Raw genomic sequence first — 72,089 nt, 5'->3', positions numbered from 1 at the left:
TCCCCTCTTCCTCTCGAGCTCATCACACATTTTGCCCAAAATTTGTCAAGATTTGAAGGCCCCCATCCATTCAAATGATCACAAAGGTTAGCAAATTTGTCCTTTCATCTCTCATTGCTAGATTAGCTCTTGCAATGCTTTGTATAGTGATTAATTTATGAGTTTAGTAATTTGGGAGGAAATATATGTGCTAGTATTTGATTTATATGCAATCTGAGGTCAAAAATAACACTTAGTTTGCATATTTACGTGTGGTTTACTTAGTGCCTTCTAAATCTCCGTCGTAACCATCGCCGATAGCCCGCACCATCCCGTCACCGGCACCACCTTATGGTGAGCCTCTTGTTCATGAATGTTTTACATTACCAAATTGATGTTTGTGTGATTTGGATATATAGTTACTCGTATAATTATCTTACCCGTACGTTGTTTGTTATACATAGTGCCATGGTTTTGATATCCGTCCCCGTCGGCCCTCGTCCTTGTTATGATTCGGATGTGGTATATTCTCTTTTAAAACTAGTTGTTGCATTTCGTGTTTATGACAAATTATGCCCATCAAGTTGACATCGATATTTTTATCTAGGAGGTTTGTGAACTGGAAATTCCAACCGACCCTATTGTCGAGAGGTTAAATTTAGTTGAAAGAGAAAACGAGTATTTGAAAGAAAAATTGAAAAGAATTGAGGGGGAGAAGATGGAATTGGAGTTGCATGTGTTGGGGAACGTAGTAATTTCAAAAAAATCCTACGCACATGCAAGATCATGGTGATGCATAGCAACGAGAGGGGAGAGTGTGTCCACGTACCCTCGTAGACCGAAAGCGGAAGCGTTAGCACAACGCGGTTGATGTAGTCGTACGTCTTCACGATCTGACCGATCAAGTACCGAACGCACGGCACCTCCGAGTTCAGCACACGTTCAGCCCGATCACGTCCCTCGAACTCCGATCCAGCCGAGTGTTGACGGAGAGTTTCGTTAGCACGACGGCGTGGTGACGATTATGATGTTCTACCGACGCAGGGCTTCGCCTAAGCACCGCTACGATATTATCGAGGTGGACTATGGTGGAGGGGGGCACCGCACACGGCTAAAAGATCAATGATCAATTGTTGTGTCTATGGGGTGCCCCATGCCCCCGTATATAAAGGAGCAAGGGGGAGAGGCGGCCGGCCAGGAGGAGGCGCGCCAAGAGGAGTCCTACTCCCACCGGGAGTAGGACTCCCTCCCTTCCTTGTTGGATTAGGAGAAGGGGGGAAGGAGGAGGAGGAGAAGAAGGAAAGGGGGGCATCGCCCCCCTCCTTGTCCAATTCGGGCTAGAGGGGGAGGGGCGCGCGGCCTGCCCTGGCCGCCCCTCCTCTTCTCCACTAAGGCCCATGTAGGCCCATTAAACCCCCGGGGGGGGTTCCGGTAACCCCCGGTACTCCGGTATATATCCGATAACCCCCGGAACCATTCCGGTGTCCGAATATAGTCGTCCAATATATCAATCTTCATGTCTCGACCATTTCGAGACTCCTCGTCATGTCCGTGATCACATTCGAGACTCCGAACTACCTTCGGTACATCAAAACATTTAACTCATAATATAACTGTCATCGAAACTTTAAGCGTGCGGACCCTACGGGTTCGAGAACTATGTAGACATGACCGAGACACGTCTCCGGTCAATAACCAATAGCGGAACCTGGATGCTCATATTGGCTCCCACATATTCTACGAAGATCTTTATCGGTCAGACCGCATAACAACATACGTTGTTCCCTTTGTCATCGGTATGTTACTTGCCCGAGATTCGATCGTCGGTATCTCAATACCTACTTCAATCTCGTTACTGGCAAGTCTCTTTACTCATTCCGTAATACATCATCTCACAACTAACTCATTAGTTGCAATGCTTGCAAGGCTTAAGTGATGTGCATTATCGAGTGGGCCCAGAGATACCTCTCCGACAATCGGAGTGACAAATCCTAATCTCGAAATACGCCAACCCAACAAGTACCTTCGGAGGCACCTGTAGAGCACCTTTATAATCACCCAGTTACGTTGTGACGTTTGGTAGCACACAAAGTGTTCCTCCGGTAAACGGGAGTTGCATAATCTCATAATCATAGGAACATGTATAAGTCATGAACAAAGCAATAGCAGAATACTAAACGATCGTGTGCTAAGCTAACGGAATGGGTCAAGTCAATCACATCATTCTCCTAATGATGTGATCCCGTTAATCAAATGACAACTCATGTCAATGGCTAGGAAACATAACCATCTTTGATCAATGAGCTAGTCAAGTAGAGGCATACTAGTGACACTCTGTTTGTCTATGTATTCACACAAGTATTATGTTTCCGGTTAATACAATTCTAGCATGAATAATAAACATTTATCATGATATAAGGAAATAAATAATAACTTTATTATTTCCTCTAGGGCATATTTCCTTCAGCATGTTGCCGATGCCGTCGATGATCACAAGATCAAGATGGAGAAAATGCGCTTGAAGATTAGAAAGATACGAAAATATGCCATTGATAGTGAGGCTTGGTATCATTATGCTGTTGGATCAATTGTTACCTTAGTTGCGATCTTGATCGCATTTGTTGTTGCATTTAAATGCTTTAGTTAGAGAGTTATTTGTTTGTTGCATTTAAGTGTTGTATGAACTTTATGTATGAACTTGTATTCATTTGGTCTTTTTGGTGTTGTGTAATGAAGATGAGCCGACAATGGATGTACGATGACCGATGCTCTCCCGAGTTCATTAATGGAGGGCAAAATTTTCTGCTTGCGGCTGAGGCAAACAAGCGGGTAGATGGTTTTATGCCTTGTCCATGTGTTGTCTGTAAGAATGATCACAATTACTCTAGGTCAAGAACCATTCACGTCCACCTGTTTAAGTCCGGTTTCATGCCCCACTATAATGTTTGGACCAAGCACGAAGAAAGAGGGGTTATGATGGAAGACAATGAAGAAGAAGAGGGCGACGACAGCTATCCTGGCCATGGGTTCCCTGAATACAATGATACAACAATGGGGGAAGAAGCTCAGCCGGCAATGCGGGAAGAAGCTGAAGAAGAGGCATCAGATGAGACCGCTGATGATCTAGGTCGGGCCATTGCCGATGCAAAGAGAAACTGCGCAAGTGATTTGGAGAAGAAGAAGTTGCAGCACATGTTAGAGGATCACAAGAAATTGTTGTACCTGAATTGCGAAGCTGACAAGAAAAAGTTGGGCACCACACTGGAATTGCTGCAATGGAAGGCAGAGAATGGTGTATCTGATAAGGGATTTGGAAAGTTGCTGGTAATGATAAAGAATATGCTTCCAAAGGACAACGAATTGCCCGAGAGTACGTACGAAGCAAAGAAGGTTGTCTGCCCTCTAGGGTTAGAGGTGCAGAAGATACATGCATGCCCTAATGACTGCATCCTCTACCGCGGTGAGTATGAGGATTTGAACACTTGCCCGGTATGCGGTGCATTGCACTATAAGATCAGCCGCGATGACCCTGGTGATGTCGAGGGCGAGCGCCCCAGGAAGAAGATTCCTGCCAAGGTGATGTGGTATGCTCCTATAATACCACGGTTGAAACGTTTGTTCCAAAACAAAGAGCATGCCAAGGCGATGCGATGGCACAGAGAAGACCGTAAGAAAGACGGAAAGTTGAGAGTACCCGCTGACGGGTCGCAGTGGAGAAAATCGAGAGAAAGTATGGGAAGGAGTTCGCAGATGACGCAAGGAACGTATGGTTTGGTCTAAGCGCAGATGGCATTAATCCTTTTGGGGAGCAGAGCGGCAACCATAGCACCTGGCCTGTGACTCTTTGTTTGTATAACCTTCCTCCTTGGTTGTGCATGAAGCGGAAGTTCATTATGATGCCAGTGCTCATCCAAGGCCCTAAGCAATTCGGCAACGACATTGATGTGTACCTAAGGCCATTAGTTGAAGAACTCTTACAGCTGTGGAATGGAACAGGTGTACGTGCGTGGGATGAGCACATGGGGGAAGAATTTGACCTAAAGGCGTTGCTGTTCGTGACCATCAATGATTGGCCTGCTCTCAGTAACCTTTCAGGACAGACAAACAAGGGATACCGCGCATGCACGCACTGTTTGGATGATACCGACAGTATATATTTGGACAGTTGTAGGAAGAATGTGTACCTGGGACATCGTCGATTTATTCCGAACAGGCATCCCATAAGAAAGAAAGGCAAGCATTTCAAAGGTGAGGCGGATCACCGGACGAAGCCTCGCCACTATACTAGTGCTGATGTACATGATATGGTCAAGGATTTGAAGGTAGTCTTTGGAAAGGGTCCTGGCGGACAACCTGTTCCGAATGACGCTGACAGACGCGCACCCATGTGGAAGAAGAAATCTATATTTTGGGACCTGCCCTATTGGAAAGACCTAGAGGTCCGCTCCGCAATCAACGTGATGCACGTGACGAAGAATCTTTGCGTGACCAGATAACCCACAAGTATAGGGAATCGCAACAATTTTCGAGGGTAGAGTATTCAACCCAAATTTATTGATTCGACACAAGGGGAGCCAAAGAATATTCTCAAGTATTAGCAGTTGAGTTGTCAATTCAACCACACCTGGATAACTTAGTATCTGCAGCGAAGTATTTAGTAGCAAAGTAATATGGAAGTAACGGTAACGGTAGCAAAAGTAATATTTTTGGGTTTTGTAGTGATTGTAACAGTAGCAACGGAAAAGTAAATAAGCGAAGAACAATATGTGAAAAGCTCGTAGGCATTGGATCGGTGATGGAGAATTATGTCGGATGCGGTTCATCATGTAACAGTCATAACATAGGGTGACACAGAACTAGCTCCAATTCATCAATGTAATGTAGGCATGTATTCCGAATATAGTCATACATGCTTATGGAAAAAGAACTTGCATGACATCTTTTGTCCTACCCTCCCGTGGCAGCGGGGTCCTAGCGGAAACTAAGGGATATTAAGGCCTCCTTTTAATAGAGTACCGGACCAAAGCATTAACACATAGTGAATACATAAACTCCTCAAACTATGGTCATCACCGGGAGTGGTCCCGATTATTGTCACTTCGGGGTTGCCGGATCATAACACATAGTAGGTGACTATAGACTTGCAAGATAGGATCAAGAACTCACATATATTCATGAAAACATAATAGGTTCAGATCTGAAATCATGGCACTCGGGCCCTAGTGACAAGCATTCACTACAAGAAATATGTCAACTTGTGACCCTCGCTATTGGCCGCTGAAAGGTCATAGTTTTTCATTTACGACCTTTTTGTGACAAAAAACAGAAGATCAAAAGCTAGCAGTCGTAAACTGAAATTAGCGACCTTCTCTGTGAGAAGGTCGTAGACGTTTACGACCAAAACAGAAGGTCGTTGAACCCATGACCTTTTGTTTTGGTCACTGGCTGTCTACCCAGGCCACGTCGGATCCGACGTGGCAATCTAACGTGGCAAAATTGCGACCAATTGAAAAGGTCGTTACTTAGAATGAGCCCGGTCCAGTTCGGCGTCTATATGGGCCATGCCCATTAATTATTATTTTTCTAGCAATTTTTGTCAACTACATGGGCCGAGACCAAGAATTTGGCCTTCTTATTTTCTAGGACACGGCCTTCTACAGTTCATTTCTTTTTTGGGCCTCAAACTTTGTATAGTCCATTTCAATTTTGGGCCTCCATAACAAAATTGTTCCAGCGACAGTGAAATAGAGGGAATTCAAACAAGCATGTATCTTAAACAGCCACGGGTGACAATTTTATTTCTTTCAACACAAAAAGATTCCTTAAACAGCCACGTGTACAACAGTAGGTACATTCAAGCACAGGAAGTACTACCAAGGAGCTAAAACACGTACTAACAGCAAACATGTACATTCAAGCATCCATGTAGCTACCAAGTAGCTACCATTTCTACCAGCAGCAGCAACAGCCGCCTGAAAGACAAGGAGGTACTACCACCACCAGCAGGAACCATCCATCACCACCAGCGGCGACATTTCAGAGACGCCCTCCCCTTGCTGTTGCTTGGCGTGCTGCATCACAAGTCCCCCTACACACACAAAATTCAGATGTTCAAAACATATCAACATGTTGAGCAGTTAGGGAATCATGGAGCAAATGTTAGTGTGGTGCAAGGCGACAGATTACAGGATTAAATATTAACAGAAGAAGAATCGTTGAACAAATCGTGCGAAATGGCATGGTGGATTTGGAAAGTAACATTCAAGCAGCAGTTTGAATCGATGAGCAGACTATACAGATTCTAACAAGGCTACAAGGCTACACATTTGAAAACAAGAAACCATAAATTTGAACAACCAAATTGAGAATAGCAGTAGATCGACAATTGCATAGCAACTAAATTCTAAATATCACTGACCAACTGGGTCGAACAATACCCAAATGACGCGGTGCAGCGACACAGAAACATGGAAACCAACACAAAGTCCGCCAAAATTTCATCGCATCACCGAGCAAACACTGAGATCAGGCGGAAGAGACCAACACTGAATAGAGCGGTAACAGAGAGGGGATGGGGGAGCGGGTAACTTACAACATCACAAAAGATACTTCCACTTCTCACCATCGACCTTGCAAACCTGCGATTTAAACACAAATCAGGACACGGGATTTGCAAGAAAAACTATCACATCATGAGTTCGAATAAGTACAAGGAGATATGGGCGGGAGCAAAGGGAACCGAGATGCTTACCATGGAGACCTGCTTGATGTTGGAGTCCTTCTTGAAGCTATCCCTGCAAAAACAGAACCAAAATGGGCCTCGGTCAGGACGCGTCACCACGCCACAGAAACAACGTGAATCAAACCACAACAACAAATCAAATCTGGGGCTCACATGAGGACTAAGAAGGCGCTTGGGCTTGTTGGAGTCTTTCTTGGCCTTGCTCTTCTTCACCACAAGTCTGCATCACCATAGAAACAATAGCAGCAAAGCGAATCAGAACCCAACGCGAAACAACATCAGGAAAATCCAAGCAGAACCACCACCGGAAATGAGTCCATCACCTAAAACCAAGCAGATGAGAACATTGAGTAAGAAAGACTCATGAGAGGTGCTGGTTTACCTAAAACCATTTCCTTGATAACACTCATTTCCGTCTAAGGTGAAATAAACATATGCATGCCAAGGTGAAATAGTACAAAGAAAGCACTCATCAGGTAGCAGTGCATACAAAATCCCTGTTTTACTAGTAGCAAATACTCTGTGTGTTAGCAGTAGTAAAAACTATACAAAATCCTTGTTTTACTAGTAGCAAATACTCTGTGTTAGCAGTAGTAAAAACTCATGTAGTACCAAATTCAAAAAAAATTGTTGTAGCTAACAGAAGTATGGAACAATTGTTAACAACTCGAGTCAGAAAAGGTAGGAGTCTCTTAAGAGAGACACAACTGATACTGATCAAAGATAATAACATAGCACAAAAATAGGTAGGTACATTGACTTCTTTAAAGACAATAAGCAGGACCAACAGATTCACATGTTACATCAGTATGAAGTTACAATGGCAGATGCCAGGTGTGAAATGGATATGGCAAAAAAATTATGCTCAGAACAGAGGATATGCAAATTGGGGGAAGCAGAGTTAGCCATATTCAAAAATGAAAAAATAGTAAATGGTCTACCTACAGTATTATCCTTCCAACATGAAGATGTGAGTACATACTAAGTAGCATCGGCACAAGATAAACAGAAATGAACAATCCAAAAGATGCAGTATGAGTATGTACATTACAAGGAACAGTTTTTTGCATTGACAACAGAAGTTATGCTCACAAATTTGTATTGTAGGTACAGGAAATGTGCAAGAAATCATATAAGCATACACAATTAGACACATGATACTTAGATCACACTGTCAATTCATACTACACGAGCCACTCTTATGAGATAATGGCATGCAGCTGTACGCAGCTACTTGACCATGACAATTTATACTACACGAGTCACTCTTATATAATATAATTGAACAAAACACTGCCATGCATTTACTGGACTATGACCAGGTGCAAGTTGATGAGAATCATCATGCTGAAACTGATACAACCACATCATATCCTTCTAACGTTCCTAGTTCACTCAGAAAACACTTCACCAACAGCACATAATTGCAGTCTGAAAACACAATTCACTCAAAAGGACACAAATCAGTATGCACAAGTGTTGGACCTTCAAATAAGCAGACTTGAATTCACTGGTAAGCATTAGCAGAACTAATATATATTTTTGCATGATCTTAGTGTATCTCTACATCACATAGATTCACCCACTATATCACTACCAATTCTACTACAGAGTAAGAATGGAATGATGCTAGTCTATTGAGGGAAAGGATCTGCTCTCATCAGCAGTGGTGTTGCTCCTAGGCCAAGTGAGAGGAGTCAAATCATTTGCCACAGTCAGAAAGCTGGTAGGAGCATTAGGAGATGATAACACACACACACACACGAGGATATGTTCGCTTCACTCAACTTGATATAATATAGCAGCATCCAAATACAATGGATCTACAATGGAGAAGGATATATATATATATGGACATGGCCAGGGACATGGTTGCTAGCTAGCTAGCTTGTTGTCATGGATTTTGACTGGACATGGCCAAGAAGAAGCAGTCATGCCTAGTAGTCTAAAAAACATAGTTTCATGGACTCTAGTGCTTCTTTGGTCAGTAGAGCTCCATAGGATGCAGCCAGGATTGCAGCTGCAGCCATAGTAGATGGCCTGTAATCCAGCACACTGCCAGCTGCATGAACACAGCACATATCAGTCAGACAAAATGCAAGAAAGATCCATATTCAGTTAAGAAGGTGTGCAGGACGAAGATGAACCTTCGGTTGTGGCAAAGATGTAGCCGATGGACTTGAGGGCCACGCGGGCGGGGTCATACCCGCCGCCGCCACAGCCGTCGTGCCGGTCAAGCCGGGAAGAGAAGCAGGGAGGTAATGGAAGGGCGTAACGGCGGCCATGCGCCAGCCGAGGGTTGACAGCACGAGCAGAACTTGTAGCTGTCGCCGGCGTCGAGTTCCGGCAGTGCCGGCGCGCAGTACTCCATCTTCGCCGCCACGGAGACGCAGGCCACGGAAAGGAGCCGCGCCACCCACGGCATGGCCGTCCTCTGCACGCACACAACCACATCATCCTCCCGTTCCTAAGAAGCAGAGAGGCTAAATTTGTTTTACAGCAGCGGTGCGGTGCTTGATTACCAGGAAGAAGTGGTCGAAGTAGGCAATGGCTAGGAAGATGCCTCCTCCGGCCCCCTCGCGACGACGATGATGCCGCCACCACCGGTCGCCTGCCACTTGGACGAGCCCCGCGGGTCGAGGCCCGCGCGCCCGCCCGCGTCGTCGGGGAGCAGAGCGAGGGGCCCGGCCCCGCAGACGGAGAGGGGCAAGGGCGCGAGCGGGCGGAGGGATCCGAAGGTATCGGCAGGCGCCTTCGCCGCCTTGTCCTCGCCGGGGGACCTCGTGGGGGCAAGAGCTAGGGAGGGGGACGCAGCGGATCCGTTGTCGCCGTCTTCGGAGTCGGCATCGGGGCGGGGGAGCTGGGACGCGGTGGGCGCGCCGGCCGACGGCGGCTGCGAGATGGGGCTCTGCGCGGCGCAGATCACCGGCGCGGCTCCCACGAGGAGCTGCGGCGGGGGACGGGGCGACGGCGGAGGACTGCAGAGCACCGGCGCTTGGTTTGGATCTGGATCGGGGAGAAGGGGAAAGAGAGAGGCGGCGGAGAGGGGGAGAGAGAGGCGGGCGCGGGCTGCTTAGGGTTTGGATTGGGCTGCAGAGAGGTGGACGGTTCAGATCGGCTAGAATGGACGGTTCAGATCGGCTAAGGGGGCTGATCCGTGGGAAGAGCCCTGATTGGTTCAGCAAATTTATGGTTTAAAATAGTTTCTAAGTACTAAAACTATGGGTGTTTTGTGAAGCAGCTATCAAAAATATTTTGCAAAACAGCACAACTAAATTTTTCTCTCAAGTTAGACCACATTTTTTGGATCATCGCCAATTTGCATGCATTTTTATCTTTCTAGCTATTTTAATCATTTTCCGAGTGCCCAAAATGAGGTTTTTTTGTGAATGACCTACCAAATAATTGTTGCAAAAGTGGACCAAAACATTTTTATAAAACAATAGGACATATTTAATTCACAATTGGTCAGATGGTTGGGTGTCAAAAGCTTTGATCCACCTCTCATGAAAAAGACAAATTTCCGCCAATTCAGTTGGAAGCGGGTCAAATTTGAACCGCAGCTGCCTCATAATTTGCTCTTTATTTTTTCCAAAAATCATTTATAGGTACATAAGTATCTATTTAATCAGAGAAACATCAAAAGTTTCCCAAGATTCAACCACTAGCTAGGAGCGGTCATGCCCGCCGTTTTGACCGCATTTTGAAACGGGCATAAAAAATTCAAAAAAAGCAAAAAATTGGAAAACCTTCACATTGTGTCATTATATGTGACCAAGTTTCTAGGAAAAATAATAAACTTGTAATACGGTAATTATTTTGAAAAAGTGTTCTCAGAAACGAGCTATCATGTGTGAAGATTCATGGCTTTCAAGCCAAATGATCAATCTTATGGCCACATTCATGGCATAGTTTGTTCAAATGATCTCATATTGTGCACAATGGTGCATATTGGAATGGCAAACAATATTGCCTAAGGAAGTTTTCATTTTCTTTGGACGAAAAAACATTTTCCATTTTTCGAGTGCCCAAAGGAGGTTTTTTTGTGAAGAACCTACCAAATAATTGTAGCAAAATTGGACCAAATAATTTTTCTAAAATACTAGGCCATATTTAATGCACAATTGACCAAATTGTTGGGTGTAAAAAGTTTTGATCCACCTCTCGTGGAAAAGACAAATTTCTTCCGATTTAGCTGGAAGCGGGTCAAATTTGAATTGTAGCTGCCTTGTAGTTTGCTCTTTATTTTTTCAAAAAATCATTTCTAGGTACATAAGTATCTATTTAATCAGAGCAATACCAAAAAAATTCCAAGATTCAACCACTAGCTAGGAACGGTCATTCCCGCCGTTTTGACCGCATTTTGAAACGGGCATAAAAATTCAAAAAAAATCAAAAAATTGGGAAACCTTCGCATTGTGCCATTATATGTGGACAAGTTCCCAGGAAAAATAACAAACTTGCAATATGACAATTATTTTAAAAAAGCGTTCTCAGAAACGAGCTATCATGTGTGGAGATCAATGGCTTTCAAGCCAAATGATCAATGTTGTGGCCACATTCATGGCATATTTTGTTCAAATGATCTCATTTTGTGCACAAGGGTGCATATTGGAATGGCAAACAATGTTGCCTAAGGAAGTTTTCATTTTCTTTGGACGAAAAAACCATTTTCCATATTTTGAGTGCCCAAAAGGAGGTTTTTTTGTGAAGGACCTCCCAAATAATTGTTGCAAAATTGTACCAAATCATTTTTCTAAAATACTAGGACATATTTAATGCACAATTGACCAAATGGTTGGGTGTAAAAAGTTTTGATCCACCTCTCGTGAAAAAGGCAAATTTTCGCCGATTCAGCTGGAAGCGGGTCAAATTTGAACTGTAGCTGCCTTGTAGTTTGCTATTTATTTTTTCCAAAAATCATTTCTAGGTACATAAGTATCTATTTAATCAGAGAAACACCAAAAAAAATTCCAAGATTCAACCACTAGCTAGGAACGATCATTCCCGCCGTTTTGACCGCATTTTCAAACGGGCATAAAAAATTCAAAAAAATCAAAAAATTGGGAAACCTTCGCATTGTGTCATTATATGTGGACAAGTTCCCAGGAAAAATAACAAACTTGTAATACGGCAATTATTTTAAAAAAGTGTTCTTAGAAACGAGCTATCACGTCTGGAGATCAATGGCTTTCAAGCCAAATGATCAATCTTATGGCCACATTCATGGCATAGTTTGTTCAAATGATCTCATATTATGCACAAGGGTGCATATTGGAATGGCAAACAACGTTGCCTAAGGAAGTTTTCATTTCTTTGGACGAAAAAACCATTTTCCATTTTTCGAGTGCCCAAAAGGAGGTTTTTTTGTGAAGGACCTCCCAAATAATTGTTGCAAAATTGGACCAAATCAATTTTCTAAAATACTAGGACATATTAGTGCACAATTTACAAAATGGTTGGGTGTAAAAAGTTTTGATCCACCTCTCGTGAAAAACAAAATTTCCGCCGATTCAGCTGGAAGCGGGTCAAATTTAAACTGCAGCTGCCTCATAGTTTGCTATTTATTTTTTCCAAAAATCATTTCTAGGTACATAAGTACCTATTTAATCATAAATACATGGTTTGGTGGCGATACGTCGAGGTTTGGGCGGTGGCCAAGGGCCCCAACTCTAGAGCGCGTAAACTCGCATGCCCGCCGCATGGTCACCGCGTGACCGTGGCGTTGCCATGTGTTCTGGGCGGCCTAGGCATGTCTAGTGGGTTGGGCACTCCCCAGGTAGGTGCTAGGAAGAAAATTACAACATAAGATTCTCACGAGGAGACCGATCGATGCTCAAACATGAATTAGCAGCCAAGTGTTTGATTAGCGGTACGGGAAATGTACATGGCTAATGGGTGTGAGTTTTGGCTGAGAATGATCAGTTACTAAGAAGACCGTCTTCACAAATTTTCAACTCAAAAGGAGGAGTCTAGGTGGTACTTGCTTTGCAAAGTACCACACTGGACATAAATACGAATGTTGAAGCTGGGCTCAAAATAGTGAATGGATTGAGCTGGCATTTGGTGGAGGATGGTTATTTGGGCATAGGAAAGCACCGTAGAAAATGGATACTATTTGGACATGCCAAAGTGGTACTTCCTTCACAAAGTGTTGTTCTGAACAGAATAGGAAAATGAATATTGTTGAATTATTTTTGAACTAAGCAAGGAAGGTTTTTTACATATTTGACGAAGATATGACCCAAAGAATTTATGAGATTTTTTTGGGAATTTTGGGAATGACAGAAATATAGGTTGTTTCACAACCTGGGGCGAAAATTGCCACATGGACATGGCACATAGGCAAAATTGATGAGGTGGCGCCTAGTCATAGCAACCCACCACAATTTACAAGGTTATGACCATCTATATTGGTCGTGATCAGCTAGAAATAAGGCAGCGAACCAGTGCTATCTGCTTTATGACCATTTCGTGTAAGGAAATTACAACCTTTCTGACCAAAATGGTCGTTATAGTTTAGGGTTTGGAGCCCCCCGAATAGCTTTTGACCAATTGGTCTGAAATGGTCATAGATCTATGACCAATTCTTCCAGGGTCACTGACAGAAGGTCACTAGTTGACATATTTCTTGTAGTGATTAAGCATAGCAAAGTCATAGCAACATCAATCTCAGAACATAGTGGATACTAGGGATCAAACCCTAACAAAACTAACTCGATTACATGATAAATCTCATCCAACCCATCACCGTCCAGCAAGCCTACGATGGAATTACTAACGCACGGCGGTGAGCATCATGAAATTGGTGATGGAGGATGGTTGATGATGACGACGGCGACGGATTCCCCTCTCCGGAGCCCCGAAAGGACTCCAGATCAGCCCTCCCGAGAGGTTTTAGGGCTTGGCGGTGGCTCCGTATCGTAAAACGCGATGAATCCTTCTCTCTGATTTTTTTATCCCCGAATACGAATATATGGAGTTGGAGTTGAGGTCGGTGGAGCGTCAGGGGGCCCACGAGGCAGGGGGCGCGCCCAGGGGGGCAGGAGTGCCCCCCACCCTCGTGACAGGGTGTGGGCCCCCTGACGTGGATTCTTCTTCCAGTATTTTTAATATTTTCCAAAAATACGTTCCGTGGAGTTTGAGGTCATTACGAGAACTTTTGTTTTGCACATCAATAACACCATGGAAAGTCTGCTGAAAACAGCGTCAGTCCGGGTTAGTTCCATTCAAATCATGCAAGTTAGAGTCCAAAACAAGGGCAAAAGTGTTTGGAAAAGTAGATACGACGGAGACGTATCAACTCCCCCAAGCTTAAACCTTTGCTTGTCCTCAAGCAATTCAGTTGATAAACTGAAAGTGATAAAGAAAAAAATTTACAAACTCTGTTTGCTCTTGTTGTTGTAAATATGTAAAGCCAGCATTCAAGTTTTCAGCAAAGATTATGACTAACCACATTCACAATAACTCTTAGGTCTCATGTTAATCATGTCAATGGCATAATCAACTAGCGAGCAATAATAATAAATCTCGGATGACAACACTTTCTCAAAACAATCATGATATGATATAATAAGATGGTATCTCGCTAGCCCTTTCTAAGAACGCAAAACATAAATGCAGAGCACCTTTAAAGATCAAGGACTGACTAGACATTGTAATTCTTGGTAAAAGAGATCCAGTCATAGTTATACCCAATATAAATTAATAGTAATGGATGCAAATGACAGCAATGCTCTCCAGCTGGTGCTTTTTAATAAGAGGATGATGACTCAACATGAAAGTAAATAGATAGGCCCTTCGCAGAGGGAAGCAGGGATTTGTAGAGGTGCCAGAGCTCGATTTTGAAATAGAGATAAATAATATTTTGAGCGGTATACTTTCATTGTCAACATAACAACCAAGAGATGGCGATATCTTCCATGCTACACACATTATAGGCGGTTCCCAAACAGAATGGTAAAGTTTATACTCCCCCTCCACCAACAAGCATCAATCCATGGCTTGCTCGAAACAACGAGTGCCTCCAACTAGCAACAGTCCCAGGGGAGTTTTGTTTGCAATTATTTCGATTTAGTTTGCATAAAGCATGGGACTGGGCATCCCGGTGACCACCTAGCATGGAAGATACGGACAGCCCTAGTTGATACATGAGCTATTCGAGCATACAAAACAGAATTTCATTTGAAGGTTTAGAGTTTGGCACATACAAATTTACTTGGAACGGCAGGTAGATACCGCATATAGGAAGGTATAGTGGACTCATATGGAATAACTTTGGGGTTTAAGGATTTGGATGCACAAGCAGTATTCCCGCTTAGTACAAGTGAAGGCTGGCAAAAGACTGGGAAGCGACCAACTAGAGAGCGACAACAGTCATGAACATGCATTAAAATTAATAAACATTGAGTGCAAGCATGAGTAGGATATAATCCACCATGAACATAAATATCGTGAAGGCTATGTTGATTTGTTTCAACTACATGTGTGAACATGTGCCAAGTCGAGTCACTTAAATCATTCAAAGGAGGATACCACCCCACTATACCACATCACAACCATTTTAATAGCATGTTTGCACGCAAGGTAAACCATTATAACTCATAGCTAATCAAGCATGGCACGAGCAACTATGATCTCTAATTGTCATTGCAAACATGTTTATTCATAATAGGCTGAATCAGGAACGATGAACTAATCATATTTACAAAAACAAGAGAGGTCGAGTTCATACCAGCTTTTCTCATCTCAGTCAGTCCATCATATATCGTCATAATTGCCTTTCACTTGCACGACTGAATGATGTGAAAATAATACGAGTGCACGTGCATTGGACTAAGCTGGAATCTGCGAGCATTCAATAAACAGGAGAAGACAAGGCAATATGGGCTCTTGGTTAAATCAACAATAATGCATATAAGAGCCACTTCAACAATTTAATTATGGTCTTCTCCTATCGACCCCCAAAGAAAAGAAAAGAAATAAAACTATTTACACGGGAAAGCTCCCAACAAGCAAAAAGAAGAACGGGAAATCTTTTTGGGTTTTCTTTTAATTATTACTACTACAGCAAGAAAAGTAAACTAACTAAAAGCTACACTAATTTTTTTTTGGTTTTTCTTAAGGTTTAACAAACACACAAGAAGAAAGCAAGAAAAACAAAATAAAGTAGCATGGATATTACAGTGAAAGAGTATGAGCACCGACATCTAGCAATGAGTGTGTAAACATAAATGTAATGTCGGTGGGAAATACGTACTCCCCCAAGCTTAGGCTTTTGGCCTAAGTTGGTTTATTGCCACGGATGGCCTGGCGGATATCCATAGTTGTAGCTGGGGTCGTACTGCGATGAAGAAGACCCTGATTGCCACTGGTTGGCAATCGTCTCCAGATCCCACTGGTAATTAGACTGTCGTGGAGGTTCAAATTGTGGTTCCGACTCCGTGGCTGGTGTAGGGTTCCGGTAGGCGTGAATGGCCGCCAGCGGAACGAGGTACGGACCTGCAGATAAATTAAACAAGGAGGGAGCAGGCAAGGTAATAGTCTCAGGGTGATGTTTATCAAAGAACAATTTGTATTTAAGCGCCCCTTCCCTATTCTTAACAATAAAGTCATGCGCTACCATACTCTTATAATCTAAATAAGCTGTGGGCAGCAATTTTTCTTCTTTTTCATAGTGCCTAATAGGTATGTTATAATGTGCAGCAAGGCGTGAAGCATAAATACCTCCAAAGATGGGGCCCTTTGTACGGTTCAAACTTAATCGTTTAGCAATAATACCGCCCATACTAACAGTGTTATCGCAGAATAAACCATGGAACAAAATGATAATATCAGGAACACTAAGGTTTCCACAGTTTCCACGACCAATTAAGCAATGACTAGCAAATATAGCAAAGTAGCGTAAAACAGGAAAATGTATGCTAGTGATTCTTGCATCGGAAACCTTCCTAGTTTCCCCTACCGTAATAGTGTCAATAAACCCGTCCACATCTTTACGATGTGGTTCCTCTAAACTACCCTCGAAAGGTATTTTGCAAACCTTGCAAAATTCATCTAGTGGCATCTTCTTAACCACATCATATAAATGAAACTCTATTGAACGAGGTGATTCCTTAGGATAATAGTAGAAGTTTTGCACAAAAGTATTGGTGAGTAAGAGATACTATTTGCGTTGGTCGCGGAGGAAGTCGGTGAGGCCTACATTCTCAGCCAATTCATAAAAATCATCATAAATCCCGGCTTCTCTCAAGAAATCATCGGAAGGCCATTCACACGGCCGAACCTCCGCGGTGCGAGGCAGATTATATTTGGGCCTCTGTGCTTCTTCACTTTGCTTTTCCTTCGAGCTTCGGCTTGACGAGCCCCTCAAAAATATCTTCATTATTTTCTGAAATTTTTTGAAATTTTTAGTAACATCAAACAAAAGTGAGCCAAGCTCAACAAAATTGATAGCAACTACTCATACAAGTGCCTAGAGACTATATCATGCATTAGAACTACTTGGAACCATATAAATTTGACATGCAAGCTCAAGAACATGGTCACCTAGGCAGCACAAATTTGCAATGAATAAAGCACTAGAACAAAAACTAATTGGACCAATGGAGGAGTCACATACCAAGGAACAATCCCCCAAAGCAGTTTTGTGAGAGGAGTTTTGAGCAAGGAGATCGAAAATCGCAGCAAAATGAGCTAGAACTCGTGCTTGAGCTGGATGGTGATTTTTTGGGAGGAAGAAGTGTGTGGGTGTAGGAATAAGTGGAGGGGGGCCACCATGGGCCCACGAGGCAGGGGGCGCGCCCTGGACCCTCGTGGCCAGGTGCTTGCTCTCCCTGTTGTGTTCTCAGTTCCAGATATTCTCAAATATTCTAGACAAAATCATATTCCATTTTCAGGGCATTTGGAAAACTTTTATTTTCGTACTATTTTTATATTGCACGGATAAATCAGAAAACACACAGAAAAATACTATTTTTACTTTATTTCAACTAAATAACAGAAAGTAAAAGGAGGGTACAGAAGGTTGTGCTTTCTAATTTCATCCATCTCATGCTCATCAAAAGGAATCCACTAACAAGGTTGATCAAGTCTTGTTAACAAACTCATTCCGAATAACATGAAACTGGAGAAATTTTGAATAACACTATGTTACCTCAACGGGGATATGCACATCCCCAATAATAAGAATATCATATTTCTTCTTGACAGTAGGAAGAGGAAATTCAAAACCTCCAAAAATAATCGATGGAATTTTTCCAATAGAGTTGATACTCTGAACTTGAGGTTGTTTCCTCGGAAAGTGTACCGTATGCTCATTACCATTAACATGAAAAGTGACATTGCCTTTGTTGCAATCAATAACAGCCCCTGTAGTATTCAAAAAGGGTCTTCCAAGAATAATAGACATACTATCGTCCTCGGGATTATATCAAGAATAACAAAGTTCGTTAAAATAGTAACGTTTGCAACCACAACACACACATCCTCACAAATACCGACAGGTATAGCAGCTGATTTATCAGCCATTTGCAAAGATATTTCAGTAGGTGTCAACTTATTCAAGTCAAGCCTACGATATAAAGAGAGAGGCATAACACTAACACCGGCTCCAAGATCACACAAATCAGTTTTAACATAGTTTCTTTTAATGGAGCATGGTATAGTGGGTACTCCTGGATCTCCAAGTTTCTTAGGTATTCCACCCTTGAAAGTATAATTAGCAAGCATGGTGGAAATTTCAGCTTCCGGTATCTTTCTTTTATTTCTAACAATATCTTTCATGTACTTAGCATAAGGATTCATTTTGAGCATATCAGTTAATCACATACGCAAAAAGATAGGTCTAATCATTTCAGCAAAGCGCTCAAAATCCTAATCATCTTTTTTCTTGGATGGTTTGGGAGGAAAAGGCATGGGTTTCTGAACCCATGGTTCTCTTTCTTTACCGTGTTTCCTAGCAACAAAGTCTCTCTTATCATAACGTTGATTCTTTGATTGTGGGTTATCAAGATCAACAGCAGGTTCAATTTCTACATCGTTATCATTACTAGGTTGAGCATCAACATGAACATCATCATTAACAGTATCACTAGGTTCATGTTCATTACCAGATTGTGTTTCAGCATCAGAAATAGATATATCATTTGGATTCTCAGGTGGTTCAGCAATGGGTTCACTAGAAGCATGCAAAGTCCTATCATTTTTCTTTTTCTTCTTTTTAGAAGGACTAGGTGCATCTATATTATTTCTCTGAGAATCTTGTTCAATTCTCTTAGGGTGGCCTTCAGGATACAAAGGTTCCTGAGTCATTTTACTAGTTCTAGTAGCCACTCTAACAGCATAGTCATTATTCTTACTATTCAATTCATTGAGCAAATCGTTTTGAGCTTTAAGTACTTGTTCTACTTGAGTGGTAACCATAGAAGCATGTTTACTAATGAGTTTAAGTTCACCTTTAACTCCAGACATATAATCACCCAAGTGTTCAATCATATAAGCATTTTGTTTTAGCTGTCTACCAAAATAAGCATTAAAATCCTCTTGCTTAACCATAAAGTTATCAAACTCATCCAAAATTGGCTAGCAAACTTAGTAGGAGGTATTTCAGCTTTATCATATCTATAGAGAGAATTTACCTTTACTACCTGTGTCGGGTTATCAAGACCATGAGTTTCTTCAATAGGTGATGGATTAAGATCATATGTTTCTTCGACAGGCGGTAAATTAAGACCATGTATTTCTTCAATAGGAGGTAAATTCTTAACATCTTCAGCTTTTATACCCTTTTCTTTCATAGATTTCTTTGCCTCCTGCATATCTTCAGGACTGAGAAATAGAACACCTCTCTTCTTCGGAGTTGGTTTAGGAATAGGCTCAGGAATTGGCTCAGGAGCTGACTTAGGAAGTGTCCAATTGTTTTCATTTGTCAACATACTATTCAATAGAATCTCGGCTTCATCCGGTGTTCTTTCCCTAAAAACAGAACCAGCACAATTATCCAGGTAATCTCTGGAAGCATCGGTTAGTCCATTATAAAAGATATCAAGTATTTCATTTTTCTTGAGAGGATGATCAGGCAAAGCATTAAGTAATTGGAGAAGCCTCCCCCAAGCTTGTGGGAGACTCTCTTCTTCAATTTGCACAAAATTATATATATCCCTCAAAGCAGCTTGTTTCTTATGAGTAGGGAAATATTTAGCAGAGAAGTAATAAATCATATCCTGGGGACTACGCACACAACCAGGATCAAGAGAATTAAACCATATCTTAGCATCACCCTTTAATGAGAACGGAAATATTTTAAGGATATAAAGGTAGCGAGATTTCTCATCATTAGTGAACAGGGTGGCTATATCATTTAATTTAGTAAGATGTGCCACAACAGTTTCAGATTCATAGCCATAAAAAGGATCAGATTCAACCAAAGTAATTATATCAGGATCAATAGAGAATTCATAATCCTTATCAGTAACACAGATAGGTGAAGTAGCAAAATCAGGGTCAGGTTTCATTCTAACATTAAGAGATTGCTGCTTCCATTTAGCTAATAACCTCTTTAGATCATATCTATCATTGCAAGCTAAAATAGCTCTAGCAGCTTCTTCTTCCAGAACATAACCCTCAGGCACAACAGGCAATTCATATTTATTAGGAGGAGAGTCTTCATCATCACTATCTTCAGTATTATCAGTTTCAATAATTTCATTCTCTCTAGCCCTAGCAAGTTGTTCATCAAGAAATTCACCAAGTGGCACAGTAGTATCAAGCATAGAAGTAGTTTCATCATAAGTATCATGCATAGCAGAAGTGGCATCATCAATAACATGCGACATATCAGAATTAATAGCAGAAGCAGGTTTAGGTGTCGCAAGCTTACTCAAAACAGAAGGTGAATCAAGTGCAGAGCTAGATGGCAGTTCCTTACCTCCCCTCGTAGTTGAGGGATAAATTGTTGTTTTCGCATCTTTCAAGTTCTTCATAGTGACCAGTAGATATAAATCCCAAGTGACCCAAAGAATAGAGCTATGCTCCCCGGCAACGGCGCCAGAAAAATAGTCTTGATAACCCACAAGTATAGGGGATCGCAACAGTTTTCGAGGGTAGAGTATTCAACCCAAATTTATTGATTCGACACAAGGGGAGCCAAAGAATATTCTCAAGTATTAGCAGTTGAGTTGTCAATTCAACCACACCTGGATAACTTAGTATCTGCAGCAAAGTATTTAGTAGCAAAGTAATATGGAAGTAACGGTAACGGTAGCAAAAGTAATATTTTTGGTTTTGTAGTGATTGTAACAGTAGCAACGGAAAAGTAAATAAGCGAAGAACAATATGTGAAAAGCTCGTAGGCATTGGATCGGCGATGGAGAATTATGCCGGATGCGGTTCATCATGTAACAGTCATAACATAGGGTGACACAGAACTAGCTCCAATTCATCAATGTAATGTAGGCATGTATTCCGAATATAGTCATACGTGCTTATGGAAAAGAACTTGCATGACATCTTTTGTCCTACCCTCCCGTGGCAGCGGGGTCCTAGCGAAAACTAAGGGATATTAAGGCCTCCTTTTAATAGAGTACCGGACCAAAGCATTAACACATAGTGAATACATGAACTCCTCAAACTATGGTCATCACCGGGAGTGGTCCCGTTTATTGTCACTTCGGGGTTGCGGGATCATAACACATAGTAGGTGACTATAGACTTGCAAGATAGGATCAAGAACTCACATATATTCATGAAAACATAATAGGTTCAGATCTGAAATCATGGCACTCGGGCCCTAGTGACAAGCATTAAGCATAGCAAAGTCATAGCAACATCAATCTCAGAACATAGTGGATACTAGGGACCAAACCCTAACAAAACTAACTCGATTACATGATAAATATCATCCAACCCATCACCGTCCAGCAAGCCTGCGATGGAATTACTCACGCACGGCGGTGAGCATCATGAAATTGGTGATGGAGGATGGTTGATGATGACGACGGCGACGGATTCCCCTCTCCGGAGCCCCGAACGGACTCCAGATCAGCCCTCTCGAGAGGTTTTAGGGCTTGGTGGCGGCTCCGTATCGTAAAACGCGATGAATCCTTCTCTCTGATTTTTTATCCCCGAACACAAATATATGGAGTTGGAGTTGAGGTCGGTGGAGCGTCAGGGGGCCCATGAGGCAGGGGCGCGCCCAGGGGGCAGGTGCGCCCCCACCCTCGTGGATAGGGTGTGGACCCCCTGACGTGGATTCTTCTTCCAATATTTTTAATATTTTCCAAAAATACGTTCCGTGGAGTTTCAGGTCATTCCGAGAACTTTTGTTTCTGCACATAAATAACACCATGGAAAGTCTGCTGAAAACAACGTCAGTCCGGGTTAGTTCCATTCAAATCATGCAAGTTAGAGTCCAAAACAAGGGCAAAAGTGTTTGGAAAAGTAGATACGACGGAGACGTATCATGGCCCTGCTTGGCTTCTTGGGCGTTTATGGGAAGACAAAAGATACACCTGAGGCACGGGAGGACCAGCAACGTATGCACGGAAACGACGGCATACATCAGGGTCATGCCAGCTACGCTCTTACCAAAGAAGAGAAGGAAATCTTCTTTGAATGCCTGCTCAGTATTAAGGTACCGTCTAGCTTCTCATCGAATATAAAGGGAATAATAAACATGGTAAAGAAAAGTTCCAGAACCTAAAGTCTCATGACTGCCACGTGATTATGACGCAACTGCTTTCGGTTGCATTGAGGGGGCTTCTACCGGATAATGTTCGATTAGCCATTGTGAAGCTATGTGCATTCCTCAATGCAATCTCTCAGAAGGTAATCGATCCAGAAATCATACCAAGGTTAGAGAATGATTTGGTGCAATGTCTTGTCAGTTTTGAGTTGGTGTTCCCACCATCCTTCTTCAACATCATGACGCACGTCCTAGTTCACCTATGCGAAGAGATTAACGTTTTGGGTCATGTATTTCTACACAATATGTTCCCCTTTGAGAGGTTCATGCGAGTCTTAAAGAAATATGTTCATATCCGTGCTAGGCCAGAAGGAAGCATCTCCAAGGGCCATCACAATGAGGAGGTCACTGAGTTTTGTATTGACTTTATTCCTGACCTTAAGCCGATTGGTGTTCCTGAATCGCGGCATAAGGGCAGACTGGATGGAAAAGGCACGCTACGAGGGAATCAACTAATATGTATGGATGGACATTCTCTCACTGAAGCACACTACACAGTTCTACAGAATTCCACCTTGGTGGCTCCGTATATGGACAAACACAAGAATTTTCTATGCTCCAAACACCCGGAGCGGTCCGATGACTGGATTACACGTGAACAAACCAGGAGTTTCACCGGCTGGTTGCAGACACGTACCATGCATGACGCCTCTATTGAAGATGACCTGTACTCGCTGTCCCAGTTACCATCTTCGAATATAATGACTTTTAAAGGGTACGAGATAAATGGTAATACATTTTACACGATCGCCCAAGATAAGAAGAGCACCAACCAAAACAGTGGTGTCCGCTTTGATGCAACAGCCAAGACGGGAAAGGAAACATATTATGGTTACATGGAGGACATATGGGAACTTGACTATGGACGTGGTTTGAAGGTCCCTTTGTTTCGGTGCAAATGGGTCAATATGACACGAGGCGGGGTAACGAAAGACCCGCAGTACGGAATGACAACAGTGGATCTCAACAATCTTGCATATGCAGACGAACCATTCGTCCTAGCCAATGATGTGGCACAGGTTTTCTATGTGAAGGACTGTCTACCAAGCCGAGAAAAAGAAAAAATAAGGAAGCTAATGCATCATACGATGAGCCAAAGTGCCACATAGTTCTTTCTGTGAAGAGAAACATCGTGCGAGTGGATGACAAGACAGGCATGTCAGAAGATTATGAAAAGTTTGATGATATTGCTCCATTCACAGTGAATATTGACCCGAGCATCCAGTTAAATGATGAAGATATTCCATGGCTACAGCGCAAAGGGACACACGCGAAGAAAAAGTTTCACACCCAAAGATCTGGGATGTGATCGGCTTCACTATCATCACTTTCTTCTGTGTTTCACACCCAGGAGGGAATCTCTATAATAATTAGGGTAGTTATGTGTTTTGGCATTTGAAACGCGAAGAAATTTTATGTGCAAACAAATTCTTTCATGCATTTACTGTTTTTTTCAGCTAAATGACCCTGAAATTGAAAAGCATTTCGAATGAACTCAGAAAAGGTTGAAAGTTGGCATGGTATCATAATTTCACCCACATAGCATGTGCAAAAAAGTAGAGAGGGTTACCGCAAAAACTGGATGCACTTCGTGTACAAAATGGACAATCTCTTTCGAAGTATCAGGGTTTCGGACGAAAACTCATCTGTTACAAAGGCATTTCATTTTTTAAATAACCTAAGCATTACCAAATTGAATATAATGATAAAACACACTAATATTAAACATAAGAAAAAAGAATCACTGGAAAATCTATTTTCAAAGTTAAGTTATCCACAAACTAGTGATTCACACAAATTTCAAATAATTCAAAATTTAAACTACTCAAATTTGAAAACTAAAAAAATAAGAAAATAAAAAAGCCCACCTACTAGGCCAGAGCGGCCTGCATACGACTAGAAACCCAACCTGTAGTTGGGCCAGGATGCAGGCCCGCAAGCCGAGTAGGCCCATAGGCACAGTAGGAGAGGTAGGCCCAGAAGGCCTGCTTTTGAGAGGAGCTCAATGCAGTACCCGCGCCGGGGCTTATAAACTGGTCTTGGCGCTCCTCAACTAGCGAGGTGGGACTAAACTTCTGCGCCCCTCGCCTGGCAGTGCACACCCTTTAGTACCGGGTCGTGGCTCCAACCGGTACTAAAGGGGGGCGCTTCCCGCCGCTTGGCCTGGCCAAAACAGACCTTTAGTACTGGTTGGTGGCTCCAACCGGTACTAAAGGGGTGTTCTATATAAGAAAGCACTTCAAAAAAATTCAGTTTCTCATCTCTCCCTCTGCTTCTTTCTCCTCTGCCCCGTCGCCGCTGCCCCTCGTCGCCGTCCGTCGCCATCCCTGTCGCCGTCCATCGCCGTCCCCGTCGCCGTCCATCGCCGTCCCCGTCACCGTCGCCGCCCCGGCCGTCCCCGTCCCCGTCGCCGCGCCGCCCCGTCGTCCCGTCGTCCCCGCCCGGCCCGTCCCCGTCCCCGTCGTCGCCCCGTCCCCATCCCCGTCGTCACCGCCCGTCCCCGTCCCCGTCCCCGCGCCTCGCCGGTGAGCTCCTACCCCGGCCGCCATGTCCACACACACACACACACATACACACATAGTTTTTTAGTTTTTTAGTTATATTTTAGTTATAGAAATTTTTCTGTTTTTTAGTTATAGAAATATTAGAAATGTTAGTTATATAGAAATTCTATAAATTTTTCTATTTTTTAGTTATAGAAATATTTATAGAAATGTTAGCAATTTTTCTGTTTTTTAGTTATAGAAATATTAAAAATGTTATAGAAATGTTAGTTATATATATATAGAAATGTTAAAAAATTTAGAATATAAATATGGTCCAAGCCTCGCTCCTCTTCCTCAGAGGCCTTACGACATGACCGAGGAGCAAAACGAAGCCATAGTGAAGGCCCAAGTGGACGCCCATTTTGGACCGAAACCGGCACCACCGCCGAGGCAGAAAGTGCCTGAGGAAAAGATTGACCACTTCATTCGTATGGCTAGACCACCAGCTCCCAAGCCTGTTGACTCAGACTATGAGCGCCAAATCAGGAAGGCACATCGAGCACGACTACAGAAAGAAGCGAGCTCGAGCCAACAAGCCGCTATCAAAAAATGCGGGAAAACCGTTCCCCAGCTGGGAGAACAGGCGGCGCAATCGATCCCCCGCTTGTTGTGCCAACAACACATGAGAGTAAGCGTGCCCAATATTATTGTGGGCAAACCGTTTACGTTCCCCAGCTGGGCAATGTGGTAATAACCGAGGAGCATATAATGCAGGCTGAAATGCTCAAGATCACTGTTGGACAACTCCTCGATATCGAGCCCATGTCTCCGCTTAGAGAGGAGGAAATAAAACGGAAGTGTGTCCGGGGCCAACCTTTGGTCGAGCCAGACGAGGTCAAGAACCTCCCAACGAGAATGTATGAATTGCATCAATGGTACATGAACATTACCAAGATTTCCAATCGAGAGTCCCTCATGTTGAATGTCAAGGAGGAGCATTACTTCCATGAGAAAGTTGTGTCCGTTGAGTATTCAGAACTATTTTAGTTATACAATCAAGACGCACTCAACAAATCTATCGTCAGTTTCTATTGTCTGTAAGTGATTTCTTTCTGTAATTTAAGTCTCAAGCTAGCTGTAGTGACCATTACCTGTAATTATCCTCACTATATTCTTTTCTGTGCTATTATGCAGGATGAAGATGTATGAAATGAAAAAAATCTGGACGCTATGGCATTGGGTTCATTGACCCAAATACCATTAATGAGTACACATGGAATATTCCAAGTTGTCGAGCAAGTTTAGAGGAAAGCATGCTAGAGTTCTTCAAGCGCTTCAATACCAATGAAGATATACTACTTCCTTACAACTTCCTGTGAGTCACACTGTCTTGTACTACAAATTCTGTTTTTGCTTACTAGCTAGCTAGATGTTAATAATTAAGTGTATAGGGTTTAGGGTAGTTGATTAGTGTTATGCACATGCCCGCTTAATTAAGACATGGAAACGTGTGCGCATGCAGTTTTCACTGGATCTTGTTAGACATTAAAGTTGAAGAAGGAAAAGTTGAAGTACTGGACTCACTACTTAAAAAAGAAAGTGACTGCACCATCTTGTTTGGGATAGTCAACAGTTAATTTCAATCATTATTAACTATATCTCGGCCTATTTAGTTCGTCATTTCCTGATATGAACTATTTAATAACGCCTTTATTAATTTTCTTTGCCGGCGGGCAGGGCTTGGGCAAAGTTCATCAAGGTGACTCCAGGCAAATGGGCAAAAAAGCTGTTTTGGTATCGACCCAAGGTAAGTAATTAAGTAGTACTAGCTAGCTAGCTAGCTACCATCTCTTTAATTCTTGTTTTAATACCATTAATTAATTATCATGCTTGATTAATCATTACCTGATTCAATTCCATTCTCGTAAAGGCCCTGAAGCAGGCGTCGGGGACTGATCTGTGTGCATACTATGTTTGCGAGAACATTCGCATGATGGCGTCCGAAAGGAGCAGATCTCAAAGACAGGACTGGGTACGTTTGTTAGAACACTATTCACAAATTTTTACACCATTATCGATATCTAGTCACACAACTAATACACATGCATATTGATCTCCTTCTTAACAGTTCAGAGAGGTGCGGGAGCAGCTCCTACCAACGGAGCGCATACTAGCACTTTAAGAGGAAATAGCGGGATTTTTGCTCGACCAGGTCATAGATCCCAAAGGAGAATACTATTACCTGCTACCGCCCCCATGAACCACTTGTCATCGTGCTCCGAAGGCACCAAGGCAACATGTAGGAGAAATTGTATATATATACATGTGTATGTGTGAATAATTAATGGTGGTGGTTGTGAGACATTCGATGATATATTTATATATATATATATGCGGTTCTACGAGAAAATCTATTTATATATGCATAACGTGTACAATATGTAGTATCGTAAAATACCAGCAAACAAAAAAGAATTAAATGGAAAACACAAAATTAATGGAAAAATAAAAAATAAAACCAACCCCCCCCCCCCCAAACATTTAGTACCGGTTGGTGTTACCAACCGGTACTAATGGTCTACCAGCACCCGGGCCTGGCTCGTGCCACGTGGTGGCACTTTAGCGCCGGTTCGTGCCGAACCGGTAGTAAAGGGGGGGCCTTTAGTCTCCACTCTTTAGTGCCGGTTGTAGAACTGGCACTAAAGGCCCTTACGAACCGGCGCTAAAGCCCGGTTCTGCACTAGTGATGATCTTAAGAATTACAATATATATTGTCAAACTCCTCCACATTATGGTCAATACGTGCCACTAGTGCACGTGTTAAACTACGGTAACATCCATGGAGATGTCATTGTAAGATTTTTTTACTATTACGACATCCGTGCATCTTTTGCATAAATTCTTCTAAAACTCAACTACATTGCTAACTACGAAGTTATTACTATGTTTTTCAACAGAAAATCCCGAAGGATTGTGTGGATGTTTCCGAAAGGTCGCCTTGATGTTATGAAATTACTGCCAGGTCATCCTACGCATCATTGCTGTTCATACCGGATTTCTGAAACCGATGAAGACATGACCACTACTAGGGAAAAGCTTATAGGCAGACGCTTACTAGTAGCGCGGGTTTATACCCCCCGCTACAGCTACTGACTAGTAGCGCGGGTTTTTTACCCCTTGCTACTACTAAATTGATAGTAGTAGCGCCGGTTTTTATCCCTCGCTACTACTAAGGGGTCCCTACCGTGCCCCCCCCGGACATGCCATAGTAGTAGCGAGGGGTATAAACCCGCGCTACTACTGATAGTAGTAGCGCGGGTTTATACCCCTCGCTACTACTAAGTATGAGGTAGGTGAAGTCCCCATGTCCTCGGCCGAATCCCTCCTCTCTCCCTCACTTTCCTCCCTCTCTTCATAGGCTCTCCCATGGTGCTCCTACCCCAACACATCTCCTCCTCCATGGCGCCCAACGAGTCCGCCTCCTCGCGTCGCTGGCGTCCAAGAGCTCGTCTGTCTTCCACATCGCCTCCATGCCACCACGACGTCGCACCTCACCACCGGTGACCAGCCACGATGCGCCCTCAATCTCCTTCCTTTCTCCCTTGTTTCGCTTTTCCCTCTCCCTCTCCCTTCGGTTTTACTCACCTCCCGTGCACATGCCTGCGCAGGTCGTCGACATGGCCAACCAGGAGCTCCCCGCCTTGGCCGCCAAGAGGATCCTCACACCGTCGTCTTGCTCTACACTGGATCCGGTCCCTCTCCAACAGCCGTCGTCGGATCTGGTCCGCCGCTACCCTTCCGCACCTCCGACCCGTGACGTCGTTGGATCGAACCATTGACACCATTGAGAGCATGCACGGGGTCGATATATATATATATATATATATATATATATATATATATATATATATATATATATATATATATATATATATATATATATATATATATATGGTTTTTGAAATTAATAGTAGTAGCGCGGGTTACGGACACGCGCTACTACTAACACACGTACTAGTAGCGCGGGATGCACCGCGCTACTACTACCAGTTAGCTGTAGCGCCGTAGTAGTAGTGCGGGCACCCACGCTACTACTGGCTGTTTAATCCGCGCTACTACTAGGCTTTTTCCTAGTAGTGGACAATCAAAGATTGTAAAAAATGTATGGTGAATCGTAGCAAGCTACTTGGAAGCAACATTGTGCGAAGCGCAAGAATTGGAGACAGGATAATCTCCATTCTCCATAATGGAGAGTCAGGACCTATCTTGTTTTATGCTATTTTACCTAAGAGAGGGTAGTAGGTCCTATGAGAGAGGAGTAGGTCCTAGGTACAATGTGTTATTATGTGCTACAATGTGTTAGAGTTGATGATGATGAGGAGGAGTTGTGATTATGACTAGTGGCCAACTTGCTATATGATGTCTCGTTGATAAAAATGATGATCATGAGGAGGTGTTATATGACAATGATGTATTATAATGATAAGTTGTTAATGATATGATGATGATGATGATTTATTATATCATTCGGTGAAAGAACCGCGTATTAGTTTCAAGTGGATGGATCCATCCACTTGAAACTAGTCCACGATTCTTTCACCCAGTGATGTAATAACTCATTATGATGTAAAAACAATCTCTAAATTGCTACTGTATGAAAACTTGTATAATGGTGTATGAATATGACATAAAATGAAAAAGAAATAGAATACGCAATAATAGTAGTAGCGCGGGCGCAGAGGCGCGCTGCTACTACTTACCAGTAGCGCGTTACGAAAAATGCGCTACTACTAAGTACGTATAGCAGTAGCGTGTGTAGACCAATGCTACTGCTAACCTTTAGCTGTAGCGCCTTCTCAGCAGCGCAGCACCCCGCGCTACTGCTTGGCCAAAAACCAGCGCTACTGCTAGGCTTTTTTCTAGTAGTGCATCGCCATCTTCTGCTTTGACCGACATTCACGTCGATCCGTCAGACTGCCTAGTCCAACCCAGCCGAATTATTCGACTGCAACTATGCTCCACCCCGCGTCCTGTCCACCCGCACATCTTCGTGCATTGCTTAACGCCTGTGTATGCATGATCCCTTCCATGACGCACTCCAAGCTCTAAACCCTATGGGTGTTACCAACCTGCAAACCTCCTGGTAGAACCACGTGCAATTAGCAATACCTCCAAAGGAAATTACTTCCTGGTAACTCCCGTGGGTGTGCTTAGCATGTGCCGCACACTTCCTAACGTCTTTTTCCTTCATCATCGCCAACTCATGCAACGCATATACCATTGTGCAGATTACCTTTTTTTTACCATCAAGACTCACGTAGCTTGTCTCCTGCGCCATGGATCCCCCTGCGGCTGGTCCTGGCCACGCACGCGCATACGCTGGGCCTTATTGGTGTCCTGCTGCAGCCCCGCCTGGGCACGCACCACGCACGGGCCGCTGTAGCCCGTTGCCCTTCGGCCCTCCTCTCCTAGCTGCCCCAGCACCTCTCGCTGCCCTAGCTCCGGCATGCGATGCCGCCGCTTGCACTGCTTCGGGTCGGAATCGATCTGCTGCTGCTTCAGCCGACACGTGTCGCCACCGCCTTTGCCATTGATCCAATCTCGCTGGTAACAACTGCTACTCATGCCGCTGGACCGGGTACTGCGCGGCCCCGGGATCGCCCGTGCCTCGTCGCACGATGCGCCTGCTCCCGCTCCTGCCGCATTCCTAACACGATCTAGCCAACACGTCTTCTGCCGTTTTCGATCGCTTCTTCATCCTCTAGAACAACGATCCGCAACCTCCTTGAATCTTGCTTATGATACCACTTGTTAGAATAAAGTCGAAGGCATACCGTTGATCATCCGAGGACCAAGCAATCACACGAGCACGACACCGAGATTTGTTAACGAGGTTCACCATTATGGCTACATCCCCGGGCCTGACTACGGGCACTCCTCCCCATGACACCGCAACAATACCGCACCCCGGGCGACAGCACACGCCGCCAGCTCCCCCGCGTGCCTGTACTATTATGTTGGCATAGATTAGATCATGTGTCTAGCCCCGATATATACGGGAGGCCTAGGTTACAAGTGTCCTACTTAGACACGACTCCTACCCTATCTACACACAGTCCAAAATCAAGTCCAACTATAACCTACCTTATACAATAATATTCGACACAACTCTAACACACCTTCCACTTGATTGATGCCCTCGTCGTCACAACGAACGACCTCCTGGTCGTCGTCTTAATCAACGTCTAGGCCGGGGAAGGAGGGCGCCGCCACCTCCTCAGCCGCCAATGCAGCCCTCGCCTCTGGCTCGACACTCGAGCCATCGTCATGCTTCCCACGCACTCGAGCCCTCAGCACATACAAGGCTCCCCATCACCGTTGGCGCGCACATTATCGCGCCACTGACCTCGAGGAGGAGAGTCACCTGGTTGGAAGGGGGCGCGTCGCAAGGGTTGGTGACCGCCGGCGTTCGAGGCCTCCTCCGCCAGTAGTGGCCACCGGCGTTCGTCCTCGAGCCGCCACCGCTCGTCCCAGACCTGGTCGTCGCAGCTCGTAGGAGAATCAATCAAAATGTGGAATCTGGCATGAGTGCAGGACAGAGAAAGTGTGAGGGAGAACCTGCCGCCGCTTCGCTTCTATAGGTGAGGGAAGAAAGGAAGTGGGTTGACTCGTTCGCTCGATCGGCTTCTAGCCCGAACGCCTCCAGGTGATGACGTGTCAAAGTGGAGCTGCGAGGAGATCTTTGCGCTAGATCAACGGCAATGAGCACGTTCGGGGGCAGAAGCTAAAAATCAAACTTTCGGTAGTTATCTTTCCAAAAGGAAAAACGATACATTGAAAAAGAACGAATATAACTCTCGGCCACAACCCGTACGGACCCACAAGTATACCACAGGTTTAAAACTTCGTACTAGTCCATCCTCACAAAAGAAAAGAAAAAGGAATCCAATAACTCCCGAACGTTCGGATTTTGAGCGTTTCGTCCCGAACGTTTTTATATGGCAACTTTAGTTTATAGGGGATGGCAACTTTATCCTTTTTCGGTTTTTTTTTGCAGAAAATTGCCATGTTTTTCTAATTTCACGCAAACTAAACTTGCCATCGGGTTGCCATGCTTAACTCCCGAACGTTCGGAAGTTATCATTACCGAAGAAAAATGCAGTCTCTCGTGTGCAAGTTTGTGCGGTAGTGAAAGTATGCACCTACTTTGTGTCCATGCATTTACGCCCCGCAAAAAAAAAAGCATCCATGCATTCACGCATCACTCGAGCATAGACAAAAACGGAGACACAACGTTCTTTTCTACTCCGGCCTGCCTGCCGGCCACATTGATTAGTGCAAAGCAAAACGAAACGATTTTCCAGTTGCTCGTTAGGCATCGTTTTCTCCTTGGCAAATCACGCCGGCCTGCATAGCTTGAGATACTTTACGTGACAGACTGTATTTGTATAGTTCCCACTTTTTCTAGACAACATACCTGCTTTGAAATCAACCATTAAGCTGCTACTCAGATATACGCTATCAGGGTCTGCATCCATATTAATGGAATCTTTTAGTTTTGGCTATTTTGCCTTGTCGTTAACAACAAGACTAAGGTGATGCGCTTTCATAAGAAGATGATGTATGTACGTTGCCACGTTGGTGTGAAAAGGACGAGAAGAGTCGTCAGTCGGTCAAAACGGTGGAGTTTTGGAGGGTTTTCATGGCAGTGGATGGATATAGCTTGTCCATCGTGACAAAGGCCATTCGTCTTGTTAATTTGTAACTTGTCCATAGTGGCCTATTCGTTGCTTGTTCAGTGGCCCTGGTAGTTTATGTAGGCAGTGAGTAGGCCAGCAGAGATAAGCCGAGCTAGAAACGTACCACCATCTCTCTCTCTCTCTCTCTCTCTCTCTCTCTCTCTCTCTCTCTCTCTCTCTCTCTCTCTCTGGGAAGGGCGTGTCCATCCAAAGTCCAATCAATATATGTAGGAAGAAAAGAGAGAAACAATAAGAAGAGAATATCCTTGTGTGGATATACCATCGTAATTATCATCATGAAACAGAACTCAACTAGTTCCAATCAATGGACGTGATTCCTATCATTTCAATGGGCAAGAGCGGCAAAGCGCCAAGTACCAAACAATTATCTCGTTTTCGGCTCATCTCGGTGGATCTACCAATCATAATTGCCTTCCTCTACAAAAAAGAGAACAAATGGTCCTTGTAGACGGCACCACGACAGCAACATTGCAAAAATACAACATAAATAATTAATGCTCTAAAAAAATGTGACGATATATGTGTATGTCCTTCCTATGACATGTCTTGTTCCCTTTGGTTTGGATGCAACTTTGGGCAGGCTGCTACGTAGAATTCTGGTCATCCCGATCGAGGATACTCTACGCGTTGCGTTACATGTTGAATATATAGTGGATCTTGTAAGTGTGTGTTTGGGTCTATGTATAGCTATCATATCATACGGTGTTTGTTTGGTGGTGGGATGCAACTTTGGGCGGGCTAGCTAGATGTCATGTGCAATACGCCTGGTCATCTGCAGAGCCCCCACGAAGAGGGGCGGAATGCTCTGGGCATTGCGGAACACGTTCTCCGGGTCGATGGTGGTCTTGGCACGGACGAGACGGTCGTAGTTGCTGAGGAAGTACCTTTCGCCCCACGTCCTCGACGCCTCAACCTCCGAGTTAAAAGGGCTGCCGTCGTCTCCTATTATAGGATGATGAGGGTGAGCAGCAGACGGATTGTTGTTGGTGCCTAGATCAAGGTCTAGGTAGTTTATGTAGGCGGTGCGTGGGCCGTTGGACACGTACGCTCCCATCAAGTCGTAGAACCGGCGTAGCCAATCCATGTACTCCTGTCTCTGGTCGTCGTCGTCCGCCGTCCAGGCTATGAGATGCTGGATCCCGTGGATGTTTCCTTTGCGATGCGGGAACGGCAGGTCGCCGGCGGCGATCCGGTCCATGGCCCCGCCGTACGGGTCCAGGATGACGTACGCCTTGGGCTGCTTGGAAAGGAAACTGATGGCTCCCTCCAGCTCGCCGATTGCCATCGGCCGGCGCACGAAGTCCGACTTGGCCTTGAAGTAGTTCTTATCGTGGAGCACCCGGTCCGTCAGGTCCGACGTGGAGCTCCCTTCCGGCAGGCCGGAGAAGAAGACCACGGAGTCGATCCAGCTCATCTCTCTCGGGTTCAGGTCCGCGAGGCCGATCTCAGGGAACCGTGCGGAGAGTATCTCCAACGCCTCCTGGCTCCGCCCGAGGTAGAACCCCTTGAAGGTGACGGAGATGCCGGTCCCGTCCGACTCCGGCAGGCCAGCTCCGACGAACGCAGAGAGGTAGAACTCGTCGGGCAGCCAGGGCGCGACGTGCTGCCATGTTGACACCAGCCGTGCCACCGACTCCACGGTGCCCGGCCGGTTGACGACGAACACGGTGACGCGCTCCGGGACAGGGCTGAGCTTGACGCGCCACGCGTAGACGGTGCCCCAGGTGCCACCGCCACCACCGCGTATCGCCCAGAAGACCTCCTCGCCCATGCCGTCGCGGTCCAGCACGCGCCCGTCGGCGTCGACCAGCAGGGCGTCGATCACGTTGTCCGCCGCGAGCCCGTACTTGCGGGACAGCAGCCCGAACCCGCCTCCGGCGATGTGGCCGCCGGAGCCGACCGTGGGGCATGATCCTGCAGAGAACGCCAGGGTCTTGCTGGACGCGGCCACGGCGTGGTACACCTGCCCGAGGGTGGCGCCGGACTGGACCCACGCCGTGCGCGTTCCGGCGTCGACCCGGACGCGGTCCAGCGCCACGAGGTCGATGACGACGAAGCCGCTGGCGTCGTCCGTGGTGTAGGAGAGGCCCTCGTAGCTGTGCCCGCCGCTGCGGAGGCGCACCACGAGCCCCGCCTCCCGGGCGCACAGGACGGCCGCGCGCAGCTCGGCCAGGGACGCCGGGACGACCACGGCGGCCGGACCGTGGTGCGCACAGGCGGCCGCGAACCGGAGGTTCTGGACGGAGAAGGCGAGCGCGGCGGCGTACGCGGGCGAGCGGCGTGTGGTGACGTTGCGCACGCCGGCGGCCGCGAGGCAGGACGTCATCAGGGCGCTGTCATCGTCGTCGTTGCCGTTGCCGACGCTGCCGTGTGAAGCCGCTTGCACGGCGAGGAGGTGGAGCAGAAGAGAGAAGAGCACGCTGATGGCCATTGACGCATGGACTGTGGAGTGTGACGATGTGCGCGTGGGGTTTTATGCAGGCCCGCGTGATTTTATTCTTTTACATGCAGGCCGGCGTGATTAGTTAAGGAGAAAACGATGCGCAACGAGCGGTTCAAAATCATTTCGTTTTGATTTGCACTAATCTATGTGTTCGGCCGGCAGGCTGTGGTTTCTACCCGTACTACTACATACTGACAAACACGGACACAAAATATTTGCACACTTGCACTACCAGACGCACTTGCCAACTTTTTTGTTCTTCTCTGCGTTTTAGGTACCAAGAATGCACCAACAAACTTATTTGTTCGCCTTCTATATTTTCCTAACGGTGGTATTTTCGGTAAAAATACTTTCCGTGATAGACTATTAATATATACTCCCTCCGTTCCTAAATACTTGTCTTTCTAGGCATTTCAACAAGTGACTACATACGTAGTAAAATGAGTGAATCTACACTCTAAAATATGTCTACATACATCCGTATGTGATAGTCATTTGAAATGCCTAGAAAGACAAGTATTTAGGAACGGAGGGAGTAGTTCCCCACTTTACTAGACAACATACCCGCTTTGAAACTAACCACCAAACTGCAACCTAAATATACGACATTGCTATCAGGTTCGTTGTCTATATTAGTGAAATCTTTTAATTTTGGCTATTGCGCTTTGTCGTTAACAATGAGACTATGGGGTTGCACTTTCTTAAGAATTGTTACGTACGTGGCCACGTTAGTGTGAAGAACGAAAACAGTCATCAGTTAGTTAAAAAGGTGGGGTTTTTGGAGGGTTTCAGGGCGGCCGATGAATATAGCCTGTCCATCGTTGTTAATTATCATGCATGTTGTGTTTGAGGTCATCTTTTTTTTTTCTTAGAATGTTGTGTTTTCATTTTTATGCACGTTCGATTACTGCACATATTGTTCACACAAAATATGGTAACAAAATACTATTCTTAGAACAAATATATATTGACAAACCCGAACACAAAATATGTGCACACTTGCGCATGAGAAACCACAAACTTATTTGTTCTTTTCTACTCCCTCCATCCCATAATATGACGGAGGGAGGACGTTTTAGGCACGAAGAATGTGCCAACAAACTTGTTTGTTCGCCTTTTCTATTTACCTAAGAGTGGTACTTTTGGTAAAACACTTTACGTGACGGACTATTAATATAGTTCCCCATTTTTCTAGATAACATACCTGCTTTGAAACTAATGACTAGACTATTACCCAAATATATCACTATCAAGGTCTACATCTGTATCAGTGAAGTCTTTAATTTTGGCTATTGTGTTGTCGTTAACAACAAGAGTAAGGAGGTGCACTTTCTTAAGAAGATGGTGTGCGTAAGTTGCCACTTTGATGTGAAAGATGAGAAGAGTCGTTAGTTAGAGGGTTTTCAGGGCGATGGACGGATATACCATGTCCATCGTGGCGAAGGCCATACCTTGTTATTTCTTAGGCCGGCAGAGATATACAGTATAAGCTAAGCGTGAAACGTGCCGCCAGATTTCTGTCTCTCTCCCGTATATTCAAACTTTCTCTTTCTCATTTTTTAACCCGGAAAAGTAGATTGATTATTCTATGGTATTTTGTTTTCTATTAACTCGTATAAAAGTATGGTACAAAAGGGAGGAGCAAAAGAAGAAAAACCTACAAAAGGCTAGCCATGAACAGACTATGACTATCCAATACAAGTTGTAGGAATCTTTTTTTTTTTTTTTTGCGAATACAGTTGTAGGAATCATGATCAAAATGTTCCAAAAGTTTACCGAAAGCCACTCCTGAAATCAAACAGCATGTTTGCTCCGAATCCTATGGGTAAGAGTCCTCTTATCAACTTGAAAGCATGCCTCCAGGCTTGGATGGAATGAGTTAAGTTTCTGAAAATTCTTTCATTCCTCTGAATCCAAAGGTTCCAGCAGCCCAAGATAACAATGTCCATGCTATCAGGGTCTACATCTATATTAGTGAAATCTTTAAATTTTGGCTATTGTGCCTTGTTGTTAACAATCAGAGTAAGGGGGTGCACTTTTTGAAGAAGATGGTTACGTACGTGGCTACGTTAGTGTGAAGGACCCAGCTGGTCAAGACGGTGGGGTTTTGATTGGTTTTCAGGGGGGCGGATGAATGTAGCTTGTCTTTCGTGGTGAAGGTAATACATCATGTTAATTATCATGCATATTGTGCGTGCGCTTATATTCTTTTTTCTTTCTTAGAACGTTATGTTTCCATTTTTATGCATGTCCGGATGATGCGTGCATGCATGTTTACTACACATATTGTTCACGCAAAATACGTCGAAGGACACAAAATACTCTTCTTAGAGCATCTACAACCAGACTCCTCAAACCATCTCTCATACGTCCGCCGACACGCCCGGTCAGTGATCAAACCGGACCCCTCATATCATCCCTATACGCTTGGTCTGTCCGCGAACCCTCATATCCACCTCCAATATGGAGAGGACATGAGGGCTCGCATACGCGCCCGGGCATTCCCCACGTAGGACGTGGCCCCATCCTGGACCACTTTTTTCTTTCTTTATTCATTCTTTTAGTTCTCTCTCCTCATCTCCATTAATCATGTGCAAGTGGCTGGACATATGAGAAGAAAAATGAGGAGTGTGGCTATGCGGACGGATAAATATAGACTCAAAATGGACATGCCTGGTCACTGACCGGGCGCGTCCGTGCGCGTTTAAGGGATCATTTTTGCTATGTCCGGCTATAGATGCTCTTAGAACAAATGTATGCCGGCGAACATGGACACAAAATACGTGTATACTTGCACGACTGCACACACCTGCACATGAGATACTGCAAACTTATTTGTTCTTTTCTGCGTTTTAGGTACCAAGAATGCACCAACAAACTTATATGTTTCGTCATCTATATTTGGCTACAGTGGTATTTTTCGTAAAATACTTTACGTGACAGACTATTACTTCCCCATTTTTCTAGTCAGATTGCCTACTTTAAAACTAACCACTAAACTGTTACCCAGATATAGATCATCACTATAAGTGTCTACATCTATATTAGGGAAATCTTTTAATTTTGGCCACTTCGCCTTGTCGTTAGCAACGATACTAAGAAGCTGTGCTTTCATCAGTTGGTCAAGACGGTGGGGTTTTGGAGGGCTTTCAGGGCGGCGGATGGATATAGCTTGTCCATCATGGCGAAGTTCATACGTCTTACTAACTCTTAGGCCGGCAGACATAAGCTAATTAAGCTAGAGACGTACTCTCTCTCTCTCTCTCTCTCAGCAAGACACATGCGCAACAATATAGCCGTATTTTTTAATAAATAGTACTCCCTTCGTTCCTAAATATAAGTCTTTTTAAAGATTCCACTACGGACCACATACGGATGTATATAGACATGCTTTGGAGTTCAGATTCACTTATTTTACTTCATATGTAGTCCGTAGTGAAATTTCTAAAAAGACTTATATTTAGGAATAGAGGTATTACTATTCATTTTTTCAAATAAGACGCGTAGGATGGCCACGCGTAGGCATGTGGCGCCTTAATACAAGAGTGAGATCGATGTTGTACAAGCACGTCCATGCGGTTAGGTACGTACAGCCTCAATACGACAACGTTTCATCGAAACCTGTGGTGAATACAGCGTTTTCTTAACGTACGTCGAGGATATACACGGTGGAGGATATGGCCTAGGCTGCTGCAGAGATTTCAATTGGATTGGATGGCCTGCATACACGCCGGATTACAAACATATTCTTCTCCCCACCGAGCCTGCCGTTGCTTAGTTTATACCATAGCACACGGTGTATATACATAGGTAGCTGTGTGTTTCGTCGTGTCTGGTTGTCTGGTAGCCTTCGTTCCATGGCTCGTAGGCGCCGCATCGTCGGGATTTTGAGAAGCTCATCCTAGAGCTGGAAGAATGCCGCCCTCACATCGTAAGGTGGACATGGTGCGACCACTTCGATTTGGGGTATCCCTAGCCGGCCGCTCCGTCACGGTCCATGCTCAACTAGTTGAAGATAAGCTTCATGGAATCAGACAACAAAGAGGAGGCAGCTCAATCCCTCACCTACAGAGCCTCCCGACCAAGCCCAGCACCCCTAACGATGCCTCCAGCAAGGTCGCGACGCGCAAGGCGCCGCCGCCGCCAAATCCTCAGTGGATAAAGGGTTTTCACCCGGGTAGGGGGGTCGGGGTGGAGAGCAGGGGACCTCGGCTGCGCCCCCATGGAGGAAAGCAATGCCCTCGGGCGTTGCCGCCGCCGGGCCAGCCGGACCGTCCAAGGTTTCCCCCGGTCCCCTAGCTAGCCACCAACACGCACCAACGCCGGAGCCAAAGAACAAATCGCTAGCCCCCGCTGCCGGCAAGAGAGAGGCAGCAGGGAAGAGGGATTTCGAACCTCCAGATTTAACGAAGAAGACTTCGTGCCGCGGCCGGATTCCACCAGCCACCCCCCGCCCGCGCGGCCAAGCACGCTGGCCAGCACAGCTGCGAACGCCGCCAACCACCCGACGACGTCGCCTCTCCGGCTGGGGCCGCCGCCCCAGGAACCACTGGCCTCCAAGAGGGGATGAAGCGCCGAGAACCCCGCCGCCACCTTCACCGGCGCCCGCGCGGGCTCCCGACGGCCGTCTCCGGTAGCAGCGAGGGGAGGAAGGGAGTGGAGGGAGTGGCGTCGGCTGCAAAACTAGTCGCCCCGGAGTCGCCCAACGGGGCGACGCGAGGGCCGGGACGGAGGGGTTTCTCTCTCTCTCTCTCTCTCTCTCTCTCTCTCTCTCTCTCTCTCTCTCTCCACGTCGTTACTCTATTCTGCATACGTATAATGGAGGACTGCCGACCGATTGCGTTGTTTCCTTGCTGACGTCTCTTCTGACTATGCGGGCCTCTCTCGTGTTTCTGTGAAAGCCAGAGTTGGCAAATCCGAAACCCTGCAAGTCTGTGGATGCGCCAAGACCCATCCATAGATAGCGCCGGGCCGGCCCTCAAATGACTCTAGTTGCTACCACAGCTGTTACTTCTGAAATATTAAATTCATACAACCTCATGTACATCGATCATCACACATAAACAATAAGTAGCGCGAACAAATACAAATTATTCACACTTCAAAGTACATAATTCGAACGTAGTCCTAACATAAAATTTGTTGATAGTGCATAATTAAAACATAAAAACCATAGTTCAGGGATTTTCTACGTGGATCCGCATATGCTCCATAAGATCATTTAGAAGTTGCATATGCACTTGTTGATTTTCAAAGTTGTCGATGCGTCTCCCGAAAGTTGGTAATATGCTCTGCCAATTGTTCCGGGAGGCGGACCTGAACACCGGACTTCTCAGAATCATGGGTGCGGACTGCCCCTTCACCCTCATCTTTGACAATCATGTTGTGCACGATTACACAACATGTCATGAGATGTCAAAGTGTCTCAGTTTCCCACATCATTGCAGCTCCACGAACAATACCCCAACCAGCTTGGAGCACTCTGAATGCCCTCTCCACATCCTTCTTAGCACCTTCTTGCGCTTGTGCAAAAAGACATTGTTTCCTACCATGAGGACCCGGTATAGTCTTTGATACGTCCATTTTGCATCACTATTTTCTATTATAATTTATCCTATTTCAATATATTTCACATTACGATGCAATTCAAATGTCTTTTCTTTCTTAATTGCAAGGTATACCTAGAGAGGGAATTTACCAGATAGCTGAAACTCTGCACCTAATTTGCAACAAAATAAAAAACATTTTTTCGTAGCGCCAAACATGTCGGGGATTTTTGTCAATTAGTTCTAGAAACTATGAAGACCGGAGATCAAAGGAGGGCTAGAGGGGAGCCACAGGGGCACCAGACGGCCTGTCCACATGGTGGGCCCGTCTGGTGGCCACGTGGCTGCATACTCGATGCCCTTTGGCTATAAAATCTCATTTTTCCTTGAAAAAAACCACAGAAAATATTCGGGAATTTTGCTCTCTCATGGAGTGGCCTTGAGGTCTTTTTCCTGCGAGGTGGAACCGAGGCGGAGTACTTTTGCTCTCTCACGGAGTGATTCTGGCGAGGAAACTTCCCTCCGGGAGGGGAGATCTAACAAACTTTTATTAAGATATTTTCAAACTCGTATATTCTGAAACCCTCTATGAAGTTATTTAAATTTACTAAAAGAGGTACAACCACACGAAAACAAACTATAGTATATCTATAGAAACCTGCATAACTATTTCATGTGTGCAAAACTTGTCTCATGGACCAATGTGATCTTGTCATATTTTTGCTTTATTTCGATTTAGATGGCATGCCACTATGAAATTAATTTCACATAAAATATAATTTAGTAACACCAATGCATTTGTAATATAAGTGTTAGGATTGCATAATTTGTAAACTTTAAATTTTAAGGTAATATATGGCTGTATAGACACAATGGAGAAATGATATTGGACACGATTGCTTTATATAGGCATATCAAGTACGACAATTAGTTTATTTTAAATTTATGAAATTTTCTCTAATCTCATGGTAGGCGGTAGAAACTGAAAACTCGGTTTTTACCATTCAGTTTATTTTAAATTTCTGTTAGCAAAACTACAAACCGAAATGAACAAGGAAAAGCAGTTAACCGATAATTCGGCTGAACGGCTTATTCGGTTGGGTGTTCAGTTTACACCGAGGAAACTTGTCAAATGTGTTGCTTTGTATTATGATACTCCGTCGCATTATATAACAGAGCTCTGTGCCCCCAATTTCGTAGCTCAACGGGGTGGGACTAAACTGGGTGCTATGGGTGGTTGGCCGCACGGGCCACCAAAAGGCTCGCGCAGTTTGGGCATTCGTGGCCGGCTCAACCCATGTAGCGTGCACAGAGCGAGCAACATTCGCTACAACGACAGTTTCCGTCTTTCGTTAATTCATTTGTCTTAATTTTGAACTTTATTATTATTTTTGAAAATTGTTTAAAAATTTGAGATATGGTTTGGAATACCAAAAAATGTTCTTGTTTTTAAATATTCTTTAAAATTTTATAAAATGCTCTGGAATTCCAACAAATGTTCCAGTTTTCATATTTTTGTACCTAACTTTAAGAAATATTTATGGTTCAAGAAAATACATGGTTTGCAATTTGTGTTCACCATTAATTGTTGGAAATTTACTAACAATTTAGAAAAAGTGTTCAGGTTTATAAAAGTTTCATACACAATTTTAAATTCCAAAGTTGTTGACAAATTTCAAAAAATGGTTGGGATATATGAGTAAGTTCATGTTGACTGATAATGACGGAAATTGCAAATAACCAAATCATTCAAATAAGGAAAAACTACATGCTCACGGATGCACATGTGTGGTCTAGTCTAGCACACTCATGTCAACTAGTGGACTATGGATAAATGACCCCAACATTTTGCAGCAGCTTGGCACGGACATATGGAGCCTTCTGGCCTACCCGAACACCATGTGTTAAACATGGCGTTTTTGTGGACATCCCTGAAATGACCCCAACTTTTACCATCAGATGGGCATGCCCATGATAGACATCCATACCATGTTTGATGACTTCCGACACCGTATGCAAGTTGCGACACGTCCGGCCAATTATTAGCCTTATTTAACGGGAAAACTCCAAAAAATGCTAAAAAAAATTGTCGAAACTAAAACAAACGGACATGGTGCTTTGGATTGGCCATACAAGGTGATGAGAAAAAATTAGGGTCATTTCAAAGATGTCGAGAAATAATGTCCTCTTAGACAGAGACTTCTGGCCTACCCGGATACTCTCCGTTGAACCCGCTATATTTTTGGACATCTTTGAAATGACCTCAAATTTTGCAACAGGTGGGCTTACTCATTGTAGGCATCCATGCAAGTTTGAACGATTTCCGACACCGTATGAAAGTTGCGACATGTCCGGCCATTTATCGGCCTTTTCAAAAAATGTCCGTGTTCAAAATTTTATTCGCTCTTTTTTTTTAAAATGTCCGCGTTTTCACATTCTGAAGAATTTTGAATGACATAATATTATTCTGAAGTTTCTGTTCACTTTTTAAAAACGCGAGCATTTCTATTTTTTGATTTTATTTTTTAAAAGTGATTTTTTTTTGTAATTTTGAACAAATTTCTGTGCGTGGCGTGGTCTATTTGAGGAGCTCCTAGTCAGCGCTCTAAGCGCTGGTTAGGTAGTTGACGCTCGCGCGCATGCCTGTGGGCCGCGACTTCGCATGCTCGCTCACTTTGCCTGCTTGCTTTGTAAAAAGTTCATGAATTTGAAACTTTTAAGAAGTTTGAAATAATGTTCACGAGTTTTAGAAAATTTCACAAGTTAAATTATAAAAAGTTCATGAATTTTAAAAAGTTCACAAGTTTGTAAAAATTAAATTGAAAAGTGTTTGAGTTTAAATTTTAAAAATACCATGAATTTGGAAAGAGCTCGTGAATTTGAAAATTCTTGAAGAGATAGTTTTTTAAAAGTTTTCATAAATTTTTCAAAATTGTCCCTGTTTGGAAAGTGTTCAGAAATTTAAATAAATTTGCGGATTTGAAAAAATGTTTCACGAATTTTAGAATGTTCACAAATTAAAAAGAAAGTTCGTGAAAAATAAAGATAAAAGTAGGAAAATAAATATAAAATGAAAATGAAAAAAATAAAGAGAAAAAACTGAGAAGATACTGTGCATAAAAAACCAAAAGAAAAATCACACAGAAAGACCATGCAGAAGCTGGACCGAAAATGTAGATAACAAGAACAAAGAATAAATGGAACTATCCAGGGTTATCTATCCGAGCTGATAGGTGTGGTAGGAAGGTATTGAGTTCGGATCTAAAGTGCCGCAATATGTTTTTAAGCTAAAGGGGGGGGGGGGGGGGGGGGGGGGGGGGACAAAGCCTTTAACCAGCGCCACAAAAGTGGGTACGATGTGCAAAAGGTCTATATTATCTTTTATACGTTTAGTGAGGGAGGATGTAACGAAGCGGGGCTCAACTGTTCGTTCCATCCTCTTACTCATCGTCAGCTAGCTGGTCGACATTTTGGAATGGAGGGAGTAGTATATAGTTCATGATTGAGCATCTTGTTCTACCACTCCTAAGCTTAGACTTTAGTAGTCTGACTAAATAGTTAACCATGGTTAATATTGTTTTCTCTCCGCAGTATCAATCGGCAATCATCCTTTTTTTTTCTCAAATATGTATGAGTGTGCGTACTATATATAAAATAAAGGATGGGTAAAAAACCCTTCCACATTAACAGTTACAACGTTAGTTAGAACCACAACTCCACCGTCTACCTGACACACACGCTATCCTATCTCGTCAAGGCGTACCGCTAGCGCCATAAGAAAGGCATCCACACCAGCCTTTAGGATGCCCGCCGTCGCCCACATTCTCCCCTCGGCCACCATCCTAGTTCTGACTAAATAGTTAACCATGGTTACTATTGCTTGTGTTTTCTCTCCATGGTTACTATTGCTTGTGTTTTCTCTCCGCAGGATCAATCAGCAACCGTCCTAATCTTCGTAAGATTTGCCTCGTCTATTAAATAAGAAGGAGAATACAGTTTATTTTACAACGGTTCCAAATTAGAGTTTATTTTTTTGAAAAAGATATTAAACCCTGGGCTTCTGCATTAATCATTCAACAAAGGTATGGCAAGAACATACATCAAGCCACCTGAACACACCACAGCAGCATGCCGTAAAGTACCACCAGCGAATACAACTTGAAGTCTCGGGAAGATCTGTCGTGCGTAGTACCTGCCGAACAAGCATGACACAGCGTAGCACCTGTCAGCCAGGCATGACTTGACATCTCCACCGGAGCTCCGTGCAAGACGAAGCCTCTCCACCTCCTGCCTCTGTTTTCCAGTGCTGCTCCACAAACGATGCTCGCATGAGGGAAACGACACTGCAGTGTAGCCATCGTCCAATCTGAAAGACCAGATCCTAGGGTTTCCCCCGGAGCAGCATGAGTGGGTCGACAGTAGTTACACGACGATGCCTTCATCAATGTAACAGCGCAGAATGCCGCCATCGCTCGCCGCCGGCTCGGTTTTCACCGGCAACTATGCCTCCCCGACGGACTAGATGACGGATCTCGAGATCCGACCACCCAGCCTCAGGCCGACCACCTCCGACGGAGGAGATGACCGCCACCTCCAAGCCCAGGGTCGCCGCCCCGGGCGTCCGCGTGATGCAGATCAAGACCAGGAGCGCCACTGCGATCCGAAGCCGAAACGGAGGTTGAGCGGCTCCAGCATGGCCGCCGCCACCACCTATCGTTGCGGCTATAGTCTATACACCCGTCGCCACACTCCATCAGCGGATATCCGCCATCACCTCGAGGAGATCAAGATTAGAACCGCTGCAACGATCTTGAGTAGCTGATGGGCGAGAAGAAGGCGTTCCAAATTAGAGTGACATTGTCCATCATGTGCATATCTCGGTGCCAGGATAGCTTATTTGTTGCGTTGCAAGGCCTTGTAACATGCACCCCTCTCTCTCTCTCTCTCTCTCTCTCTCTCTCTCTCTCTCTCTCTCTCTCTCTCTCTCTCTCTCTCTCTCTCCTGATTCGCTCTTGATGATGCAAAGTAGGATTGGCGGTGGTGTGGACCTGTGGTGGAAAACACGCACGTTCCTCTCACTCAAAATAGTCCAACTAACGAGCGCAGTTAGTGAAGTCATGGCTTTCCTATTTGGAATTCTCTTATCGGACGAGTTAACCCACAACTCTTTGATACAACGCTCCAAATGGCACATGGATATGTCAATGTTCTCGAGTTGGAGCCACTCCTTAGCCAAATCCCATAGCCTTAAAGTGAACCGACACTTGGAGAAGAGATGAACCACAAATTCCTACTCCCTCGGTCGCCTCTGTCCAGGGCGACCGAGGGCGATTCCTCTACCTGCAACCGCCTCTGCCATTCCTATCTCCCCACCCGCCGCCGCCGGAGGATGCCGCAAGCCGAAGCCCGTGTGGCTGACGGCAGCGGCGGGGCCCATCTCTCGTGGCCTCCCCATTGCTCTATGAGCGACAGGCCTGGTGGCATCCCAGTTAGATGCGCATCTGGGTGCACGGCGGCGGGACTTGGCAAGCGGTGATCGGCTGTCGAGGTCAAGGATCGTCTTGTGGCGGCGATCTCCGGCCAGATCCGGGAGATTCCGTGCTTGCAGCCATGACCAGGATGGGGTCGCTGGCCTCGGCCAGATCTGGTCGTGTCTGGTGTCTGGACGTGTCCGTGATGTCCAGTGGCTGGCTCCCGGCCATGCTCACTAGGTTGCAGACGACGCGGTGGAGGGTGCGGCACGTCAGCAACTGGGTGGATCTTGACGGGTTCTTCTGATCACGCTGGGATTCAACCCTTGTCTCGTCCTTGACAGCGTAGGCAACTCTGGGGAAACTAGATTTCCTTGGGATCGAGCGATGGCGGTGCTTTTGCGTTGAGTCCATCTCGAGGGCATTGTTTCTTGAGTTTGCTCAGGTTGAATGGACCAGTGGCGCCGGCGGTACACGGTCTGGTGGAGCGACCGCCGATGAAAATCATGCTGAGTACGGTCATGGCGGACGATGACGGCATCTCCGATACCATTTCCTTGTCGAGGCATTGTCGTTGCAGTTTGCGTCATCATGCTCGGGATGTTTTGAGGGAAACTCTAGATCTAGGTCTCCTGGATCGGACGATGACAACTCTCAGTGGCGTTCTCCCTCCCGGGGGCATCGTTTTGAAGCAAGTGTTGGCTGAAGGGGACAAGTGGAGGAGGGGTGTTACAACTACCGCAAGGTCGATGACGAATCCCCGTAGCATGGCGCTGCGGAGTTTCGGTGACGGATGTGTGTGGATGGATACATGTGCGATGATGGCGTTGTCTGACGCCGTGGTGGCGTCAACAACAGGCCTGGCAAGGTAGGTGAATCAGTACCTGCTCTGGAGATGGATCGGTGGAAGACGGCGGCGGTGGCCTTTGAGAGTGCGCTGGACCGGTGTGTGATCCAGTCCCGGCATTGTGGCTTGGCTGGGGCATCCCACTTTAGATGTTAGGCTTTGGTGCGATGTCTGTTTGATATCCGACTCGGACATTCGGCACCCCTTCATCAAGTGGATAGGAGTAGCGACAGGTCTTGTCAAGATGGTGGCTTCATGATTACTAATGTATTACTTTGTAAGGCTTTTGTGAATAATTAATAAAATGGATGCATGCATCGCCCAGATGCAGAGGCCGGGGGTATATCCTCCTTTTCTTAAAAAAGTCACAAAGCAAAAGAATTTAACCCTTTATAATGCCCAAGCTTTCCAACCCGTCAGGTCCATAAGAGGCGTGGGGATATGTTCATAAGGGCATTTCTAACCGTCCTCAATAACCGGTTAGAGGACTAAAATACCAATTTTACTCCTCTAACCGACACTTAGCCGATCCCCAATCGGCGTTACTGGAGTAAAAATTATACTCAGCCGCGGCGAATCTCCCTATGTTTACTCCACCGCTCGGCGGCCGAGTAACAAAATCTCGCCCTCTCTTCCCCTCCTCTGCCTCCTCTTCCCCCTCTCCCCGCCGTTGACGCGACCCCCGCCCTTCCCCACCACACCCTCTCCACCCAATGGCCAGATGCGGTGGCCGGAGCCCTCCCTCTGATCCGCAGCTCAGATCTGCGCTGCCACGCCTGTGGTTCGTCCTCGAGCAGCGCATCTTCAAGCCGCCGCCGCTCGCCCGATCCGCCCGCCCCCGTCTAGTTCGCCGACTTCCTGGAGCTCCCTCCGCCGCGACCGCCATAGAGGACATACCTCGGCGTCCGGCAGCGGTCATGGGGGACATGGGTGGCGGATATCACCGACCGGGAGACCCACAAGAGAAAGTGGCTCGGGTTGTTCCACATAGAGGAGCTCGCGGCGATGGAGTATGACCGGTGGCAAGTCCAGTTCCACGGCTCCGCCGCGCGACTCTACTTCCCATTTGGGACGGCGTGGTTCACCTCGATCCGCCAGCATAGGGGGTGGTGAGCGCGACGATGGCTCGGGAGGACCGAGAGGCTCGGTAGTGCCTCGAGAAGGAGGCCGCTGACAAGGCATACATGGAGGACCTCCGCCGCCAGCACCCCAAGCTCATGGAGGCGGAGTGGGCGATATTCCCTGACAATGGTTGGAAGGTCATCGTCATCTCCGACGACGAGGTGCGAGGCGGCGAGGAGGGTAGCAAGGAGGGCGGCGGGCAGGAGGAGTTCGACGTCAAGGAGTGGCGGAGCATCTTCCCAGACTGCAATGACGATGGCACCGACCCGGACCCATGTCTCACCGACGATGGCCTGTCGAGGAAGGATTGGCTCAACCTCCACTATGGCCAATGAGTAGTCTAGTGTAGTTTAAGTTTACTAGTAAGTTTGAATTTATGTTTAATGTTCGGTTGTCAAGACTATGTTGAATGTATGTTTAAATTTATGTAAATCTCGGTTGAAACTAAATTGAATTTATGCAAATTTATGTTTTATTCCGCTAAGTCTAGGGGATCGGCTAGAACCGACCAAAACTTAGTGGAGTATAAATACACTAAGGTTTATTAGGCCGGATATTCCTTTATTTTATAGGGGATCTGTTAGAAATGCCCTAAACTAGTATAGATTTGTTTGAACCTAAACTAATTAACTGGAAATAGGTCCATTTATGGATATTGTTCAAATACATATGTACGCATGACCGTTGCCACCATATCTAAAAGTCAGCATATGTCATGCATACACAAGTGATCATACATTTACTAGCTCGCAATACTATCATATCGGCCATGCTAGCAAGTAAACGCTCGAGCAGATGAAGACGCTCCTTATTTGATATATGGATACAAACCATATATATTTGGTTTCTAGAGTGACATTCACCATTTTGACCGCCACCCCATAATATTCACCTCAAGGATAGCCGCTGCCACCACCACCACCGCCATTTTGACCGGCTCCTCCGCCGTTGTTGTCGTAGCCACCAAGGTAACCAGGCCCATATCCACTATACCCGTCTGGACGTTGCGCAGGCATCGTTTCTTCTGCATGGATGCAAAAGAATGTCATTATTATACATATAAGCATAGCAACTGCAGGTTGCATACAAGTTAGCAATATGTCCTATTCAATTATTCAATTTACTAGCAACACTACATGTTCTTAACAGTTTTGCGGTATCAGTTTGCAAACCACCTGCTGCATGCGCTACATCCTGGGAGACGAGTAGGAGAGCGACCAATACGACGCCAAGGAGGAGTGGGAACTTTGCAGCCATTTCTGTATATGCTTCTTGATAACAGGTTCGATAGAGCTTTGCAAGCTTTGTCTTGGAAGATAGCGTGCCAGCTATGCCCTATTTATAGAAGGGCCGGCACATGCATGCAAGTTCACCGATGCTGTTAGAATTTGAAGGAGCAGGGCATTTGTGCACCTCGCTCTCAACTTTTCGTGTTAGACTTCCCTGAAGGGCATGGCACTCCCATCTATCAGCAATTTACCTGTGACGGAGGTTATAGGGAAACATCCTAATTAATGTCGACTAATAAAGAGAGATAGGCCCTGCGTCAAACTCCCTTCTTACAACATTTTCTGTCTGGTTCATAAAAAAACATTTGTGAATAAAAATAAAAGATGTCTTCGCAACAAAATCTTGAACACAAGAGAAAAAATAACTATTAAATGTGTACAAAGAGAGAGAGAGAGAGAGAGCAGAAAATCACATTGCGGCAAAGCATGAGTTCAGCACTAGTTTTTCAAATTATCGTTTATATAAATTTCACAGGATCTTTGTGAGATACCCAGACAAATATTGATGGTGTGTGGGTCGATCTAGGACTTCGGGGCTTTTTTGAAGGATGAGCAAGTGTGAGAGAGCCAAGCCGATGATGGGGTTAAGGAGGAAGAGAGTTCATTAGGGGGTTTTAATTGGAATGGCTGAATCTTTCTACTCTCCTTCAGGAAAAAGTTTGATTTAGGCGTTCATTATCTAATACTGTACCTTAGGCCCTAACTATTCCTAATGGAGTGAACTAAGTCTGGCTTAGATGGTTAGGTTCATTATGCTGGAACCAACCCACCTAGTTTCAAGTCCCAGAGTGACACGGCTACTAGCATATTTCGTGAATTATTTTTTCAGGCTTTCTGGCGCTATTTTTTTCAGCGGGTAAGCATGCCCGAAGAAATGAGCCACGTGTGGAAGGAAAGATATGCTCTTCTCATTTCATTAGCAAGACAAAGAGCCACCTGCTAGTCATATTCTTTTTTGACGCTGCCAAGGAGTCATATTCACTTCATACAAAAAGTGTTGTGCATATAAGCTACCTGAAGTTAACAAACACCTCGCATGAACCTGTATACATCAGAGATTTTCTTCTCAATGAATTATAAACAACAAATGGCCATGGATTTTCCTCCGCGTCTTTCTCTAATGATCTTTTTCTTTGAGATGGAGTCTTTTTCTATTGGTTTTAAACTTTTAATATGACCAGAAGCGTGTCACTCAGGTAAGGGTATGATAGCTCTAGAGTTAAAAGTGCTTATTGTGTCGTGCGATGACCGCAAGACGACTAATATCCACGCTACAGTTGGGTTGACGTAAAAATATACAGAAATTTAGCACATCCAGTTGCGCTCCCAACCTGTATAAATTCAACATACTTTCATTGGTGTAACGACATACAAGAACACCCACACAACTAGCTAACATGGCAACTGTATCCTCGGCATGCATTTCCATGGCTGTACTACTACTACTCCTACTACTTTCATTCATCTCATGTTCTTCTCCGAGTCCAACCGCCGGCAACGGCAGCGATGCTGATCGCACCGCCTTGTTATCTTTCAAGGTTCAATTTTCTGACCCCTTTGGCATCCTTGCCAAAAACTGGACCACGGAGAGTCCTTTCTGCCACTGGGTGGGCGTCACATGCAGCCGCCGCCGGCAGAGGGTCACTGGACTGTCATTGCCATACAGATCCCTCCATGGACCGATCACTCCTCTCTTGGGTAACCTCTCTTTCCTTTCTTTCCTAGACATCACCAACACCAACCTCACTGGCTCCATCCCAACTGATCTTGGCAATCTACACCGTCTCAGATATCTCCGTCTAGGTGAAAATAGCCTATCAGGTACCATTCCTCCTAGCCTAGGAAACTTGGCAAGGCTTGAGGTCTTTGATTTACGACACAACCAACTCTCGGGCCAGATACCTCCAGGGTTGTTACTGCATCTGAACAACCTTAGGGAGATTTATCTACAAGGAAATCATTTGAGTGGGCAAATACCACCTTATTTGTTCAACAACACTCCTTCCTTGAGGTACCTCAAATTTGGAAACAACAGTCTATCAGGTCCTATACCAGATAGTGTTGCCTCCCTGCCCATACTTGAGATCTTAGACATGCAGTACAATCAGCTTTCCAGCCTAGTGCCACAAGCTATGTATAATATGTCCAGACTACAAGTCATGGCACTCGCTGGCAATAGGAACCTAACCGGGCCAATACCAAGCAATCAAACATTCAGCCTCCCTATGTTGCAATTTATTTCTCTCGCACAAAACAGATTTACTGGTCAGTTTCCAAAAGGTATTGCATCATGCCAATACTTGAGAGAGATTTATTTGCATACCAATTCTTTTATGGATGTTGTGCCAACATGGCTAGCTAAATTGACACACCTTGAAATAGTTTCCTTGGGGGGAAATGACCTCATTGGTTCAATCCCACATGTTCTTAGCAATCTCAGCAGTCTTACAGTACTAGAGCTCTCTTTTGGCAACTTGAAAGGAAATATTCCACCAGAAATAGGAAAACTCCAGAAACTTTCATATTTGCTTCTTATGGATAATCAACTGTCTGGCTCAGTACCACCAACACTTGGAGATATTGTTGCTTTGAAAAAGCTTGTTCTATCACACAACAAATTAGAGGGGGGCATGGGCTTCTTGTCTGCTCTTTCTGGATGTAGACAACTTGAACGCCTTATCCTGAACTATAATTCTTTCATAGGTGCCCTTCCAGACCATGTGGGGAATCTCTCAACAAAGTTAATTAGTTTCGTTGCAAATCAAAATAAATTAACAGGTAGGCTTCCATCAACAATTTCAAACTTAAGTAGCCTTGAACTGTTAGATCTTGGATACAACCAACTCACTGACTCAATTCCAAAATCAATCACTATGATGGAAACTCTTGTGTTGCTTGATATCTCTAACAATGATATTTTAGGCCCTATGCCAACAAAAATGGGTATGCTTTTGGGTCTAGAACGACTATTTCTTGAAAGAAACAAAATATTTGGCTCCATACCAGATAGCATTGGTAATCTTAGCAGGTTAGAATACATTGACTTGTCCAATAACAGGTTAAGTCAAACACTACCGGCAAGCTTATTCCAACTTCAGAAACTTATCCAAGTAAATCTTTCTTATAATTCAATTGTTGGTGCTCTGCCAAATGATGTTGCTGGGCCAAGACAAATCGACCAAATTGATATTTCATCCAATTCCTTGAACGGGAGTATCCCAGAATCATTTGGTCAACTTAATATGCTAACCTACCTAATTCTGTCACACAACTCATTCGAAGGTTCAATTCCTAGCACACTTGATAAGCTAACTAGCTTAACCTCATTAGATCTCTCCTCCAACAAACTCACTGGTGCCATTCCCATGTTCCTTGAAAATCTTACCGACTTGTCTATGTTGAACCTCTCCTACAATAGGCTAGAAGGTCAAATACCCGAGAGAGGTATTTTCTCAAACCTCACGGCACAATCTTTCATTGGGAATGCTGGGCTTTGTGGTTCTCAACGTCTTGGATTTTCTCCTTGCCATAAAAAGTCCCCCCCTTATAGTAGTCATCTTCTCAAATTTCTACTCCCAGCTATCCTGGTAACTTGTAGCGCCCTTGCTATTCTTTTGTACCTAATGATTGAAAAGAAGCATAAAATTTTCAAAGCTCACGGCGATGTGGTAGATGCCACAAGCCATCAATTAGTCTCCTACCATGACCTCGCCCACGCCACTCAGAATTTCAGTGATGATAACATGTTAGGGTCTGGAGGATTTGGAAAAGTATTCAAGGGACAACTTAGTAATGGTTTGGTTGTTGCCATAAAGGTTCTTGACATGAAGCTTGACCATGCCATCAGAGTCTTTGAGGCCGAGTGTCATGTGCTCCGCATGGTGCGGCATCGTAACCTCATAAAAATACTCAACACATGTTCAAACATGGACTTTAGAGCATTGGTTCTTCAGTTCATGCCCAATGGCAGCTTGGAGACACTGCTACACCGTTATGATGGCGCAATGTACCTAGGATTCATGGAGAGGATGGATATCATGCTCGATGTGTCAATGGCAATCAATTATCTCCACCATGAGCACCACGAGGTGGTTTTGCATTGTGATTTGAAGCCTAGCAATGTGTTATTTGACATGGACTTGACGGCGCATGTGGCGGACTTTGGCATTGCAAAGATGCTATTAGGTGATGACAACTCGATGATTGTTGCTAGCATGCCTGGAACGGTTGGTTACATGGCACCAGGTACATTGCTAACATTTGTTATACCGTTTGCTAATTATATTTCATTAATTGTTCTTTAGAGTCTTTACATATTTTTCTCCTGCAGAATATGGGTCTATGGGAAAAGCATCACGTAAGAGTGATGTATTCAGCTACGGAATCATGCTTCTTGAAGTTTTCACTCGAAGGAGACCTATGGATTCTATGTTTGTGGGAGAACTAACCCTTAGAGAGTGGGTTCGTCAGGCGTTTCCTGCAAATCTTGTTCATGTCGTGGATAGCCATCTACTGCAAGGCTCATCGCCTTCCATCTGCGACTTGAATGAAGATTTTCTTGTACCTATATTTGAGTTGGGTTTGCTCTGCTCTAGCCATTCGCCAAATGAGAGGTTAACGATGAGCGTTGTGGTTGCGATATTGAAGAAGATCAAGGTGGCATACACCAAAAGGATGTCAGCGAAAGAGAGTGTGGATTGGTAAATCACCTGCACTTGTGTATCTGTCTTGTTCCTACTCTAAGAACATCCATCAACGGCACTAGATAATCCACTTACTTCCTAGAGATTATATGTTGTTAATCTGTCTTGGTTATATGTCATCGTCATCATCGTTGTTGTTGTTGTTGTTAAAACTATGTTCCTCGGTTCCAGCCATGCTGGCTTGTAATGGGGTGCATTAGTTGTTATATGTGCTACACGCTTTTTGCTCCATAATTTGATGATCAAGGCTTACATATAATTTTTTTTCTTGGTGATATGAAAATCCGTTCAAAGCAACTTCCCTTATTCATCTCCTTCTTTTTGGACTTTCGTTAAAATCTAGGGTTGACACTAATATGAAAATTGATTCGTGCAAGTCTCTTGTATGAAAAACTTTCATGGTCCTTGGTCCTTGTTCTTCTAGATTTGTTTCGATCCCTTCGGGTTTCAAGAAATCAGGCGTCAGCTGCTGGGTTTGGATCGGCAACTTGCTTTTGCGCATATGTGGCATGGCTCGTCTTCACAGGTTCAACACGTGCATTGGCGTTGCATTACTAGTACGAGTAGTTGGTCAGTGGTTTTTCTAGATCATTGACCGTAATGATTCTTACTCTTTTTGCGGGGTATCATTGTAAGGGCATCTCCAACGCCGGCCCTCAAACGCGGACAAAGTAAGAAAAACCCTCTGAAAGAATTTCCATATTGACCTTGGACATATAAAAGTTCCGAATTGAATCTCTTTAGAAAGAGGATCTTTTGTCTCATTGTAGCTTCCTCCAGCCCCTTACGAAACATCCTTATTGGGTTAACCATACACGTCACATGTTTCTAGAGACTCACATGGCATCATCAAATGATACAAGTCTTGCATAAGAATCTACACCGCGCTAGAACGCCCTTGTTGGCGACTCTTTACTGCGACAGCATCTAGGGTTCCTCGAATAATGCGATATCTCACACCGGGCTCGCCTTTGCATTGGATTCTTATCTTTTGCATGAGATATAGATAAGGAATTCCAGACATCTTGTAAACAAAAAACAGTCTAGACCAAAGAAAGGATTTCCAAAATAGATCTTAGATAATTCTAGCAATTTCCAATGAATCGAGGCTTTTTACTATCTTGATAGTAAGAAATTCCAAGATCTAGAAATTCATTTCATACAATTGAACCTTTCGAAACTGTTTCTTTAAAAAAAACTTGGTCCAAAATAATAGATTCGAAGAAAAACAAAAGGCCTTGGACGCATAATGAATCCTGAAGCACGATTTCTATATCCCTTTGACCAGAGTGCGCTGTCTAGACGTGTTTTCCCATCCAACGCGGACTGTATTGGTCCACTGACCGGCCCAGACGTCTTTTCAGCAAACCGGAAACAAACTGAGGGCCCTTTGCGGGCGTCCAGACCGCTGCCACGCTCGGTTTTGACTGCCCTGGCACACCCAAAAAACCCTCTCATGCTTTCTATCCAACGTTCATGTCGCTTCCCGCGCCGCATTCATGCTGGCCCAGAGCATGCAGTGGCCCACATTGATGCTGAGTGACGTGAGTGGATGGGAGGGCGGTGTTGAGGGATGCGACTTCTTGGGCGTCACTTTAATGCGGACGCCACGTCCCCAAAAACCAACTCCGGCCGCTGCGCCGCATTGTAGCGGAGTGACCGGCCCTTTGCATAGCCTGGTCACGGCTATTTAAGCCGTGCGGCGCCGGCGATGCACACATCCACACTTCATCCACTCAGCCCCTCCTCCTCTTCGAGCACATCATCCTCCCCGAGAATCACCAACTCCAGTGATGCAGTCATGGTTCTCCGCACTTGTAGGTAGAGGCGGCGCGGTTCTTCATCGGGTGGCTCATGGCCCCACTGCCCTCGCTCTCCGGGGCCCTCCGCATTGCTACTTGTGAGCTGTGTTGGGATTTCGTCGAAGAGGACAGGATGATGCAGTACAGTAGAGATAAGTATTTCCCTCAGTTAAGAACCAAGGTTATCAATCCAGTCCAACTCCAGGAGAACCATTCAAGACCTCGTGAACAGCACCTACACACAAAAGAACAAATATGTGCACCCAAGGCAAACAAGGAGTTGTCAATCCCTTGGCGGTTAATTGCAAGGATCAAATCTTGTAGTGATAGATAGATAAACAAAAACACAAAATAAAATAACGGTACATAAATTACAACAAGTTATTTTTGGATTTTAATATATGATAAAGATAGACCCCAAGGGCCATCATTTTCATTAGAAGCTTCTCTCGCAAACAAAAAGCATATGGTGGGTAAACAAATTACTGTTGGGTAACTGATAGAAAAGCGCATAGTTATGACGATATCTAAGGCAATGATCATGTATATAGGCATGACGTCCGAGACAAGTAGACCGACTCCTTCCTTCATCTACTACTATTACTCCACACATCGACCGCTATCCAGCATGCATCTAGAGTATTAAGTTCATGAGAATGGATTAATGCCTTAAGCAAGATGACATGATGTAGACAAAGTAAACCCAAGCAATATGAATAAACCCCAACATTTTCCCCATAATGGTAACAATACAAATACGTGTCTTGTCCCTTTCTGTCACTGGGATATAGAGCACCACAAGATTGAACCCATTACAAAGACCTCTCCCGTTGCAAGATAAATCAATCTAGTTGGCCAAACCAAATGGATAGGTCGGAGAGAAATACAAAGCTATAATAATCATGCATACAAGAATTCAGAAAAGACTTAAATAATATTCGTGGATAATCTGATCATAAACCCACCAATTCATCAGATCCCAACAAACACACCCAAAAGAAGATTACATCAAATAGATCTCCAAGTACATCGAGCAGAACATTGTATTGAAGGTCAAAGAGAGAGAAAAAGCCATCTAGCTACTAACTATGGACCCGTAGGTCTGTGGTAAACTATTCACACATCATCGAAAGGGCAAAAAGGTTGATGTAGAAGCCCTCCGTGATCGATTCCCCTCTGGTAGGGTGCCGGAAAAGGCCTCCAGATGGGATCTCAAAGAACAAGAACTTGCGGTGGCGGAAAAAGTATTTCGGGTGGCTCTCTGTTGGTTTCCTAATTTTAGAGAATTTATAGAAGCAGAGTTAGGTCAAACGAAGGCACGGGGGCCCACAAGGTACTTGGGCACGCCCAAGTGCCTTGCGGCCTTCTCATTTCTCGTGTGGTCTTCTATGGACGCTTTTAGGGTCTCTTTTGTCCAGAAAAAAATCTTCAAAAAGTTTCGTGGCATTTGGACTTCGTTTGGTTCTGATTTCCTGGAAAACCAAAAAAAGCAACTGGCACTTGTCACTAAGTTAATAGGTTAGTCCCAAAAATTATATAATATTGCGTGTAATTGTATATAAAACACCCAAGATTGATACTATAATAGCATGGAACAATCAATATCAGGCATCCACAGCGGTTGGCTCCTACGACAAGGAGGATATCGTCCTCTTCTCCACTGATGAGGAAGACCAGACACCACCATAGGGGCAGCAGTCATGCCTCCTCGCGTAGGCCACTCTGACTGATGAGGAATTCGTCTGTCAGATGGAGCTCTTGACGGAGCGACTATATCTCTGAAACTTGTTGAAACTTGGCATTTTTTATGCAAAAAAGGAAAGTTTCATTGTTGAAACTTAAAACCTTCTGAAGGAATTCCTTTATTACTGTTCCCTCGTGTGAGATTCAACTACTTCATGAATCACGAGACAAACCGAGCGGACAACAGGGATTTGCAGGTGAGTGCCCTCACACTTACATGCCTGTGTGAATTTCCGTTGGAGCACGACTGCATTTGGTTAGCCTGCATGGGGACTTACAACCACGGGGATGACGGTTAGGGTTTAATAGGTCTTGTGATAAAGGGTTGCATTCCAGCTATCGAAACTAGCTAGTCCTAGAATAATCTGATGAGCAGTGCTATATTTTTTGAAACAGGGCAAAAGATTTGCCATTTTCATTGATTAAGAAGAAGAGAATTGCCCAGTTAATTGTCATAAAACTGGGCTAAAACCGATACAACCCAACCCACATGACATGGGTACCACCGGCCAACCTGGCCACCGACATGGAACATAAAGCTACAAAGAAGAAAGACAATCATTGAGTCGCAAGCGTCATCGTCAGCACTGGTTCCCTCGAATGGGCAACTCCGACTTCACCATAGAGCTCCATCATCAAAGCCAAGCCGTAAACAGCTACGCAGTAGCCAAGCCGGCACATGCCAACGGAGATCCACACACGCAAGCAACTGACAGCTCCGACTTTGATGACGAGCATCGCAAGGAAAATATGCCGGACTTGCACCGACCATGCCCTCTGCAAATGAACACCAAGTGTCTGTCATCATCACCACCTGGGCCCACTCCACCGCAGCTCCGACTTCAAAGCAACCCAACAATCCACAAAAGAGCACATGGGACATGCCGGGAAGAACCGGCCACCAAATTCCACGCCGCGACCGAAGCTCGACTCGACGCCATCATCGTTGCCAAAATAGAAACCAGCACCCTGCCTCAGCTAACCACACGGAGAAGATGCCACCATCCACCGGTCTTCCAGTCGTAGCTGGATCCAAGATGATGCCCCCAAGGAGGAGAAAGACGTGAATACGCCTTCATCGCATGATCCAGCAGGATCTGAGGTTACCTCCGGAGCCCAAGCCATGGAAAGGAGGAGCACACTTCCACGACGACGCTTCCAAGAAAGGGCAGGGCACCCGCGGGCACCACCGTCACCGGCTCCAATGCAAATAAGAGCAAGGATTTCTCCTAGAGACGTGACAACCACCTAGCACCACTGACTGCCACCCACCAACCATCACACCTTCCAAGGCCGACCTCCTTCTGGTGGCTGGATCCCACGATCCACCGCGCCCAGACACGCACCACCCCCTGGCTGTAGCCGCCGACCACCGACGCAGCACTACCACGACCACCGCCACTGAAGAAACCAGCACCACAACGCAACGAGCAGCACCCAAATCGGAGAGTCCAGATTGGAGCCGCTCGAATGAAGCCGTTGGATAGGAGCAAGCCTTCGACCCGCAGCACACGTCATGCCCCGGGGAAAACAGCCAGCCGCGCCCGCCCAGCCAGTCGCTGCGCCCAAGGAGTGCCAGCCGCCGCACCGCCGGCCATCGATCTGCACTCCATGCACACATCTGGAGCACTGTGAGCACGCACACCGTCCATGCCCAGGTTACGCGGGAGCCCGAACCGGGGCCGCCGCCCCGGCGCCCCACCCGCCGCCCGCAGACGATGCGAATCACCGCGCGCCGACCGCCATCCGCCGGTCACCACCGCAAGCTCCTCCTCCCGGGCGACCCGTTGGAAGAAGAGAGCCCGTCGCAGCCGGATCCGCGCGGGCTTCCCCCGACGGAGCCCACTGGTGATAGCGAGGGGAGGGGAGGTGGGAAGGGGACACGATGGATGGGGTCAGAGGTGCCGCCCAAGTCACCCCGGGGAGGGAGTGACGCCAGGGCTTAGCTTTGTGATTGTTCCAGCAACACAGAGCAGTGCCCGATATGTGCACGATAGTTGTGATATGACCCTACAGCATTGAGCAAAGGAAGACCAGATCGTTGGATTTACCATCATACTAGCATCTTACTAGAAAATTTTGTGTTTGTAGTAGTTTCGTGGTCCGATACGCATAGTTGATCCACCATGGAAAAAGCAATCACACCAGGCATGACACCGAGATTTGTGAACGAGGTTCATTGAATATGTCTACGGGCTATAACTACGGCCGCTCCTCCCTGTGACACCGTCACAATACCACACACCAGCCACCCAGGTGCCGGAACACACCCTCGGTCCCCCTGTGTGTACGTGCTATTATGTTTGCATAGGTTACATCATGTGTCTACTCTCACATTATAATAAAAGGCCTATGATACAGTTTTTAATTTTCCCAAAAATATTTGTAAGCCCATAACAGATGAAATGTCTAGCTTTTGGTTGGGAGTTAATGAAGAACAAAAGAGAATGCATTGGTGGGCGTGGTCGAAGATGTGTGTACCAAAAAAGAATGGAGGCATGGGGTTTAGGGACTTGCATGATTTTAATCTCGTGGTGCTAGCAAAGCAAAGTTGGAGGTTGATCACAAAACCAAATTCTTTGTGTGCGACTGTTCTCAGAGCTAAGTATTACCCCGATGGCAATTTACTAAAAGCAGGTCCGAAGAAGGGATCCTCTTTTACTTGGCAGAGTATAATTGTTGGGCTACACACATTTATGAGAGGACACATATGGAGAGTTGGTACTGGAGCAAATATCAACATATGGGATGACCATTGGGTGCCTAGCAGTCCGGACAGGGAAAGTAATAACTGTGAAAGGAAAAATACTTTTGCAAAATGTAGATGATTTAATTGATCCCTTTACAGGACAGTGGGATGAGGCTTTAATTAGAGATAATTTTATTTGGGTGGACGTGGAAAGAATTTTAAAAATCCCTTTGAGCCCAAACATGACCGAAGATTTTGTGGCATGGCAGTATACAAAGTCGTTCTCGTTCTCGGTCCGATCAACTTATTATGTGGAATGGGAACATCAATTTGGTGCTCAAGCTAGGCGGGATGATGGCCAAGGAGTTATCAACGTAAACCCGGTATGGGATATTTTTTGAAAGTTACAAATTCCAAGCAAGGTGAAAACTTTTGCCTACCGTGCTTTACATGGTATTGTCCTGGGGATGTCAATCTTAGCAAACAGACACATCAAGGTACAGCCTCAATGCCCAGTATGCAAGCAAGGGGCAGAAGATATGCAGCATATGATGGTTACATGTGAAAGAGCAAAAGAAGTATGGAAGAAAATGGGGTTACATGAAATAATAGGTGAAGTCATTCATATTGACAGCTCAGGTAGTGTGATCCTTGAAGAATTAATTACTCACGCAGATGGCAAGGCAGTCACCTGTTCTCGGTAGGTTGGGATTCCGGGAGTCTTTGGTGGTCGGGGCATGGTATATATGGTGGTAGCGACGAGAATTTGTTATGGGCAAAAACGTCCAAAATCCTTCAAGTACTACGTTCGCTATCCAAGCGATCACAAGTAACTTCTCTCGAGCTACGGATCAGAATAAACAGGATAAAGTTATGTGGGTGAAACCTCCAGTCAATTCTTATAAACTAAATGTTGATGCCGCTTTTTTAAGATGGAACGGGTGCAGCTGCGGCAATTCAACACCCGAGGAGAGGCTCTTGCGGGAGCATCCTGGTTGCTTTATCATCTCCTTGACGCAATGGCAGCGGAAGCAGTAGCTATTCAGCGAGAACTAGAGTTAGTTGAAGGACTCGGCTGTCATCAAGTCATTGTTGAATCTATCTCAATGGAAGTTATTCAAGCATGCACTGGCGTGATCAAGATTTGGAGCCCCTATACTGCTATTTTGGCTGATTGTTTTCAAAAAGCATACCGTATTGGCGTGGTATCCTTCGCTCATTGCCTTAGGAAGGCTAATAGATTGGCGCACAATCTTGATAGACATAGTTACAATTTAAATTCTACTTTTGTTTGGGATGGTGATCCCACCAGCTTTTTACTTTCGGACATTATGGATGATGTAACTCTGATTTAAGTTTAATAAAGTGCGGCAAGTGGTTTTCCCCTAAAAGAAGGCCTATAATACAAGTATTCTATTAGAAAACGACTCTTACCTTATTAATACAAGAGATACAAGTATTCTATTAGTAGACACATATTAGAGGTTTAGGACACAAGTATTCTAATAGAGCATGTCCAATGCTCGATGCTTACCCAGGCGCTTATAGGGAAATAAGTATAAAAATACTAAAAAAGGTATCTCGCGCTTACTCTTACAATGGTAGGCACTTATAGCAAGCGCTTATAACGGGCTTTCCACTGATTACAAACAAATGCCCAGCCATCTCGTATGGAGAGAAGAGAGCGAACCATTCGGTGCCCAGATCAGTACAATTTCTAAGCTCCCACGGATTACTGCATCCTGGTGAATCGAGGGTGCCGAGGATGCCGTGTCCCGTGTGGCCCATTTGGCAGGGGGTGATTCAGGTCGGTGCCTGCCCCATGCGTGCCACCATCATTTCCATGCGTGGCCGCCGCTCTTTTCAGTTTTCCTCTTACCTCCGCCTTCGTTTCCACTTCGTGATTTAGTTCTGGGTGCCGCTCTGCCGCTGCCGGTCGACCTTCCTCTCCTCGCCGCGCGGCACCTCCAGCTCCTCTCCGCCGTCCTCACGTTCCTAACCAAGGAGGTTTGCTGTGGAAGGTGGAGTCCGCCCCTGCTCCCCTTGCCGCAGCGGCCGAAGGTGTTGGTGCTAATCTTGTTACAAGGTCTGGTTTAGTGATTGCATTAGGTGAGTAGGCTAGTTTGTACCTGCATCTGTTTGGAATTTGTAGCCTAGAACATGCCCGTTCGCGTTCAGGTTTGTTTTTTCTGGTTTTGTGTTGAGTCTGCATATAGTTGGTACAACACATGTAACGTGTTGCATGCATTAGACATGGTCTGACGTGGGTGTACACGCTCGGCCAGGTCGTGGTTACGTTTGGCGCGTGCATGCTGGATCGTGGCGTACTTTTCGCCCAGTTTGTTTATCATTGAAATAAAAGGAAAGAGAATGAAACGCCGAGGAAGTTACGCGGCACAAAATACTCGTTTCCTTGTGTCGTACTGCTGTGTTTCCTTCCATCGTGTACGCGTGTGTTCGTCGCTGTGCGAGAGAGATATCCGGCCGGCGATCTATCAGAAGGCAGGGGGACACCTCCGTGATAGTGGATGAGGTTGTCTCCCTGGGTTCATGCCTTGCCCTTCATCTCCTATGCCCGTGGACCGTGGTACCTTCTTGCCGCCCAGCTCCCCAAGTCGCAGGACGCCCGAGACACCGCTGCTCCTCTCCGGTATGGGCGAGGTGGAGGTGAGGTTGATGGAGCGCAGGTAGGCGCCAACTAGAGGTGGAGCTGGGGCAGTGATGCTCCGTATGACCCGGGACAGCTCGAGGCGGGGACAAGACGGCGGAGTGCGGCTGGTGTGAACATGCTCCGGAGAGGATTGTGTAAGGCCGTCCACGTTTTACAAGTGATTGCTGCATTTTTTTCCATAGGAGCCTGAATTTAAGTCAATGCTCACGGTCAATATAGAGGATTGAATGAGTACCCCCCCCCCCCCCCCCCCCCTCGCCCCTAAGACCGTCTAGCATTTGTTGAGCTCTAATGGTGCTTACGCTTTCCTTTTGCCGTGCATGTGCTATTCAGTATCATGAAATGCTCAAGGCTCGAATAAAAAAAAATCACTTATGACTATTCCTTCGGTTTCAAATGTGTGTTACTACCTAGTTCTTCTTGAACTGCTCTCAAATTTTGCTATAAACATTCCAAATTCTGCTATGAATCAACTGGAGTATTAAGCTTCAGTGTGAGGCTAAGGAGGACAGGTTCCCTTCTTTGTTTAGCTTCCTAATTGCCCAATGCTGCTGCCAGAACATATTTTTGTGGTAAAATTGTTTCCCTTGCTAAAGAATAGTATTATGCTCTTTGTTACCTGTCAACAAAGCTATTCTTTATTTTTCAATATCCATTGTTTTCCCTTTTGTTTCATTGGTTTCCATTTTGTTGGTGTTTTTCTACCAACTTTGGGCATGATTGAAGGAAGCAAAGGCAGACAGTGTTTGATCAGCATGGTGCAGTTTCCCAATAAAAGTTGTTTTGCTACCAGCAGCTTCATGTTTGGCTAAATGTATGGAGGTTTATAAATAGCTACAAGTAGAGAAGTGGATATATTATCATGTATTTATCTTCATATGTTATTATCAGAAGCACACACATTGTTGTGATCTGCCGTATGCAAACTTGTTTGTGTCGTGGATCATCATTAACAGGAAAGTAATATTTCTGCTACTTGCTATATACGATCTTCTTACTACATGGAACTTTCTTCCTCTTGCTTGCATATATATGATCTATTTCGAGGACACATGATCTGCTTGATGTGAACTATGGAATAGAAAACGGCACTTACTTTGTAGATATTAAAAATCGTTTTTAGCATGATATCATTGTTGATCAGATTATAGTTATTGTAATGCGATGAATGAAGAAAAAAATAGGAGACTAAGTTTTTCCGTTTATTTACTGTTAATGGACATGGACATGGCTTTTATCATTTTTGGTTTCATTGCTACAGATCTAAGGTGATGATGTCAAAGCGACAAGGAGGGAGCTAGGGAGGTTGATGGCGATTGGCATGGCTGGACGCGACAAACGACCTAGGCAATGTAGTGATGGTCCTTTTTTGCTGAACCCGATCTGGTGTATACTGTTTAGAAAAATATGATTTTAGGGATCTTTAGTGTACAAAATCTATGGATTTTACCACAAATATCATTTTTTCTTGTTTTATGAATATTCACATATCCTTTCTGCATATCTTTGTTTCAGCATGGTTGTGTATCAATGTTCTCTATATGTATAGATGTTAGGATGTTAGTTTCTCCTAGATAAGAAATTGATTTGATGTATGTTAGCCTTTGGAAATCTTAGATTTTACGAGGCCAACAAACAACGGTGCGGCAAGGCGTGCGTATACTTCTAGTTTACGTTGATGCCAGACGAGGCGCCGGGAGTTAACATTTTAACTGACGATCTAACACTACCAGAATACTTGTTGCAATTTATTTTATTTTATTTTCTTCTTATATTTATCTATTTAACACTATCAAAATTAATCCTTATAACTAACGAGTACAAGAGGATTGACAACTCTTTTGCTCGTGCTGGGTGCGAGTATTTATTGCGTGTGTGTGCAAGTATTGTTGACATTTGTATGCGTGTGTCTCCTACTGGTTCGATAAACCTTGGTTCTTAACTGACGAAAACAATATCTGCTACTATACTACATCACCCTTACTCTTCGGGGAAATCTGAACGCCTATCGCAAATAGCAGCCACCTAGCGCATCCGCGTCCGCGGACTGGTCCCCCTTGTCCGCGGACAGATGCAGTGTCCGGTTTGCAGGTCAGCGCTGGAGATGCCCTAATGATTTTGGGATATTATTATCTTTGATTTACTACTATGTGGCATTTTTTGTATGTCGGTCGAACAACAAACCTGACTTCCAGGGGAGGGCCGCAAATAAAAAAAGGCCTTATATTCTCGAAACAGGCTTTCGCCCCGCTTTATATATAAAGCAACAACCGAAGAAGTACACGGTTGAATGATACAAGATGGTGAGGTAGCCCTATTACAAAGCCGATCCTGAGATATCCGGCACACACAGAACGCACGCGACTACACTACGCACAACGATGCACCGGAAGAACTAAACACCCTCATGCTATGAACTAGCACGCCTAAGCTCCACGACAACACCCCCAAGAGGGAGAATGGCGCAGAGGATCGCCGCTACCAAGTCCACACCGGACACAGGTCTTTACCCGGAGCCCGGACACAGAGATAAGAACCACAACGATGTCTTCAAGAAGAGCGTGGCACCCTCAGGTGTCACCGTCGTCGGTGCCAAGGCACGGAGCTTTCGCTCGGCAACTCACCTGTTCCACCACAAAACCGCGAGGAGGAGCGCGATGATGTCAGAACCCCAGATCCGGAGTAGGATGCCGCCCCATTGAGAGAGAGGACACGCATGAGCTACCCATCGCACCCCTCCCGTTGCCCACAAAACCCAGGAGGGGGAGCCACCACCAGTGTAATGATGTCTGCCGAAGAGCAACCATGCGGACCGCCCTCTGGGGCCGTCGGCCCGGCGTCCCTGTCGCGAGATACCGTGTGCCTCCCACATCACCACGCACTCAACCACGGTACTGTAAGTGCATCTAGTGCCCCTTAGTGATTTTGGTGTATTGAAGACTTATAGGTTAAGGGACTAATGCATTTGTGAGTGTACACAGATCTATAAGTCTATGAGGAGTTTGATAATTACAGAGAAAGTCGACCCCTAAAAATGAAGTTCTTCGGCTGAAGACTTTGGATTTCTGAAGACTTTCTGAAGACTTTGAAAGTGAAGAAATTGGTGTGACCTTGAAGACTTGGTATTCATTTGAGGAATATGAAGCGTGAAGACTTTTGTTTTCGTAGTTTCATTTTCTCTTTCTTGAGTCATAGGAAACACCGTACTGTTAAAGGGGGTCGAGGAAATACTAAAGAAAAATTTTCATGTGATGCTCAACTCAAAATCCTACACCTACCAATCCCTTCGAGTGAAGCCATTGGAAATCTCATACAGTTCAGTCATATTCTTCAGTGACAGAGACGAAGTTCTTCTGGTCTCTGAGGAATTTATTCTAACTGAGGAGTTAGGAATTCGCCAGTGCGGATTGCCTACACAGTGAGGAACATGATAGCCCTGAGGAATTTGATACTCAAATTTCCGACCGTTGCCGTGCTATGCGCCAGCTGTCCCAAAATATCTACCCACCTAACGGTCATATCATTGAAGGGCATTTATGTCTTATCATGCGGGCTGCTCCCTAGGCTATAAATAGCCGCCCCCTACAACCACTAGCTGGTTGGCTGCTCCGAGAGAAACTGACACTTGTCATTTGAGAGCGTCCCATCCTCAGAGGACTTTGAGCGAAAATCATCAAGTGAGGAAAAACCCCAAACCCAAACACCTACAAACCCAAAGTGATTGAGCATCACTGAAGAGATTGATCCTGCGTGGATCCTATGCTTGTTACCTTTGAAGACTGTGCTTCTTCCAGACGGTTAGGCGTCATGGTCTAGAGCATCCAAGAGGAAATTGTGGATCGCCGAGTGACCGAGTTTGTGAAGGTTCGGAAGTCACCTGAAGACTTACCACGAGTGATTGGGCGAGGTCTGTGTGACCTTAGCTCAAGGAGAATACGGTGAGGACTTGGTGTCCTGGACTGTGTGTTCAGGACTGGGTGTCCGGGACTGTGTGTCCTCGGGTTTAAATACCTAGCCGCTCCAACCAGATGTACAACTGAGACAGCAGTTGGAACTGGTCTACCAAATCATTGTCTTCACCGAGCTTACTGGTTCTATTTCCTCAACTCTTTCATTTCCTCATAACTGTGTTGTGCACTTGTTCATATCTGTGTTTGAAGACTTTGACTGAAGACTTTCTCAATTTCCTCAGTTCAATTTTCTCAGTCTGTTTGTCTTCATCCTGTATTATCCTGTGTTTACGCTTTCTGTACTCTGTGCTTGTTTTCATTTCATCATGATGACTATGCTTGTGCTCTGCTATGCATACTTGTGAGTACTTATTCCGCTGCAAGTAGTTCTTCGTTAAGGAATTTCCTCACCCACAAATTCCTCGGTGAAGAATTTATAAAAATCGCCTATTCACCCCCCCCCCCTCTAGTCGATATAACGCATTTTCAGGTAGTAAGAGCGATGGGACTCCATCTACTCCTAGCCCGGCATCAGTCCCCGAGTCTGGATAGGCGTCTCCATCGTAGGAGGCACCTAGACCTGCGTCCCCAGCCAATACCTGGTGGACTAGGGGGGACATGACTCTCAAACTATTGGCTGTTGTCGGCAAGCCAGCCCCAAGCCCTTGGCCAGGCGAGCCCACACGACGCCATGTCCATGGTCACCGGCGTCGATCCGCACACTGACACCGCAGTAACACGACCACCACCCGGACCAAGCCCCGCCTCACCTACCCGAAGCACCAGCTCTGATCTGCCTCAGGCCCAAATCTAGTCCACCCGAGCACAAACCCTAGGACAAAGCCATCTCGACGAGTGAAACCTCGTGTCGCCGTCCCACGCCCAGGAGAAGGGAGGTTGCTACCGCCACTGGACGTCTACCGCCATGCTGCGCCCACGCCAACCACCTGTGCACCCACCATAAACACCCACCATCACGCCAAACCAAGGCAACAGAGAGCCCATCTAGAGCCAACTGCAACCGGAGGGGAGCTCCAGCTCGAATCCGGCCGTGGAGGAGGGCCCGCGCCACCCGAGGCATCAGCAGCCAGATCTGGCACGGCCAGATTGAGACCCCAAGGTAGCCACGGGTACCCCACATGGCCCACCACGCCACCTCTAGGAACAATGCGGTCGTGAGGTACATGCGAGCCCGCGCCACCGCGCCCCGCCACCAAGACACCGCCACCAGCCGAAGACCGTCTGCCCTCACCAGACACCACCAACTGAGGGGAGATGAGGCCCTGCCGCCGCCGAAGCCAGTCGGGCTTTTTCGGGCGTCGGCGAGGGGAGGAATTGGGAGGAGGGGTGGAGCCCGGTGACGCTAGGGTTGCCCTCCCAGTCGGTGTCGTGCGAACGATTCCGATAGTAGAAGAGTGGTAGGAAAAGGAGCATTGTCGGTCGAGATGTAAACGGGTGACATGGGTCTTTTTACGAGTTCGGGCCTCTCGCGGTGAAGATAATAACCCTACGTCTCGTGCTCGATCCGGAAAGGCTTTTGTTTCTCTGTGTATGAACATGGTATTACAGGGAGTATGTCGATGAGAGTGTTCGAGAGAAAGAGAGATGGAAGAAAGAGATAATCCCTCCAAGCCTAGTGGTGAGGGGTGGCTTATATAGAGTGCACCACCCCCTCACCTCATATGTTACAAGTGGAGGAATTAATGCAATCCACTACGTAGATAATGCCGCACTCAGCACTATTGACGGTTCAGATGTCATGTGTGACTGTTGACCTTTGCATACCCAAGTAGGTCATATAGCAGAATGGTTGATGGTCATCCGAGTAGACGAGTAATGTTGAACAGGATGTTGTCCGAGTAGCGTTGGCGTCTAGACCCATTGATATGTGGACCCCATGCCTTCTCATACTTTGACCCTTCATGGACCTATATATTATGGGTATCCCATTAGTCGCCTGCGGGAGCGACGTCGGAGGGAAGGGGCCATACATCATAACTCATGCTCGCAGAAAATGAATCTTGAACACTCAAAACACACTAACCAACTAAACTATGCAGCTTATCGGGTGCTCTATTGGGTATGTCATCGCACTGTGGTGCCACTTAAACAAAACTTGGCGTTTTTGGCTAGGGTTCAACCACATGGTTTGGCACTGTGGCACGATGGCCTTCTCCATTTCTAACATGCTTAGCTTAGGTAAGCAAATGGCCACAGTGACCGAAGGTCGGATAAATGATTAACCAAGTTGTTGCTATCCATGTTCTAGAATCCTAGAGTCCTAGTACCTAGTGGCAAATACTTTGTATTATGATACTGTATTTGATAAGCAGTTGAACACTTTTGTTTAGTGGTTCATGCTTACGTAGCTCAACCCTGCATGATCTGCGTGTGTGTTCTTTAATCCCACTATCCTTCCATAAACTGCCAAAATCAAATTACATGTAGAATAGTTTACTCATATTGATGGAGATTTGTTGAGCAAAAATGTGCGGTCTAGTTTGCAAGGTTTGCAAAGATTAGTTCACGATGGCGAGGATTGGAGCTGCTATAAATATTCCACGGTATATTTCAGCTAGTACTCCGCGGTATAAATCATGTACTCTAGCTAGGATTGTAGGTATGATCTTCAAAACGATTTCCTCAAAATGAAGTAGCAAAAAATAGCATCGACAGTGCACTGCTTCCTCACGGGGATGTTTAACCGGCCTGTTATTAAACGTGTACTTCCTTAATCTGTACACCACACTGTTGCTGTTGATGAGAAGCATTAGCAGGCTTGTCTGTCAGTTGACAATTTTGGCCCTGCAGACAAACTTCAACCCCCTAAAAAAGGTCAGCAACACACAGACACATGGCTACGGCATCCGTCGGTCCTGGTCCTAGAAATGGTTCGGTCTCCCGAATCATCATTCACTAAAACTAATAGCAGGTGTCAGAAAAGCATATGGTTGAAACGGGGCTAACTAAATCTCTGATAAGATGAGATAAGATTGATCATTTAGTAGCACCATGCCATGATGGGGCTAACTAAATCTCTGCAACTGTTGCACCAGGTGCACTGCACTGCACACTCATCCTCACTTGAAACGGGCTTGGAGCATCTACAGCTGGACTTAGACAAATCCGATCCATCAAACGGGTGACTGGTCACGTCTCAAATAATTCATTCTACAACCGGATATCTCAAATTAGAAACCTCAAATCCATACTATTACATGCAACATAAACCGATCTTTAAGCGGAGCTCGTCCGGCTCCGCCCTGCCCATGTTCGGCGGCCGGCTGCGCTCTTCAGAGTGTTGGTCCGGTCGCCGGCGAGGTAGAGTAGGATACAAGACACGAGCCGGCTCACGGGACTAAAGGCGCCGCGGTCTCCCATGCCCTACTTTGGAGGTGTAGAACTCAGATCTATTGCCCGCCATGTCGGAGATCGCCGGACGGGAGTTTGGGTGGCAGAAGGGAGTGGAGTAAAATGGTTAGGGTTTGATCGGGGAGCGGATAGGGACGAATATATGTGGGTCAGGTGGGCCAGCGTGGCCCGTGTCCGACGTGACGGACGCGCCCGGTCACACCCGAGCCTCCTCATATCCGCTACATATTTGGGCTGGATATAAGAGGTGCAGGTCAGCCCGGGCGTTTGAAGGGGGTTTGAGGTGCCCGGCATGAGTTGATTTTTTCTGACCAGTCACATATTGGGTCGTCCGTCCAGACATTTGAGACGGGTTTAAGGCACCCGGCTGAAGATGCTCTTATGTAACCAAGGGAAAGAACTGACTAGCCTCTAATTTTTCGGAGGATTACTTTTCTTAGACTCTTTCTTTACACATTTTTTAGTAGGGAAATACAGTTGTAGCCAAGAGCCCAAGACACGATGAAAAATACCGAGGATTTTGTTGTACAACAATTTGTAAGTTGAGATGCATGTTGCAGTCAAGTTGACATCATGTCATAACCTGACGCTCAATGGCACAATGAAAATCATCGACCAATTTTCGTGTATGAACAGTTTGGAAGTTGAGGATGCACGTTGGATTCAAAGTAAGTATCATGTCAAAACCTGACGCTTAATCATAAAGCTGTACCCATATATCGTCGCATGCTTTTCTTTTCCGTGACCACGTCTTTCAGGCAGCGAGGGTGGTGGCTTGACAGGAAGCCGAAGCATCAATGGGCATGGGCAGGGAGGCTCTAAAACTTGTTACCTCTGTACACTAATGTAAGACGTTTTTACAGTTCAAATTCAACTCAAACTAAAAAGCGTCTTACATTAGTTTACAGAGGGAGCACGTATAAACAGCGGCGTCCGGAGAAATGGTTTAGTTTTTCCATTTGCTGCAAAATCTCGCTCCGGAAGAGGATTTAACAGAAGATCTCGCCCCTTTAAATTACTTTTCCACTTTTACCCGGTACCTCTTTCGATTTTTTTCACTTTTTATTAGACTACTGTTTCTAATTACTATGTAAAATAATAATGACCTTCTGTATTTTCACGTACATGTAACTAACAAAAATGCTACACCTACGGGGACTATTTTATGGATCCGGCTTGCCTGCTCCCTCTCCATGCTCCCATCCGTGCTCCCACTTCATCCTACGGCTGTTCTTTTCCCTTTTTCTTTTCTAATCTAATCATCTCCCCCCCCCTGATTTTCAGGGGGTGGGGCCGGGCCTTATTTTCTTCCAATCAAATCAAGCCACGTATGCGGGAGCACGGATGGGAGCATGGGAAGGGAGCAGGCAAGTCTCGTCCCTATTTTATGAATCGCCCGCTACAGACGGACGTGGCCTAATCACATTAACCTCCCCCTGATTTCAAGTGGTGGGGACCACTCCTAATTCAATCAGATAAGCCCACCTTGGATCCGTAGCTGCATTCGGTAAGTTGCTCCCGTAAGTGTAGCAAAACTGTGTAACTAAACATGTCTGTAGAGCATGCGTACATCTGTTAGTTACTGGTTACTTACTGATTGGCCGTTGTCGGTTGCTACCGAGCTCTGGCAATTCTACACAGGATGATTCTTGAATAGAAATGTACACAAATTAAAGCCAAGTAATGGTGGTGTAGTGTTGTATCGGTACTGTTCTCCATATAACTTCCAAAT

The 72,089-nt window shown here is 45.3% G+C and overlaps 2 protein-coding genes, 1 long non-coding RNA gene and 1 pseudogene across 3 annotated transcripts; 1 reads left to right on the top strand and 3 right to left on the bottom strand.

Annotated features, from left to right (window-relative positions):
- Nucleotides 1-8,014: 8,014 nt before the first annotated feature.
- LOC141022145 (cyclin-D5-2-like) lies at nt 8,015-9,146 on the bottom strand (annotated as a pseudogene).
- Nucleotides 9,147-33,177: 24,031 nt separating this feature from the next.
- LOC109740235 (berberine bridge enzyme-like D-1) lies at nt 33,178-35,274 on the bottom strand. Its single transcript, XM_020299276.4, has one exon. It carries the CDS (start codon nt 35,138-35,140, stop codon nt 33,452-33,454), a length of 1,689 nt encoding a protein of 562 aa, XP_020154865.1. The 5' UTR covers nt 35,141-35,274; the 3' UTR covers nt 33,178-33,451.
- Nucleotides 35,275-48,761: 13,487 nt separating this feature from the next.
- Nucleotides 48,762-49,506, bottom strand: LOC109740229 (uncharacterized). The gene is made up of 2 exons (XR_002227263.4): nt 49,314-49,506; nt 48,762-49,162 (listed from the first exon to the last, which is right to left on the bottom strand). It is a non-coding gene; the product is annotated as an uncharacterized lncRNA (long non-coding RNA).
- A 1,222-nt stretch (nt 49,507-50,728) lies between these two features.
- Nucleotides 50,729-54,389, top strand: LOC109739956 (uncharacterized). The gene is made up of 2 exons (XM_020299016.4): nt 50,729-53,672; nt 53,758-54,389. Exons 1-2 carry the CDS (start codon nt 50,825-50,827, stop codon nt 54,129-54,131), a joined length of 3,222 nt encoding a protein of 1,073 aa, XP_020154605.1. The 5' UTR covers nt 50,729-50,824; the 3' UTR covers nt 54,132-54,389.
- The last annotated feature ends 17,700 nt before the right edge of the window (nt 54,390-72,089 follow it).

This window comes from Aegilops tauschii, chromosome 1 (genome assembly GCF_002575655.3).
Source record: "Aegilops tauschii subsp. strangulata cultivar AL8/78 chromosome 1, Aet v6.0, whole genome shotgun sequence".
In the NCBI taxonomy this organism is placed as follows: domain Eukaryota; kingdom Viridiplantae; phylum Streptophyta; class Magnoliopsida; order Poales; family Poaceae; genus Aegilops; species Aegilops tauschii.
This window is presented reverse-complemented; position numbering and strand designations above follow the sequence as displayed.

What these genes read in the sequence shown, in the direction of transcription:
- LOC109740235 (XM_020299276.4), bottom strand. Translation starts at nt 35,140, where the DNA reads ATGGCCATCAGCGTGCTCTTCTCTCTTCTGCTCCACCTCCTCGCCGTG.
- LOC109739956 (XM_020299016.4), top strand. Translation starts at nt 50,825, where the DNA reads ATGGCAACTGTATCCTCGGCATGCATTTCCATGGCTGTACTACTACTA. An exon ending in GGTTGGTTACATGGCACCAG is followed by an intron (nt 53,673 to 53,757) that starts GTACATTGCTAA and finishes TTTCTCCTGCAG; the next exon opens with AATATGGGTCTATGGGAAAA.